This window comes from Triturus cristatus, chromosome 2_1 (assembly GCF_964204655.1).
Source record: "Triturus cristatus chromosome 2_1, aTriCri1.1, whole genome shotgun sequence".
Taxonomy (NCBI): Eukaryota; Metazoa; Chordata; class Amphibia; order Caudata; family Salamandridae; genus Triturus; species Triturus cristatus.
This window is the reverse complement of record NC_140581.1, coordinates 926,498,274-926,570,362: the sequence shown is the minus strand read 5'-3', so window position 1 is coordinate 926,570,362 and position 72,089 is coordinate 926,498,274. Positions and strand designations below refer to the sequence as shown.

Sequence of the window (72,089 nt, the reverse complement as noted above, 5' to 3'; positions counted from 1 at the left end):
GAAAGTGTGTGCAACACTCAGAACCTATTATTGGGCAGTCCCCCCGTTTGGCTTCAAGGAGGTAATGTAATGCAGTTCTATTTTGTAAGAGCATGGTTTTCTGGGCATCTAACTGATCTGTAATAAACCATATAGAAATGGCTGTTACACTGGCTACTTCTTCGATTGCATCTAGTCTCTCGGATGGCCAGCCCTTCAACGTAGTTGGGAAACAGAATGGAAAAGAATCTGCTGTTTCAGAGATCTTGTGGCAGTCTCTCTTTCTTTGGAGCAAGGAAACAGCAAAATGTCTGACAGCAGGGACAACGTATCCAGAATAACAGACCCCAGCACATCCTTCTTGATGGCTATGTTTGTGAAACACCATACCAGTGTGGAAGCGATTTGAAAAGCATAGTCTCAACAAAAGTGTCACATTCACTTTCCGGCTTTGTGGTGCTCGTAGACTAACCACCATTCTGACATGGCTAGATGTGTCACATCGGGTCTTTAACGGCCAAGGGAATTCTTACATTTTGATTCTTTGGAAAGACTGGGGGAGAAGCCTGCACTTGTGGCAGTTTGATCAAACAGATCGAGGAAAGTTTTGTTTTTGCTGAGGAGCACTCCGATCAAAGGCACACTTCCACCCACATCAACAGGCAACTGAGTGGAGATCCAGCCAAAGTAAAGATTAATTGTTTGGCAGTATTTCTAGGAGTTGTTCAGAGCTTGGTCCACACTCAAGGACAGGCTTAATACAGGAGTTGGCTGCTTACCTTTGGTGGTGGTGGTAACGATCAGGGGTGATGGGTGTGCAGCTGTAGAGGAGCAGCCGAATAAGGTGGGCACTGGCGATAAGGACCTCTGGAAGGTGGAAAGGCAGCAATAGGAACAGCTTCAGCAGAGGGCTCCATCCTTGTGCTTGAGGCAGGTCCGAAAGCAGGCAGTGGTGAGCAGTGATCATAGGAAAGTACAGCGCACTGGCACTGGGAAGATTTATAAACGTTGCATGACCACAACACTTAACAACTACATTGGTGATCAGAAGAATCTGGTAGTTGACACGTCAGCAAGGCTGCAAAAAGGTATTCCTCTTGTGAACACGAATCAAGACCCATTCATCAGGCTAGAGGGAATGGCAGGCTTTGGTCAGGCACTTAGGGAAGGCAGCTTGGACTTGAGAAGGAAAAGTGTAACGCCAGCGTCTACGTTTTCTGAAACATTGTAAACAGCTGTAAGTCTAACGTAGCAGCAGAGGAATCTCACAACTATCTTATATGTGCTCAGCTTTGTTTTCTACGTTGGTATAGCCAAGGTTGGCAGACATGGAGAGAGCCTAACCGCAATTCTGTTCATACCTGCAGAATAGGGAGCAGGAATTTTCTGCTCCCCAGGGTCTTGGACCTGTACTTCAAGGGCAACCCCACTATGTTCATGACAGTACAGAGTAAACAGTTTTCCATTATTGGGTGACCCAAAGCAGGTGCAGAAGTCAGGGCTTGATTTACTTGTACAAAAGCATTTTTGGCATCTTTAGACCACTGCGGAGGTTAAGGGGTGTCTTTTCTGACATACCTTGCAAGGGCTTTGCCATATTAGCATAACCTAGAATCCAATGGCTACAGTACCCAGCCATACAAAATAAAGCTTGTGACTGGAAGACAGTTACTGGATGGGCAACTTAAAAATGTCTTCAATGCGGTCGGGTGACAGGTGACACTCATCGGCTGAGAGTTGATGGCTGAAGTACCACACTGTAGTTTCTCTTCTGAAATCTGTGCCCTTTCCTCACCAATTCAGTGAGGAGGTAGAGTGAATCTAATTTAGAAGTAAATCATCAACATACTAAACTAATGTAGAGCCCCAGGGGAATACCAACGCATCCAGATCTTTCTTCCGGGGTTGGAAAAAGATTGAGAGAGACTTCCTAAGTTCTTGTGGGAACCTCCGCCAGGAGCATTGGGACCCCCTGAATCGGAACATGAAAAGGAACAGAAACATTAATTGACTCTCTTTGTGCATAGGGATGAAAAAGAAGAGAGAACATAGGTCTACTATGGTAAGCTCTTTGGCTTTTGCAGGAATATAAGAGAGGATGGTGGCATGTATGAGGATCACAAGGAAGTTATGGACAACCTTGTCATTAATGGCTCACAGTTCCTGTATTAATCTGTTCATGTTGGCCTTTCCCGCCTTTTTTAGGCATTGTATCTACTGACAATAGATACAAAAACCCACTGCGTGGTCAAATCAGTTATTACAGGACGGCACCCTACCAAGACCCAGGTTTGAGGAGATACTAGAGAATTCAAGGCAGCTTCTTTAGTGGGTTGATCTTAAGCTCCAAGGATTTCATTGAAGCTTTGAATTCCACATGATTGGCCCATGTGGACCATAATGAGGAAGCTACTGAGTAAATCAAATCAGTTACATCAGGGGACATCGCATTGTTATTTACTCCAGGATGACAGTTTGTATTCTCACAAAGCAGGACCTCAGGCATCCAGAACATTGTGTCCAACAGATTAGCTGGTGAGATGATGTAAGGGTTCCACCATTACCTCACTCGCACCCCGCTCGGGCGCAGGGCCTGCAGCTCCATTATGGTGTCTTCACCTCACTCAGGTGCAGGCTCTTCTGCTTCATTGTGCTTCTGGGCAGCCACCTTTCCACAATGTTTTGCTCCTTGTTCCAGGATGCTGAGGCGTCCTGGATGGGGCCCATTTTGCTTCCCCTTGCACGACGGCTTGAGCTGGGCCCTCGCAGGGTGCTCTAGACATCCCCTGTTCTCACATGTTGGCATGTTGGAAATGCTGAATGGAGGATAATTATTGTTATTTATTAATATTCATTTCATATGCACCTTGAATTATATTGGTGCATATATGGGAATCTGTGTGCAAATTCCTTTGTGCTAATTTATTTTCAGTATTTTATGTTCAAAAGTATTCTCAATTCACTAAGAAATTAGCAATTACCCGGGGAATAGACAATTTGGGGCCAAATTCCCCAGTAATTACTCATCTTGGTCAAGACAATCTCCGGGTGAAAGTTAAGCAATCTGCTGTGTATCAGCATTTCTTGTGATTTTGTTGGAGACAGTAATGGCAAAATAGCCATGCCTTGATTTGTTTCCTGAAGGAAGAGTGATTGTTGTTTAGTGTGATGTGAAGTATGAAAGAGATCCAAAGTGTTGCGACCAGGTTGGAGAAGGATCTTCCTTCAGACCCAATGAAACACATTATGGGACTGCAATACAGGCTTTAGAGGTAGATCACAGGTATCATGAGGGTAAATACCATCAGAATGTGTTATTTAAGGGAGGCAGGGCCTCAGTTGTAGAGGGTCCGATGAGTGGTGCACTATACTCTGAATTCAATCCTTTTTCTTTCTGGGAGCCAGTGAAGACAGTGAAGATGTCCTGAGACCTGATTCCTTAGGGGAATGTTGAGAATAAGCCTAGTGGATGCATTCTGTATCATCTGATGACTGAGCAGGGAGTGAGGTAGAGAGAACTGGTATAGTCCAGCAGAGATGTACTTAAGGCTTGAATGCCAGATTTGTGGCAGGGTAAGGATATCAGAGGACATTTTGCTGAGCATCCAAAGCAGTAAAGAGCAGGTAGAGGCTACTTTGGAAATGTGTTTGATAAGGGTGAGTTTATCATCTATGAGCACACCCAGGCTTTTGGCTTCTTTGACTGGTTCTGGGGGTGAAAGCAATTCTTTGAGCCAGCAAATAGGGGCCTAAGAGGTGTTAGGTTTGCCTAACAAAATAATTTCCGTTTCTTTTCACCATTCACCTTTAAAAAACGAAATCTACTGAAATGTTATAGTTTACATGTTGACAACTTGGATAAACATTCACAACATCTAACATTTTCTTTTTCGGGTCCCTTTTCCAACTGCTAAAAGTTTAGGTGTTTTTCGATTGTGTACTGACAAGCAAATTGTCTTGTCACATTACCTGAGCTCACAGGCAACCACAACATTATCTGGGCCAATGAGACAGTTCAGAGATGGAAAAACAGGTAAACTTTATCTAAGGTTAGGCCACTGGCATTTGTTGTACTGCCATTGGTATGGATTTATAGTAGTTTTGTAAGTTTGGCAATTTTACATATGGCTTTCCGAAATCTAGGAACAAACACCTGTTTACATAGGGAGAATCTGAATAGCCTACAAGGAGTGTACCATTGGAAGAGTGAGTTAAGTTGTTTGGGGCCTTTTTGATGCAGGCCTCGGAATACCATCTAGAGGGCCTTCAAGGTAATCCTCTTTCTGACTTCTGACAGGCTGAAGTGGACAAAATGTGTTTTGTCAGTGAAATATCAGTGTCTCAACCGTCATGTATTACACAAATATCATTTTGTCCTCCTATTTAAGACACAATTACATACCCTCATTTTTGCCTTCAAAGCATTCCATTCCAAGTGTGGCTGTGTTTACGGCATATTCTCACAATTCAAGGTTGTGCCACCTTTGTAGTGAAACCCGATATTATTTGGTTTCCAACTCCTTTGCCTTCATTCGATTCACACAGGCACAGGTACAGGGTTTATACCCTTACCAATCCTTGCTGAACTCCAAGGTTTGTAACATTCATTGGGTGGGCTGGATTTTCAGCGGCGGCCCTGCCTCAAACATTTTGTCCACTGGGTTATGGTGTATGACTGGTATGTAAGGGCTTGGTATGGATCAGCTTTCCGAAGTTAGTTGAGAAGGGCTCAGGCACGGCCGGTACAGGAAAGAACGGCAGGCGTGGGGGGTAATCCGACATGCAGAGGCGAAGCGGCAAGTGCAAGGTAAGTGGTTTTATTTATTTATTTTATGTTCCCTATACCACCGTATGTCGACTACCTCCAAACCCCCGTCTTGGAAGGGCCTGGAAGGGCTAGAAAAAAAGGGAAATTGAGAGCAAGTAACAGGTGACGTGACAGGTGAATTAGACATATTTCCAGTCCACACTGCTGGTGTTTTGATTGGACTCACATTTATTTAAACAAGGCAGGGTATGTGTTTGGAATCCACAGAAACAGATAAGAGTTAGAAATTAAGCCACGTTTGACCATTGTTTAAATGGTGCGAGGGTGCACAGCAAAATAAAAAAGTACACAATATCCTTCCCAATGGGCTTTTGATAGCCATAAATGGACAGGATAATTCATTTGTGTGTCAGTGCAGAGGAACCAAGAGTCATGCCATGATTGCAGCTCCTCTATGGTCAGGGGTGAAAGAATCAAACGTTTAGGATGTTTAAGTTTTTAAAATGTAAAATCCAGGGCACAAGTCCTAAAAAAGAAGTGGGGGGACTGACCAAGTTAGGCAGTATGCAAGTGACATCATGACACGTGCCATCAAAGCACATGACAAAGCAAAAGACACACAATTGATGGATGGAATGCAGAACAAATCAAAATATTCACCCCCTGTCAAGAGATCTGGGTTAAATCCATCTTTATTTTTCCTCACTATGCCACCCCAGTTTAGACCTGGCCATATGCAAATCAGTCTTGACCCTGTGCCTCATGGGAACAGTCCAGCCCGAACTGCCAAGCCAGGTCCTCCCTGGGCCGGAAACAAGCATCCTAGGACCGATTTCGGGGTTTCACCCCTCTTCAGTCAGGATAGCTTGATTCCAGTGGCACAGTGAGCCCAGTACCCACGTCTTGGCATACCTAGCGCACTTATGGCGAGAAAGCAAAAGACACACAATTGATGGACGGAATGCAGAACAAATCAGCACATGACGTCACAACGCGTGACATTCCATGTGGCACCACAGGAAGTGACATCACAAGAAGTGACATCTGATCCTAAGATCTCACACATATGTTTATCAGGTGCATCATGAGTACATTTAAGTGCATTACGATACTTAACAAATGAGATTTGGAGTCAAGGTTGTGCCAAAAAAGTGGCGCAATCCTGACGCAAAATCTGGGCCTCAACAAATACATTTTTTTTAAACCCTGCCACAAAGCAATTGGCAACAAGGAAAAGCATGGTAGTAGAAGTTCTGCTTAATTGGTTGCAAAGTCTGCATTTTAAAACATTTTATGGGGTTAAGGCATCTACTGCAGAGGTGCCCATTCAATCTCAGGGAATATTAATAATAGTGAGATCATTTTAGAGCTTAACGCATTTGTTGGAGAGATCTGTATTTTGTGTATTCCCAAATTTGAATCAAAGTAGTATAGAAGATTAAGTTTTCTCCTGCAAAACATAATCACCCAATGTTCTTGGGGGGAGGGCGCGTTTGGGGTTTACTATTCATGATATTGCAACATACATGGTGTGCATCGTATACAATGTTGTGAGCATAAATGTACCACTTAATTATGCAATAGTGCTCTGATATGTGTATGTTATAACATGTGCCAACTAAAAATGTAATAAAATATGTTTTTAAAAAAAGTTGTCTCCTGCAAAGCATATCATATAACATGCAGATCACAGATTTTTATTTTACGTAGATAGGTAACTGGATTATTGCTTTGAACACAGAGTTCCTTTTGTTACTTGCAGTTAATAAATTGTAATCCTTCTAGTAGACCACAGTGAGCTATGATGGGTATTTTACTCCTACACCTTGTAACCCTGACTGTCTCATCTAACACATTTTGTACATTGATTTAAACACTTACATGATTTATTTGGAATGGATAATGTGTATGTTATGTAAAGCGCTCTAACACTCTACATTGGGATAAGTAGCGCTATAAAAGAAATAAAATAGTGCTATTTAAATTGTTATTTGTGAATACTGGCACAGACCAACCCATCTGACATTCTTACAGTGCATGCACTTATATAGAACAAAGTAAAAAGCATGCATCTCTTAAGTACCTGTGAAAAGATAACAAGCGGTGTGCTTCTGTTTACTCGCTGGTGCATTTGCGAGGTTCCAGGACGCCTCCAGCCCGATACTCGCTCAAAAGGAGGCCTGATGGCCCCTTAACTTCTGTCTTTATCTGCGCCCAGCAGGAGGTGAGAAAAAAGCCCCTGCCCTGTGCACTTGCTGCTGGGAATGGTAAGCAGACAACCTGCAGGAGCTGCTGAATGTGTACCGGTGTCTGAAAATTACACTGGGACAAGTTCAACATATTTCTGTGGGGCCCAACTTCTTAGCAGGGTGGATAGCGTCCACCCTCTGAAAAAAGTGATTGGATGCCGTGTACCCGCGTGTATCCCCGACTCATGCCCTGGGAAAATCACACATTTTTGAAAACTAGACCATAGGGCCGTGTGTTTGGCTCAATTATTCTCATCTGAACATGTCGCTGATAGATAAAACAGCCATGCTGTGCGAGTTGGGGCATGTATGTTTGGACATCAAGTAAGCTATACTACAGCAGAGAGCTTGTATTCATCCACACCCATGCTGCATCGGGTAGTAAGCAGGTTAGTTGGAGAACACATTAATTCATTTAGCTAAATATTAAATATACCAGCCAGAAAGGCTAAGACAGGTTGTTACATTGCACACTACAAGCTGAAAGGCTTTTAAGGTGTACAATGACAGCTTCTATTGTCCAACTCAGTGTACTCATTTTGTTGAACATGGAAATACGAAGAGGAAGACGACTGTCTCAGGTCTGACACGATTTCAGCCACATTTCCCTAAAACAGACCTTTAATCCAATAATCTGCTTTCTCTAAGTAGGGCATGCTTTATGTAACCTGACGAATATGTAAAAATGAGTACTAGCGTAGCCAATAGGTCTGGTTTTAGTGTGCTAAAGCATACAAAGTGCATTTGTCCATGCCTTGGCTGCATTTGTTAGCATGTTAAATCCAGATCTGTTGGCTTTGTCAATGTTTTATTGTTTTTTGGCTGATATTTTTCCAGTCACAAGACACCCCTGCACAGGTGATACATACTCATCTAGTTTTTTATGATAAAATACCCCCTCTCCGAAGTCCATGTACCACATGTACTATTTTTCCTTTATTTTATCCAACGCAACACTCGTGCCAAATGTTGTTATATTTTTGTCTTGCCCTGAGCTGATTCAGTTGCCTACTGGGGGTCCTATATGAGTTTTAATGCATGAAGCAGTAGCTCATGGCCCTCTGCCAGCACATTTTATGTACATAACTATAAAGTTACTATGCTTCCCAGACCCACGACACCCCTTCAAATACTGTATCTGAAGTGGGTACAACTCCCAAAAAAGGCCAGCTGTCCCAAACACCCCTTCAAATACTGTATCTGAAGTGGGTACAACTCCCAAGAATGGTCTGCTACCCCCCGACACCCTTTCAAATACTGTATCTGAAGTGGGTACAACTCCCAAGAATGGTCTGCTACCCCCGACACCCTGTCAAATACTGTATCTGAAGTGGGTACAACTCCCAAGAATGGCCTGCTGTCCCAGACACCCCTTCAAATACTGTATTTAAAGTGGGTACAACTCCCAAGAATGGTCTGCTGACCCCGACACCCTTTCAAATACTGTATCTGAAGTGGGAGCAACTCCCAAGAATGGTCTGCTGCCCCCGACACCCTTTTAAATACTGTATCTGAAGTGGGAGCAACTCCCAAGAATGGTCTGCTGCCCCCGACACCCTTTCAAATACTGTATCTGAAGTGGGAGCAACTCCCAAGAATGGTCTGCTGCCTCCGACACCCTTTCAAATACTGTATCTGAAGTGGGTAAAACTCTCAAGAATGGTCTTCTTCCCCCGACACCCTTTCAAATACTGTATCTGAAGTGGGTAAAATTCTCAAGAATGGTCTGCTGCCTCCGACACCCTTTCAAATACTGTATCTGAAGTGGGTACAACTCCCAAGAATGGCCTGCTGTCCAACATAACAGTATGTGCTTTAGGCACAGAGTTCTTTAACCATTAACACTTTTGATTGCACAGACACGTGTGGACTGCAGATGACAGGTTCTAATCCAGACCAAGAAAGTTAGTGAATGGATGCACCTTCCCCAGAGATTTGTGTATATCCTGTAGGCCGCATATTCTTCACCCAATGCCAAAGTTCAGTAGGATATGTGAGCAAGACTTATTAATCAGATGTTCTAATCAAATGAGATAGATCAGTGTGTTAGTGTACTTACTTCAAAAATATGTGTGTAAACGCCATTGTCACAGGCTTCTAACTCCCTCCCAGCAATGCACTGACAGTGTGGAACATTCTCCGACCATTGATTAAAATTGCAAGATTGGATGTGTTTAAATATAAACAATCTATGCTTAAGAAAACAAATAAATTATGTTAAGCTGTCAAATAGTATTTTATATGCAGTTACCTGTAGGTGAAAGTCCAACAAGATAGTTGCAGAATATTGTGGTCTTTTTGTCATGGTCAAGGCTTTAAGTGGGACTGGTCCTGCGAGTGCTCATAACCGCCAGGAATTAAAAACAGCTATTGAAATGGGTCCCCGCCAAGCCCTGTATTCATGTCTTTAACTTTAAAAGCAAAAATACAGATTTCTTTATGGCCATCGTATGCAAGAACCATTTTAATAACCCAAGTCAGTGCTGCAGCCCCTGTTACGCTTCTCATATACTACCTCATGTTGAATTGTATGAGAATCTCTATTTTGTAGGAATGTTTCCTTTTCCCATATGTTTGTGCAGTTTTTTTAATCATAAATACGTGAGGGTTTTTTTTTTCGTATTAGTGTTTCGTTGCTTAACAGCATACAATACAGAAGGAAAGAGAAGGTAAACAAATGAAAAGCACAGTGTTGCAGGCAAAACTTATGCTGACACATGCCCCACCAGCAAGCAATAAATAAACATCAGGTCTCTCGATTCAGGAACGAGTTCTCATATATCAAGTTACCATTAAGGGGATTCTGTCAAACTTTTAGGACAAATCAGGGTTAAGATGGCCGAATTTGAAGAAGCAGCACACTCTACCTAGGCAAGGAGGCCCGAGCCCGCCAGTATGGGGAAGGAGACTGTGCCGGGAAAACCCTGGCGGGACTTCTCAAAAGGGCAAATGACTATATTAGTGAGTTGCAGGTCGGTGTATATCGCTCAGCCTTCGGACAGGAGGCTGTACAGGCAGAAATGCTGGCCTTCTATTCCTCACTATACAATGCGCGTCAGACAGAATAACACCCTGATCTGCTCCCTTTCCTAGACTCTATTGAACTGGTATGGCTAAGTAATAGCCATTGTATGTACCTGGATGAGCCATTCTCAGAGGAGGAGGTGATAGGTGTGATCAGGACGATGCCCGGGGACAAAGCACCTGGTCCACATTCTACAAGGAGTTTGCACCACTCCTTTTACAGCCCCACCTCCTCAAAATGTATGAGGAAGCCCTGGAGTGAGGATTTCCCCTCCCCTCACAGAGGCATTGATTGTAACTATTCTTAAACTGGACAAGGACCCCCTGCGGTGCGATTCTTACAGGCCGCTACCCATGATCAACCTTGGTAATAAATCCTTGCCAAGTTGCTTGCCTCCAGGTTACTCCCCCTGCTCCCCACGGTGCTCAGGCCTGATCAGTCTGGCTTTGTTCCTGGTAGGAGTACTTTCCACAATCTTCACACTCTTTTTGCCACCATGTAAGAGGTTGATCCCTCTCTCCCGGCGGCTGCCATCTTTTTGGACGCCACCAAGGCGTTGGACACCCTGGAATGGCCCTACCTCTTTAAACTTCTCACCTGTATCAGCCTGAGCCCGTTCTTTCTAAAAAAAAGATTGCTCTTCTGTATTCCACTCTGACGGCGAGGCTGTGGATAAATGAAGTGATCTCTCCTCCTATCAAAGTGGCGCGTGGCACGAGGCAGGGCTGCCCATTGTCACCTCTTCTATTTGCTGTGGCTATGGAGCCACTCGCAGATAGTTTACGGCAGCACCACGAGCAACAAGGTCTTAATTTCACCTCTCGGGTGATCTTGGTATCACTATATGCGGATGACATGGCTCTGTATGTCAACCGCCCGGCGACAAATCTGGACCCACTCATTCGTGAAATTACCATGTTCGGCGGCCTCTCAGGCGCCACGATCACCTGGGGGAAGTCCATAATCTTTCCACTGACTTCGGCCACCGACGAGTTCTAGTCGGAGTTTCAACTTAAATGGGAAGATTCCCCAGTGAAATATTTGGGCATAGGGATCAGTCGGGACTCTGAAGAGCTCTGGCGCTACAATTATGGCAAACTGATGGAATGGCTAGAGTCAGCTGAATCGGTGGAGGTCGCTTCCGCTGTCTCTGGCAGGCCAGATCACCTTCACCAAGATGGTGGTGCTGCCCAAGTTTTTATATGTTTTTATCAACCACTCGCTGCCTCTCACTGCGTAATTTAAGAAGAGACTCCGATCAAATCTGATATCTCTTGCCTGGGCGGGTGGGCAACCACGAACAGCGTGGGAGACCCTTGCGCTTCCGTTTGAACAAGGGGGACTGAATGCTCAGGACATGGAACTGTACTACAACTGTACACAGGCCCAGTTCGGATTTAATTTGATCTACCCAACTCAGTTTATGGCACACCACCCCTGAAAGCGATCAGGCGGACCCGGTCCCACTCAATATGGCATTGTTTTGTCAACAAAGCTGCCCCCGTGCAGGAATTAATCTGGTTGGCTACACAGTCTGGGCATGGCAGGAGCTTCGATGCAGGGCAAGGTTGGATACTCTGGGCCCGATTCACAAAAGTAATCTGAGACAAAATCCTAACTTTTGCGACTTTCGGTATTCACAAAAGGCATTTAGGAGTACTATAGTTAGGATTCCAAACTTTACTACTCCTAAATGCCTTTTGTGAATACCGAAAGTCGTAAAGTTAGGATTTTTCTCAGTTTAGGAGTAGTAAAGTTAGGAATCCTAACTTTAGTACTCCTAAATGCCTTCTGTAAATACCGAAAATCGTAAAGTTAGGATTTTTTCTCAGTTTAGGAGTAGTAAAGTAAGGAATCCTAACTTTAGTGCTCCTAAATGCCTTCTGTGAATACCGAATGTTGTAAAGTTAGGATTTTATCTCAGATTACTTTTGTGAATCAGGCCTGTTGTTCGCATCCTCCATGCCTCTCACCAGACTCCCAGCATTCCCATTTACAGCCGAAGCGGGAGCTTGCCAACAATTGCGGAGGCTACAGCTACACACACTAGGGCATGCATTTCCTGACGGCGCCTTAATAAGCATGGATGTGGCACTAGGGGACGACCACACGGGACTGATGGACAGATTGACATATAATATTGATATATCTCCAGCTTAGAGCCACACTGCGCATGACTTATGACTCATTCCCGATAGCACCACCAACATTCAGAGTCCTGGAAGAGTTTCTAACCAACCCCTCACCTTGCAAATTCATTACATGCTTGTAATTAATCTGCTTTTCACTAAAAGAACACACCCAACCCCTGCACTCCCTTTCTGGGAGGCAAATATACCACTGAACCTTTAAAAATACACTTTGAACAGCACTTCCTAAAGACGAGGAAAGGTCACAGCAGTCCCTTTAGGCAAGGCAAGGCAAGAAAAACAAATTGTGGTACATTTAAAATAACACACACAAGTTTATTAATGCAACATTTTAAAAAGACAGGCCGAATATATCAATTATGGCAGACTCAAAGAAAACTATTGATTAATGCAATGTTCACCAAATATATCAGTAAATGCAGATTCTCAGATGTCAAATGAATAATTAAATGAGCAATTGAAATAGAATGCAATATATACAGATGGCAAAGAGTAGAAAATATATACAAGAGAGAGAAAGAGAGAGAGAGTGGTTAGGAACACCTCACGGACTGATTCTACAACATCCTTGCCCGCTCTTTAGCTGGGGAAGCCCTTTCAACAGCCCAGGTAGGAGTGTCAGTCAGGACTCAAGTTCCATCACCATTCCACAGCAATACGTCTATTCTGTGGTGAACTTCCACCTGACCTACGAAAGCTTCCAGCTTAAATATCATTACTCAACGTGAGGCGAAGTTTCTAGAAAACCCTGCCCCTTTCTCATTGGAAAAAAACCGAGCAGGATGTACTAGTCTGCGTAAAGGCCAAGACAGTGGCTGGCCAAGCCTCTTTATTTTGACTCTGAGACAGAGTTTGTACATTCCACAGATAATATCCAGTTCACTCTGGTCAGTGAGGTACAAAAAACAAGTGAGGAGCAGAAAGACCTTAAATTATGAATTGCAAGCACCGCTATGCAGACAGGAGCAAGTCAAAGTCAGACATGAGGCCATGTCAAAGCCAATAGTAAGAACTCATAATTCTGTGCACACAGAAGCAAGGCAAAGTCAGAAAACAAGATGACATGAGACGATGTCAAAGCCAATAGTCAAACTCAGGAAACAAGATGACATGAAGCCATGTCAAAGTCAATAGCAATTAACCCAAACAACTTGCAAGCACTGTTGTGCACACAGAGAAATTGCAGCAAGGCAAAGCCAAGGGAAAAAGATTACATGAAACCATGTCAAAGCCAATAGTAAGCACTTATAATATAAATGTACTGTTCTACTCCATGACAGCTCTCACTAAAAGACAACAGGATTGCAAGACAGAAGAGAAGCAGGCTTATGCAGGACCGTCTCATATATCCAGGCTAAGGTAAAATAAATAAAATAAAGTCAGTTAAAATGGTGGTAGTTGAGGGTCATCATTGGGTGCCAAATCAGAAGAGCACCTCTTTTATTACACTGCTTATACGTATGGTATGCAGCGTGAATCTCCGATGAGCACCCCTCCTGCACAGCGTGAATGGGAGAAAAGCCTGGGAGCCCCCTTGGAGAAGGGAGTGTAGGAATACTGCTGCGCAAAGGCCAGGGATTTGTTGCCCAATTACAGACTATGATTGATTCATTTCAAATTCATTCATAGGCTATACAAGACCCCTGTGTGGATGTATAAAGCTGGCTTGAGTGAGGATACATGCTGTGGGCGTTGCAGGATGCCGGACACTTCCTTTTTGCACTTGGCGTGGGAATGCCCAGGTATTCTGGAGTATTGGGGAAGCATCTTTGATGTGCTGGAAGAGGTGATAGGGTACAGATGTGAGCGATCCCTGCTAGTTGCCTTGCTTGGCTATGTGTGAAAAGTGCCGTTGGAAAACAGGAAGCTAGCAGCTATGCTTCCGCTACTGGCTAAAAGGCGGGTGGCAATTTGCTGGGGTCGCAAACGGAAGCCACAGGTGGCGGACTGGCTTAAAGATGCAGCTTTCTAACCAGCTATCAGAATTTTGGAAACTAATGCTCGCGCAGGTGCCCCCCAAGAACATTTGGGAACTGCTGCAGAGCTACCTTGCTGCCCATCCGCCAGACAGGCGGAGACGCCCACCAATATAGGATAAGGTGACGCGAGAAGAACGCTCAAACAATGAGTGATCATGCCGCTGATGACTTAAAGACGCTTCATGCCTGATGGCCAGAGAGATCCCCCTCTCCTTCCTCCCTTTTCCTCTCTTTCTTTTTCTTTCTGCGTTTGTTTTATTGGCTCTTTCAAATACAGAATGGGCTGTGATCATCATGGAAACCTGAATGGTCTAAGATGGCCACATGGACACAAGGATGCTATATGCTATGTTGGACTGGTAATACATATAGCCTGTTGAATACAATCTATGAAGATAATGCACATATATTCCAATTTCTCGTCCCATTAATCTCTCCATGTATGTAATGGATGTAAGAAAACAAAAAACCAAAAGGTGATTCCATCATGGTTAACAAATACATTGGCATATATTTTTAGGGCATGATGACTGGTAGTTCCTCTGCACATGACTCTAATTCTTCTTTACATTAGACCAGATCTGAGCTCCAGTGGCGGCTGGTATTAATGGGCGAAGGGGCGTTGCCCCACTAGCATCCGGGAAAAGACGAGAGAGAATGTGTGCATGTGGAGCACCTTTAAATTAAGCGCTCAGTCACTGCTTCGTGCTATGTCTTCTACTCTAATTTCAATACAAATTCTAGTATTTTTTTTCTTTAAGGAAGGGGTTTGTGCGGTCAGAGTAGAGACTAGAGAGTGAGACAGTCAGCTGAGTCAGACAGTTCTCCTGCGCATGTGCTGGCCTGGGGCGACGGCTATTTCTCGCCCTCGTGGCACACACCAGGAGGGTGAAGGAAAGCATGATGGGAGTGGCCGGAGGAAGCGGCAATGATTTACTTTTAAATGGGGCGCTAATGCCGTGGCCCAGGCGTTTTCATCAGAGCGCCATTGAATTAAATGGTAAGGGGCAGGGCTGGCCTACAGGGACGAAGTGAAGTGGGTGGTAACCTCAAGCACTCCCTTCATGATTGCGCTTCCTGATTGGGCAATGGAAGCTGGGGGAGTGGGCTGGGGAAGAGTTTGTCTACGCAGCTCCTGCAGCGCCGCCGGGCACACCAACGGTTAACATTGTGAAGCTTCGGACAGAAAAACGGAGACTTCTCGGCTATGCCTGAAGCATGCACGGCCCATTGGGGATGAGGACGAGATACAGTGGACGTGATGGAGAATGAGGAACTATCAGGTAGGAGATGTGCCCACAGTCCGGGGAGGTGGGGGTGGGGGATGCCCATCTCTGATTGAGCGGGAAGAAGTGCAAACCGGTCGGTTCTTCCCCATCTTCACTGCCGAGGGGTGTGGCGCAAGGGGACCGGGCAGCTTTCTTAAGGGTTCTCCTGCGGTGTAAAGTTTTGAGGGCTTGGCAATGCCTAGGCACTTCCTTGAAAATGCAGACAAACTAGGAGATGTGCCCACAGTCCGGGGGAGGTGGGGATGCCCAGGCCCAGCTCTGATTGAACGGGAAGAAAAGTGCAAACCGGTCGGCTCTCAAGCATGTCTACATCTGTGCAATTAGGCTCATTTAAGTAAATTATACTCACATTTGGGGCATACCCTCCGGCCAGGGGTTCCTGCCCTTTGGCATGACCCTGTCCCTGTCCCGGGCAAATCAAGATGACGAAGAAAAATGGCTGTGATACTCTCACTGTTAATTTAATGTAAAATCGCATTGCATGTCAGATGGGCTATGTGTCTTTTACCTTGGAATTGGTTACCCAGTGTTTTATACTCGTCATGCTATTTTGATGGCGTTATGTTAATACGTGTTTGAGTGATGAGCAGAGCAGCGCTGCTGCATTACTCATAATAATTGATCTGTGTATTACCGACACCGGGACTCTGGAGCACGGCCTGGTAATGGGTCAGCCAGGAGCAGAGGATCAAGAAGCGTCGACCAGTACATATTTAATGTATTTTTATTATTTCAGGGCGGGCACTTTAACTAGATATGTAATACATAAACTCCCCTATACCGCTGAGTCGATCTGGCAGGTGTTTCCTTCACCTCATGTTTTATTGTTTTCCTACCGATGAGCCAGTGTGGATGATGTCCGCCTAAATGTATTACACATACCTACTAACAGTGACCGATGATGCACCAGCAATTGGGCAAGTCAAGGTCACCAGACTGCTAAAGCCGACCTTTATAAATGGTTAATATAGGTGATAGAGTTCCATCCATTTCAATGGTCCCTGAGCTCGTCAACCCCCATCAAAAATTAAAATTTATTGGAAATCATTACAACATGTACCGGGGTAAGGGAATGCACTTAGTATGCCACCAGATCTATAAGGGAATTCATTTTGTAAGTTATGTCTGCTTTCAGTTTTCTGTCGAAATGTGTATGCCTTTCTGTCAGGAGTGTGAGGGAGGTTATAAACACAGCCCGATTTAAAATGTGCATGAATTTGGTTTTGCTTGAGGCAGTATTTGGTTGTGACTCCATGCTGTTTTACAGTGCCTTATAGGAATATTTAACAAGCACCACTTAAGAACTGCATCATAAAGAATATAACTTTTGGGCCAATTGATTGTGAATACTGTGGCAAAAAAAGCACCAATGTGCTCCTTTCCCAACCCCCACCTAGGAATAGTCAGGCTCACTCACTTCAGTTGCGGTATTTACGCCTCACCATTTTAAAAATTCACCAGCTGCCCCTGCTGCTTTGTGGGTGTTCCCCGTTTACCCAAGCATGTCGCCACTCTTCTTCTGGACATTAATGCCACTGCTACCAGTTGTTGCGTTGCTGGTTGCATCACCTTCACAGAGTCTAGGAAGCATAGGCGTGGTTGCATTTCTGCATGCTCCAGCAACATGTTGGATGGGGCATCATTATTCAATGTCCAGTATTGGTAAACTGAGGGTCTTCCCATGGCAAATGTATAGAATGTGCCTCAGTGCCCCTCCAGCATGCATCCTCCCTTTACCCAAACAAATGCAGTTTTGCTCAGGTGTGAACCATTTCATGAAGGTATTGAAAATATACTATACACAGGTTACATTTAGAGATTTGGGAGCATCAGAATGCCCAGTCAGTTGGTGTTAGCGGTAGCGTATTCCACCTTTCTATTGCTATATCAGGTGTTGCTGGCCTGCCATTTTTCATGGCGGTGTAGAGCTTAATGATTAGCCCATTACATGTAGTAGTAGTAAACACTGTATGTAGTGTACGCAGTGGTGGAGATTCGTACGGTTTTGAGGCACTGTTGCCTGCCCAGCAGCGTGGTGTTGGTAGCATGTGAAAATCAGTAGGGGGATGTGTCGTTGTGTTCTGGGTATATCATCTAGCTTAAGGAACTCCCCTCCTGGATCGATGTCCTTCATGGTTGTCTTACTGAGGAACTCAAGTGCTTTTTGTTTGTGTGTTACTAATATCGATGGATAGTAAAGTAATGGAAGTTCTGGTAAGTAACGCATCTCTTTATGAGTGCGTATGCACAGTTGGCACTAAGCCGCTGTTGCGCAATGTACTGTGGCAAATTCCTGTTGCAGGGATTCTGCTTATACACAGAACTATGCGTAGAACCCCAGGACCTCAGTGAATTGTGGTGTACCAGAAACTCACCTCAGAACCCAGAACCCAGTATCCGGCTAGCATAAGTGTCCCATTCGTTATCCGAGATTTGGCTCGGCGATCCCAATGAAAAGACAACCCAGAACAAGCGACTCAGTACATACTCAGGAATGGTGGGAATCGGAAATACCTGTTCGTATATTATTCTTACATCAGTCCACAACAAGAATAAAACAGAGACACGGTGAAAATAAAAAGAGTTTATTTTTATAGACCACGTGTCCTCATATGCAGTACTTTGACTAATACAAGCAGACAAATGATTATAATTAAAACCATCAGCATCGTTACAATACCATAGAATAGAAAAGGAGTTATCGTGTTATAAATGACAGTGGATACTACCACCTTCCTTTTATTAAGAAGCTAATATTACTATTATGCTAATAGAAGGTCTCTTAGGCTTGAATAGGGGACCCCATACCTCAAAGATCAGCTTAGTGAATTCACATCACAGGAGCATCAGGAGTCTTCTCGCAGGAAGGCTCGTCTTCGGTCTGAATATTAAACATGATGTCTGCAATATTAAAAGCACCAGCTTTCAGGTATTCGCAGCTGCCTGTATGTTATGGCTAAATAGTGAGTCGATCAACCTAGAGTGGAAAACATGCATTGTCTAACAACCCAGACTGTTTTGTCACACCATGTACAGACCAAGGTCGCTGCGCAGAGCTCGGGATGGTAACAACAGATTGCTCTCGTGTGAGGCAAAGCGCGAGTCAGCAGTTTGTTTAAACAATAACATGTAAACGCAGGGTCGTGCGCAAAAGCAGCAAGATGGCTTTCTAACATCTAACGTGGTTATGCTAACTTAACAATGCATGTACGTATCAAGGGAGTCCTTACTACATGCCCCCTTGATCGAAGCACTATTTAGTAGGCAAGAAATGAGAGAACGCAGAGTTCAATTTCGACAAAGCAGGACAAGGCGAATTCAAATTGAAAACAAGCAAAAATATAAAAAACCTCAAAAAGGGGAAAAAAATCAAAACAGACGCTTCATCTAGCACTCAATAGTCACAAGTAACGTAAGGTTCATGACTGGGCGGAAAAAGCATATCAGAAGACGGTTCACTCAATCCATGAACGTGTATGCAGCATACGTAGCAACAGCTTCCAACAGAAAATCGTTGGCACTGCCACCAAAAGTTTCAGCCATCCAGTTAAGCAAAGAAAAGGAACATACATGTTCTTCAATAAGCAGAGCCTCTGGCACGATCAGAGGGCAACCGACGTGTTCCTCCAGATAGCTCATATTCAAGAAATCATAAGCAGCCCTTGCGATGTCCCAATTACCCAGGATGCCATGCGCCGCACCACAGGCCATAATCCGAACACCAGAACAGGCAAACTCGTGAGACACTAAGGGCCTCATCAGTCGATCATAATCCGGCACCGGAGACACCGTGTTGGTTAAGCACAAATCCAGAGGCCATTCAAAGGGACAATCTAGGCAGTGAAAAACAGGTTGCACGCAGGTGAAGTATGAATACCGGAAGGATAATCCATACGCCAGGCTCAAAGTCGCCAATGGCAGCGTACCATAATAGTCAAGCATCCTGTCACGAAGAAGATGCAGACGGGACAGGTTGTCGTGTGGCACAGGAAGAGCAGCCATTACGTAGTATATAAAGCAAAAGTAGCACCCCTGCCACCAGCGCCAGAATCAGCGGGACACCTCCAAAGACGCTCGAGAATATAGAATGAAAAAATGCCGGAATTACACCAAATATAGTTTGGAAGGAGGTCACGAGGCCGGAGCCCACAAGTTTAAAAAAATGAGCCAGGCCGGTCGTGGACGAGGCATTGAAAATTGTTTGGATCAAAGCTCCAAAATGCAGGGGGAGGTCAGTATTTAAAAGCGCCTGTACCTCAGTGCGTGTATTTGCTACGTGAAGGACAAATGTTTCTCGGGAGGAAGTCAAAGGCACCTCCTTTTGGGACAATAGAGCTCTTATTCTGCTCATCTTGTTGAACTCTGCTTTCAAGGTCGGAATCGAAGGCCAGATAGAAACATCCAGCCGCCCATGCGGGGGAGGAAATAGAACATTATTGCAGCAGACTACTCTCTGCGAAACAGTAACTATATAAGGGATCCCTACTAACATCCCACAGCAAGCTTCATTATTCAAAATCAAATAACTACCGTTTGCAAGCAGCGTGAAAGATGGTGTAACCACTGGAACTGGGATACCTTTTAGGACGCAGGCCAAATTCGGGGCGTGAACATTGCAAGCACCGTGCAACTGAATGTGCCTACATACCAAGGAATGATCTGGTGTCGTGGTACATTCCTCACCCTTCAGATAAACCTCAGTACCGTCTCTAGTACATCTATACGTAAAGGGGAGGGACCAAACCTCATGCATGAAAGCGGTACCCAGCTGTTCATATCTACCCAGAGCATAGTGTTTCATACAGGACGTAAACTTAAAAAGCGCAAAAGGGAGAGTGATCAACCCGTGGATTAACCACGTGGCCGAATTCAGTTCTGCCATAGAGAAAGGTAACGGCTCCAATTTTTCAATATGTAACAATGAATATGTAGCATCTTTCATGGACATGAACCGTTGTTTGTCAGTAAGGTTAAAGGGAAGAAATAACGAGGTTGTATTCAGATAGTCCCAGGGGACCTTTCCTGCCTTTAACGTTTGTAAAGTCCATGCAAACTGCATAACAGAACGCAACTGGTTTTGACCATGATATAATACAGACACATCATCATGCACAATATCAACAATTGAAGAAACAATATTGTCTAACGTATAAATTCTTGAAGAAAGAGTGTTAATGCTGTTATCAATAACGGCTAATACCTTTTCCATATTTGCTTGGTCAATAGCCCTTAATCTAGAAGCCGCTTCAATTTGCGACAATTTCCACACTTCGTTGTAAATAGCATACGCCCACCTCTTGGATCTGCCACCCACAGGACCTTTAACAAAATCATTCAAATCTATTTTGTCATGTAATTTTGATAAATGAACTTTGACAGATGCCAAGGTGGAATGTCGCAGCCAGGATTGACATAATTTCCCTACAGAGTAGGTAGTTACTGTATGAGAGGACACAAACCGAGGGTCTACGCGTTGCTGCGTATACCCCGGTTCCAGACCCAGAAAACGACGTTGACAGGCATCGGAACTGCTTTGCCAAAGTAACCACCCTTCATTACTAAATTTCGAAATATTGAAAGATGTATTAGAAACTAATAACTGCAGAGCAGGAAGGGACAGATCTGAGTGGTTATCCCAATTTGGGTAAGCGCCCAGATCCGGCACAGAGGGGAAATTTAGCTTTTTAGTAGTGGCCAATCCGAGACAGGTGGTCTGGAAGATTGTCGAATTCAAAAACAACATATGATTTGGTATAAGACAGGCACGATGTAAAGCTTCAGTTCCCTGAACCTGCCACGGTTTGGAACCCCAAACCGATTTAAGATCAATAGTAGCCTTCCACAGGTCATAACCTTTGATTGACAACTCATCCATAAAGGACTTAGAATATAGTAATTTGGTGTGTGTCAGTCTAACCTTTGAGGCAGACTCAGGCATCACCTTAAAATAAAAGGATGTTGGGCTAGAAACACTGAAATCAGTAAAATAAGTATATTTATCAACCAATGTAGGTGAACTCCCTAAAGATGGTGTAGGGCAGTGTTCCCATTGGGTAAGATTTACAAAATTACGAAATGTATTAGCTTTATGCAGGAAGTGATTGCCATAATGTTGAAAACAATACTGTTCTGCATAGTTAGCCGCATTCTCATATAAATCTTCTGCATCAAAAGCGGCATAATATTTTAAATCAGAAAACAGTGCTTCAATGGCATGAACATCCCAATCATCAGAACGAATGTTCTGCTTAACCACATCACCCATAGAAACACGAAATACATTAGGTACATTAATGACCTCTGTAGGACCATGAATTTGAAATTTAACAGCATCCCACGCAATTCCATCCAAAACGGGCCAGGCAGTAATATTCACAACAGTCTGGTCCCTTTTCATGATGTGGGACGATGAGTGGGGGGCCAAAGTTCCATTGATGAGTCTAATCGTTGATCTCTCTTTGAGATAGTGCCCATCCACCAGGCGGAAAAACACTATTACAAATCCAATGGACATAAACAAAAAAATACTGAAAAGAAACAGCCAGATGTATGTCCAAGGGGTTACCAAAAAATGTCTTTTAAACCATCTAGCAAAAACAGCAATGTTCGAACGGGGGGTGGAGGGCAATGAGTTAGTGTCAAAGGAGAAACGGGACTGGTCAACTGCCGTAGATTGTAAAACAGGCGAGTGACCATTTGTAGGATAAGCATACTCAGTCTCTTCGGGCAGACCACCAGCCGGTGGTAGTAACAAGGGATCAGTAACTGACTGCATCTCGATGGCAACATCAGACAAGGTGTTAGAAGTAGGAACCAACATTGAATTTCTTTGCATCGTCTGGCATGAAACTGCTGGAGTCAGACTAAGAAGTATCGGCCACTCGCTGAAGTTTGACATTGTCAATAGAGATGTACCTGTTTTCTTTTCGACCAGGAAGTGGAGGTAAAATGACTGTTCTTGTACCCTGCACTCCAAGCACTGGAACCGGTGCACGATAAGAGGGGCCGAACTCCTTCTTGTTCTCCACCTTCTCACGGACCAGGTCTCCAACTCGGGGTAGCCAGCCGACTACCGGAATCTGAAGCTCAGCATCAGACGTGGAGGGCAAGTGTTCCTTTGAAAGAGTGTCTCTGGCTTCTTGTAAAGTCTGCAAAACAGCACAGTGATCATCTACGTCAAAGGGTGCGGTCGACGCCGCAATGTCTAGACCATCAAGGTCTGGGACAAACATTCTGATTCCGAAGAGCATCATGTACGGGGTCCGCCCACCCAGAGACCTTCTAGGGAGATTATTAAGTGCACGTTGGACGTTATACAAATGGGCTAGCCAGTTCCGGCCTGTGCCTAAAACACGTGCTGTCAAAGATTGCTTTAAGTCACGGTTCATTCTCTCCACCACACTATTACCCTCAGGTCGGCAGGGGGACGAAAATTTGACTAGGACCCCCAAATTTCTCATAGCCTCCTTGTAAGCCTTAGAGGCAAACGCAGGGCCCTGATCAGAATGGAGGGTACCACACGCAAAAGTTCCCACAAAGACACGCAAATCCCTGATGACAGTCCGCTAGTCAGCACTCCTTTGTGGCCATACCCAGAGAAAACGTGTGCACGAATCCACTGCAACCAAGATATACTTGTACGCAGTATCAGAAGAAAAAGGACCGCAGTGATCTAAATAAACACAACCAAATGGTTTATTAGATATGTACAACTGTGTCTGGGGTGGGCGCGCAACAGAGGAAGGTTTAATCTGTTGGCAAATGTCACAATCAAGTACATAAGCGCGCGCTTGTTTATATAAACCAAACCACCAGTAACGTTGTTGTAACAGAGATATAGTAGCTGACACGCCGGCGTGGGCTGACGCCAACCCCTCGTGCGCTGCTAGTATCAGTGCTGGTCTGCAGTCCGCGTTGGGAATAATTCTGTCACCAACGTCGTTAATCCTCACTAACGGGACGTTATCAGGACTTAAGTGATAAAAATAACGAGAAGGAAAACCCTTCGGGTAATCACTTCCCTTCTCTGTAGCAGCAATAGCTGCCAAGATGTCATCATCAATCTTGCTTTTGGATCTTGTAACTGCTGCCACTAAGTATGTAGCCACTGCGGTTTTTGCTGCCTCGTCAGCCAAGCTGTTACCGACAGCATGGACACCAAGTCGTTGGTGACCAAGAGTGTGAATAACATTCACAAGAGGGAGACGTTCGTTAAAGTCTGCCACTCGAACCCAAAGCAATTTATGCTTAATTGTGCTACCTTTGGTATCTCGGTAATCGTTTTGAGACCAGAAGTGTAAGTTGGCATTGTAGGACTGGACACAATAAAAGGAGTCACTTACTATAAGAGTCGTGACTCGGGGATCAGCAAACTCCAGTGCAAGCACCAGAGCCCGGAGCTCCGCCAATTGCGCGGTACAATCACCCAATGACTGCGTATGCACTGCATCAGATTGGAATTCACCATTCACGAATGTACCTACGACAATTGCGCAAGCCGCAGAATAGGCGTGCTTTGATCCAATCGCGGGCTGCGCCGAGCCGTCAGTGTATATGACACAATGGTATTCTTCGAGCGGGCGCAAAGACAGAGGAGCCGGATGAACGAATTCATACTGCAAGAACTCCTGAGTCTGTAAAGAGGCGTCAAAGATATAAGTGACATCCGGGGATGTCAGTGTCGTGGCCCATTGTATCCACCGTGGATGCAAAGCTTTAGAATTTGGTACACTTGCCTTAGTCACTGCCTCTAGGGCAGGATACGGTGTTACAACCAAGATCTGTTTTCCATGCGACAGGGCGCGTTCCTTAAGGATCGCCATCTGTACTGCCGTCAGAACTTTCTCGACGGTGGAAAAACGTAATTCAGCAGAGGTGTACAAGTGTGATTTATACGCAATGGGGACGGTATCGCCCTCATTGAACGTCAAATACGTGAAACCCACGGCGCCTGGTACTATTCTTATTAACAGGTTCGTGCGGTTATCACGCGTCAGCAAGTACTTTGATGCAAGAAGATCAGCCTGTAAAGACTGTAAAACAGCAGAATGTTCTAGTTGCCAGCTAGACTTCGAAAAAGAAGGTTGTACCAAGGCGTATAGCGGCTTGATACGCTGGGCATAATCAGGAATATACGTACGGCCGAAATTCAGAAAGCCCAGTAGAGATTGTAATTTTTTCAGTGTCGTAGGAGCACACAAGCATGCTCACTTCTCCAGAAAGTGAGGAGCCAATCCCTTACCCTCGTTGTTGAGCTCGTAGCCCAAAAACAACACTGTATATTCCGCGATGTGAGACTTCGCAAAATTAAATTTGTAGCCATAGTCAGCAAAACTCACTATTATATTGTTGACTCGAGACAGATGCGGCATCAGCTCATCATCCGTGAGGTAGATATCGTCAACATAGGAGTATGCGTCGGGGTCTATTCTTTCTAAGAGCGAGACCACGCGAGCGGAAAAGACGCCAGGGCTGTTTTTATAGCCCATGGCTAATCTTGTAAACTGTTTCTGTTTGCCGCCCGAAGTAAACGCCGTCCACTGGCTACTCAGCGTGGACAGGTTGTGGCTAAAAAAGCCATTGGAAATGTCAAGTGTCTTTTTAAATCTCTTACGCACGAGACTGTCGACAAGAGCCGAGCTGTGAGTATTTTGTACCGCGCAGGTCCGGCAATGTGAATTTAGGTGCCGGTAATCCAAAACTAAACGGTACGACCCGTCAGGCTTCGTCACAGTGAATAAAGGGTTATTCATAGGGGACACACAAGTTTCAATAACACCCTGATATTCCAACTGTTCAAGGATTGCCGCGACGTGGGGTCTAGCTTCACGACGCATGGGATATTGGGGTTGAGGCTGGGGCATAGACCGCAATGGAATCTCATGGCAGGGAGACAGTCTGTCCCAACCCACCTGAGTACGATACACCGCCGGCGCAAGCGCCAGCGCCCACTCCTCAGCGTACACTTCAGCCTGGTCCTTAGGCACTGTGTGCGCAAAGGACGGGAGGATTACTTCCTCCCCTCTAGGAGCTTCCAAAATGAAGGCTGGGGGCCAATCTGCCTCCGCAAGGAGGATATCATAGGTGGTAGTCAGATTATCCCAAAAAATCCCCTTTATTGTACGTTGTATGTCACCCTCAATTTATAAGACTATTTCATAAAGTCTGTCAGGGGGAGCCACTCTGGTGTCAGCTGTTTCAACAGTAACCAATACATCAGTTGCTGTCGCCGCCAGAAATGGACGCAGAGCTTGACGGACTATGGTAATTTCCGCTGCGCTGTCCAGTAGCGTCAGCGCCCATGTCCGGTTCCGAAGCTGTGTCCGCACTATCTGAGGCATATCTTGGCGTCAGAGCAGCCACTTTCTTCTTCTGAAACGGGGGTCTTTGTCGTGCAAATTCGCCCTGCTTGCCTTTTCCTTCAGTCTGTCGGGGCTGGTCTCGTGTTTGTGGAGCACCCCGACCTTTGCCACCGCCTCCGCCACCGGACTGTGAAGCCAATGTTTCCTGTGAAGAACGAGGAGAACGTTGTTCAGAAACCTGAAATCTATCTGGAGACTTAATAGTAGCACGATCACGTAGATCATAAGTGCGTTCACTACCTGACTGAACGGGAGAGGCAGGCCGAGAGCCCTGTTTCTGCTGCTGCTTTCCCTGTTGTTTTGACCGCCAATTTTGTTTCGGAAAGTTTGGACGGTCATCCTTACCAGAGGCTTCTGCCTTACCCTGCTGCTTAATTTCGGGAGTTTTGATCACAGGCTTAACTCCTAAAGAGCTACGACCCAAATCTCTGTACGCAGACGAGATTATTTTCGCAAATTCCCGCGGCTTATCCTCATCAGCAACTTTCTTCAGTTCGTTACGAACTTGGAACTGCATAGCATCACCTTTAAGGTTACACATCATCATGGAAGCCACAAGGTCAAACTGTCCGAGGAGCCGCATCCCTAATTCTACCGCAGACTCCGCACCGTGGTTATCTTGAACACGTTTAATCACGGAGGGCAGCACCGACATAGACGGAGTGCCAAAGCACTGCGAGTACGTCGCTGCAAAGACCTTGCCCCAGTTTACACAATCTTCAATGCCGGGGACCAAGTCTTTAGGCAAACTAATGGTAAGGATCCTGTGTTTCTCCACAGGAGATGTATTCGGGTAAACTGCTTCTATCTGGTCAAATTTTTCAGCAAGCCAAAAGGGGAAATCATCCCGCGTTTGGGGGCGCTTGCCCATAACAGAATTAACCATAACAGGACTAATGACCACCGCGTGATGGTCAGTAGGCTGTCCCGCAACAGCAGGTACCCCCGCCTGCACATTGCGCGACACATACTGCACTAATGCCCTATATACCGTAATAAGGGAAGTGTGTAGTACACGCAATTCAGCCACCGGCACCGTGAGGTAACGGGGATGAGGCGTAAATCCGGCTAGTACCGGCCAAGTGGCCGCGGCAATCGATAAAGGGCCCATTCTCGGTGGTATAACCACATGGGGAAGGGCGCCATTAAACCAAATAAGATGCTGCCAAGCAGATATTGGTATTTCCTGTGTCCTATACGGCGTATAGCTCGCTGGCACGGCAGTGGCAGTGTAAGAATGAAAGGTATTATCGTCCTCACTCACTGCCGGAAGCGTCACCCAAGAGTAGAACAACTCATAAGGATGAGCTGCATCGGCTCCTACCACAAAGATGACGTTCATGCCAGTGTCTGGCACCCCATACTGCGTCAAATGACGTTTCAGAGCTGCACGGCTATGCGCCGCAATATCTACCGCCATAAGGACAAGCTACACTCGAAGTAATCAGTAGCACAAGGGTTCAATAACCTTTTTAATGATCAAGCATGAATAAACCTATATCAACAGAAATAGGTAGGTTTAAATCCGTCAGACTTGTTATCCGGAAACAAGAATGAGGGTGTTGTGGACTAATATAAGCACTACTAAGGCGTTTCAACTCATAGACCAAACGTTAGGTGCGCCATGTTGCAGGGATTCTGCTTATACACAGAACTATGCGTAGAACCCCAGGACCTCAGTGAATTGTGGTGTACCAGAAACTCACCTCAGAACCCAGAACCCAGTATCCGGCTAGCATAAGTGTCCCATTCGTTATCCGAGATTTGGCTCGGCGATCCCAATGAAAAGACAACCCAGAACAAGCGACTCAGTACATACTCAGGAATGGTGGGAATCGGAAATACCTGTTTGTATATTATTCTTACATCAGTCCACAACAAGAATAAAACAGAGACACGGTGAAAATAAAAAGAGTTTATTTTTATAGACCACGTGTCCTCATATGCAGTACTTTGACTAATACAAGCAGACAAATGATTATAATTAAAACCATCAGCATCGTTACAATACCATAGAATAGAAAAGGAGTTATCATGTTATAAATGACAGTGGATACTACCACCTTCCTTTTATTAAGAAGCTAATATTACTATTATGCTAATAGAAGGTCTCTTAGGCTTGAATAGGGGACCCCATACCTCAAAGATCAGCTTAGTGAATTCACATCACAGGAGCATCAGGAGTCTTCTCGCAGGAAGGCTCGTCTTCGGTCTGAATATTAAACATGATGTCTGCAATATTAAAAGCACCAGCTTTCAGGTATTCGCAGCTGCCTGTATGTTATGGCTAAATAGTGAGTCGATCAACCTAGAGTGGAAAACATGCATTGTCTAACAACCCAGACTGTTTTGTCACACCATGTACAGACCAAGGTCGCTGCGCAGAGCTCGGGATGGTAACAACAGATTGCTCTCGTGTGAGGCAAAGCGCGAGTCAGCAGTTTGTTGAAACAATAACATGTAAACGCAGGGTCGTGCGCAAAAGCAGCAAGATGGCTTTCTAACATCTAACGTGGTTATGCTAACTTAACAATGCATGTACGTATCAAGGGAGTCCTTACTACATTCCTTATAAAATAATCTCCTATATATGGTAGGATGGCATTTAATGGGATGGGACTCTCACTATCTTTTTCACTGCTATCTGTGATATTTAGTCATTCGGAAGGTACCAGTAGTGCGCAAAGTGTGCGTGCGCACATCAGTAGTATAATGCTAGGTCTGTAGCACCAAAACCTCCATGTGCATGTGGAAGTGTGAGCACATCCCACTATATCCTGGGTTCTTTACCCACCCACACCAGTGTAATAATGGTGTTTTTAGCATTTTGGAGAAGTATAGTGAGAGGTTAATAGGGATATTGACAAAAAGGTAGAGGAAGTTGGGTAATATTACTGTTTTCATTATGGCTACTCTATTACTATGCACACCTTGTTACCATTTGGGCTTAATGACAAAATCGAAATGCAGTGTTTTTTATAATAATATGTCGGAAATTGCAATCTGACTTCTAGACTGTCTGTCTGTACCTGCCAATGCCCATTTGTCTCTCATTGTGTTCATGATTTCACAGACTTTTTTCCCTCCAGCTACTTGCTTTCTTCCGTTAAGATTGTACGGTCTCTTCAATTCGAGCAAAATTATTTCCCTACAGTTTGGGATCCTTCATTTTATTTCATTCATTTCAATTATTTATTTGTTTTTTCACAGTTTTTTCCTCTATTTTACAAGCACACTTTAGCTGCTTCTAGTGAACAGTGATTCATTACTCCTCAGATTCTGAACATTCAATTCATTTCTTTCATGCATACCATTGGTCCAACTCCACCTGTTCGTTTTTTTATTTCACCGGTTCCCCATTCCCGTCACATTTTCCAGACAATTACCCTTACATTTTTCCGTTTCACACTGTGAATTTTATATCCATATCAATTGGGTCACATTACTCCAGCTTGCGCCCCGCGTGACCCTGCAGTACCATTTTGTGTATTCATTTTCACAAGCTCTAGCAGTCCCATTTCTATGAGCACCATTCTCATTTACCACGTGATCACGGGCGCGTATTCAACTTCCGAGTAGAACGCGCCTCGGACACACACCTTTCCGGATGTACACAGGAGCTACGACCGTTTGCCGTTTTCTTCGCGTGCTCAGTATACGGGGTAAGCAGCCTACACAGTTCCCTGCACGCAGTTTTTAAACCATTTTTCATTTGTTTCTACAATGGTTCTCCTCATTTTGATTGTAGAGTTCGCGCAGCTTGCCGTCACACGATGGCTTTCTCTGCAAGCCACTGAACCCTTCCCCATCTCCCTGAACATTCGGGTCACAGTATACATCCAGCCCAGCGGCTGGTTCTTGCTGCAATTATTTTCAGTAAGCTTCCTTTTTTACCGTTACATTTGTTTTCAATTTGAGCTTCAGTTTTACTCTTCTGATTTATAGTTTCCCTGTGCTTTCCCGTTCCAGGCATACAGCCCCAGTTCAGTTCTCTCATCCTATCCTGTGCATTCCGATTTTGATACAGTCGTTCAATTCATTTGGCCAGAACCTTCCAGGTTTTCATCAGCTTATTTACGTTATCATTTATCTCGTCACATCGTTTCCTTTCTACTCATGCACTTGGTGGTTGACTCTGGTGATTAGTTGTTTGACTATCTGAACCACTTCTGTTCCATTTCAGTTTCTTCTCACTTCTTTGGCAGTTTTTTTATAAGCACAACTTCCATGACACTGGGTTTATTTCTTATATTGCTCTAGTTTGAAACAGACCAGCAATGTTTCCGCTTGGGCCACAGCCTGCTGCACCCTGTATTGTATCGTTGTTCATTCATGTTACAACTAGTCACGTTTTGAATTTCAAGGTCTTGAAATGTATTCTTGTATTTTTTCAACAGCTGCCCCTGAAGAAGGGATGTACAACATCCCGAAATGCATTGGGTTTTCTTGCGAACTGACGACTAAGTTCTCTGCCTTAGTGCAGATATTCTGATTTCATTCATGTGGATTTCGTTTTGAGCTACTTTTCAATTATTGTCTTGTATATTTCTATGTCATTTATGTGATTGAATGATAAATACAGCTTTATTATAAATCACCGTGATTCAACGGACTGTCAAATTGTCACATTATTCAGACCGTTTATTGCTTTGGTTTAGTTTTGTCTTTACAGTAGCTAATATGTCTTAACTGTGTAGCATATTTATCCAGCAGTGCACCCAGTACACTGGTGTATACACATCAGCAGTTTCCTATTGAGTTACGAGGAGGGCTACCTCGTGTCTGAGTTGCACGCTTCATTTACTGAGACTCAACCACATAGACTACAGTTTTTCGAAATTTGGTGTGCGCTATCTTACATAGAATCAGATACTCTATTACTATTCACAGTAGAAGTCTGGAGCATCTTTGTACTTGGTCCTCGAGTTGCCATAGTTATTTTTAATGACCATGTCAGGATCCTTATTTATCCAGATCCCCAGTTATTCTATAGGGGCTTCACTCCATTGTAACAGGAACTCCAGCTTACAGAGCGTAAAAATTATGGATGTATCCCAGTTAATACTCAAGCCTGAGTATCGTCCTAATCTTATAGATTCTCATATTATTGGTGCCAGGTGGGTAGCTGGGTTTTTCACATAGAGGACCATATCATCAGCATACATTGAGAAGGCCAATGATCTCTGTGTAAAGTTTAGGGCCGAGGCGGAGTATAATAGGCAGAACATGCACACTAGTGGCTCAAGCGTGAACGCAAAGAGCAATGGGGATAGGGGCCTACACTAATGTGTTCCCCTATGTATGCCTATTGGGGTGGAGATTTGTCCATTGACACATATTTGAAGAGATGAAGTGGTATAAAACAGTTTGATCCATTGTGTAAAGACTGCAGGTATTCCCATTCTGTGAAGGATTGTGAACATGTATTACCACTCTGAGGAATTGAATGCCTTAGAGGCTTTGAGCAGCACTACAGTTGTGTCTAAGCTGGGGTTGAGTTGTTGGATGAGAGCAAACGCTGTTAGCAGCTTGTGTGTCATGGAACGTGCCGGTACAAACCCAGACTAGTTCGGCAGTACCAGTATGGGGAGGAAAGGCATCAGTCAGTTTGCTATTATTTTAGCGAAGATCTTAACATCTGTGTTTAGAAGAGAAAGTGACCTATGTGACTTGCGATATTCTGGAATTTTGTTGGGTTTAAGTAGGATGATAATAAGAACCCTCTTTGAGTGCTGGGGGTAATGTTCTTCTATTGTAAGCTTCCTCATATAGTGTGTGTAGATGTGGTGCTAGCATGGAAGCACATTCTTTGTTAAATTTGCTCAGTAGGCAGTCTAATCTAGAGACTTTGATTTGTTATGGCTTCCTTGATTTTGTCTGCTGTTATGGGCTTCAATAATAATTCCCATTGACTATTTGACAGCCAAGCTAAGGTGATATTTTCTAAGTACTCTGTTATCTCTCTGTTAGAGGTATTGTTTCATGTGTCGTATAGATTAGTATAAAAGTCGGTAAAGCTTTCTAGTACAGAAGTTGTATCAAAGTGTTCCGTGTGGTTGGGGAATATCATTTTAACAATATTTGTATGGATCCATGGAGTCTGTAGCTTGCTAGCTATGTCTCCCTGGTCGTCCACTCTCTCCATATGCCCTTGGCACTGAACGCCTGGCCATGTGTTTTATTTCCAGTTTAGCAGTATGTGATCTTTTCCCTGATTGCAGCTAATGTAGTGGGGTCTTGACAGGATTTATATTGGTGCTCCAGTGCCTGTATTTTACGTTCAATCATATGCAATTGTCCCCGTAGTGTTTTTAGTATGCTTGCTTGTTTGCTAATACATACTCACCTGAGAGTAAACTTGAACGCTTCCTAAGCGTGCCTGCACTGCCAACAGAGCCCATGTTATCCTTGAAGTATGCGGCTACACTGGAGCACAATTCTTCTTGGAATACCGGCTGTTGCCTGGATCTTCCATGTGAATTGCTTTGGGGTTTAAGAGGGAATCTTTATCTTAAGTAGGACCGATGCATGATCCAGTAAAGTCCTGGGTAGGTGTGTGAAGTGATGCATCCAAGCGCATAAATCCCAGGTCATTAGCCAATAGTCTAGCCGGATCCAGGAGCCATGAACAGAGGATGTGAATGTGCCCTCAGGTATCTAGAGATTAACCATCCGGTGTTCTTCCACAGCATTCAGAATAGCTTTAGTGGATTGTTTACCATGCCAGTCTGTGGTCGCCAAATCATCTAGGGAAAGGTCTAGATATGTGTTCAGGCTTTGGAAAATCTACTCGTCCACTAGCTATGGTGGGTCAAGTCGAGTTATTTTTAGGACCTACTGGTACGTTCAGGCAGTAAACTGGAAAGGAACAGGTGTTCTGTTCATTCAGAGAGAATGTGCAATAAAGATGCCTTTATATCTTGTTTTTATCTTGACACATTTGCTGTCTGTTCAAGGACAGTGGTCAAATGTCAGTTTGTCTTTTTACTAATTGCTGCTTATTTATGGTGGAAAATGGTGCTTACTTTTCTTTCTCTCACTACAGTTAGAGGATTTCGTCAAGTGAGCTGTCTGACAATCATGGTGAATCAAAAGGCTCTAGGATGTCAGGTTTTTTCCCTCACACACATTTAAATAGCTTGTAAATGAACAGTTAAAATATTTCAAAATATATATATCGGGAATAGCGAAAGCACATTTTTTTGTAATTCTGAAGTGTGATGCAAACAAAGATTTAAAAATAAGCATAACAAATCAGAACACTTTACTTGATGATGATAAATATTTGCAGAAACTCGATTTCCAAACATTATTGTTTGTACACTGTATAGTTTAAGCAGTAACACAGAATGCCAGTGGGAAATGTTGTAGCTATTCAAATGGAAAATGTGCTGATTGCAAATGATAATGTGCTACCACTTAATTCTTCAGTTCTGTATTTATTAAAAGTGATAATGTTTTATAAACAAACTTTATTGAATATTTAGGCCACAGGAGTTGGCCACACAGAAACAAGCAAGCACGGCACTTGAGTAATACATTGTGGAATGACACACCATGATCAAAAGAAAAGACTGGACAATTATATGTAAAAGCAGACACTGCACACGCTGATCCAGAAAACCAAGCAACAGTCGAATTATAGTAGGTGGCCCAGCCATTTCCCTCACACCCGTCTGTGTTTTTGGAGGCAACACCGCAATTCGAAGACCACACACTCCACCAATCCACACCCCACCTCCATGAGCGAGGGTTGGGGGTATAAGACTTAGCCACTTTGCAGCTATGTCACGCTTTGCACAAAGTGATCATTTTTAAACATGATTTGAGAAGAATTCCTGCCCCGCCCTGATGACAATGCTGTTAATGAACTAAGAGGCAAGTCAGGGATCATGTGTATCCTATATGTGGCTAGATGTGTATTATATATGGAGCAAATGTTTAGTCTATTAAATCGAATAAAATCATTTTTTGTACACCAGAAATGCTGAACTCACATATTTGAAGGTGCTCTCATGTGTGATAATGAAGAAAATGGCAGCTCTGTGAATTAAAATATTTGCCCAGGATCACATAATTTTAATACAATAAAGGACCTGTTCACACAGTGAGCACACAATTCATCCATCCATTGCAGTTGTCATATATTATAGACAGTCTGTAGAGCAAGTGATTACATCATCTATGCTGCTTATGGGTATGACTCACCAATAAAAGAAAAAGAAAAGAAAAGACAAGAATTTTTCATACGAGGTAAGACAAGTAGGCTATCTTTATGACTGAAGACTTGTGTCTCTGCCACCCAAATGTGGTGAAAAAAAGTGGTGAAAAAAGTGTAGAAAGGGAGTGATGGTGCCTCACGGTAGCAACACCGGGGAGGGTAAAGCAGGAAGGTACTCGCCTGCTACCTCAAGATCTCATCATCAGCTACCAACACTCCAAAGAAAAAATGTGTATAAGAAAATAAATGGGTAATGACCCAAAAAGGCGAAGTGCTAGGGTGTGTGGTAAGAAAGAAGCTGTGCAGTGATCCGTGCACCACGTTAAGCCCCACAGTTATATACAAGTTTGAGCTAGATCACACTGGCTTATGATTTTTATTCTATGCTGTGTGACTGCTCATATTTAAAATGCCGACATGTTTCATTGCCTTAGGATAAACTCACGGCAATTTCTTCAGGGCGTGGGGTATTGTCATTCCACCCTGCACCACTGCTTTGTCTATTAAAAACAATTCTGTTAGAGACAAAAGATAGACAAACAACACATAGCAAAATTAGTTGGCATCTGGTTTAAAAAGAAACTAATGTAGTGTATACTACATTCCGAACTGCATATCATCCACAGCATTTACCGGGATATTGCCCACCATGGGCATACCTTTACCCTCGAGCACTTGTGTGTATAGCTGCGATCACTCGTTCAAGGCTCGTTCACTCAACTCCTACCGTGAGTCTGTAATACACAATAAGAGTCACGAGACTTAAGGGAATACAATTACCGGATACCTGCCCCTACCCGTATCATTGTTATCGCTTCTATGTCTCATTCTTGTTGTATGTCTACCCTTCTATTGTGTACCTCCTTGAGTGTAACTGGTACTCGACGTATGGTCGGGTAAACCCTATCCCATAACAGTGGCCTTCTCTTTTCAAGTCCGTGCCTGCCCAGTTTATTACCTTATAGCCTGGACCCTCACTCAGGTTGTGCTAGATCGCATAGCACGGGTTCCCATCCCTTTTTAACCCAGTGCCCTGTTCTTAAAATCATGCATGAGGACCCACCGTAACTGCATCCGTGTCCGGCATCAACTCGGCACCGCAACAGCGCGACTGTTGTATTTCGTAGATATAAGCGTAATCACGCTTACCACGTGATCGGGCTTGGGTGGTCCCGCCCTCCCCAAGTAATCAACGTGTTTTGTATTATAGCAGTCGCCGCCATGTTAGAATGGTGAACTTCTCAATACATTCTATAGTTTTTCAAGTTCCCCCGCACATGGAGGAAAATTTAAATAATAGCACGCGAGGGCATATCAAGACATGTACTCTCTACGTCCATCAGATGAATGTTATCGTGTACGGTATTGGGTGAACATTTTTACAAAAGATGGTAATAACAAACATGTATGACCCCAGATGATCATCTATATGATTATTTATTTATTTTTGGTCCCCAATATCATATTAGGGTTGATATTGTTTCACATCCGTGCAAAACCCTCCTAGGAGGATAAATGTTAGTACATTGACTCTCAAGTTCTGAAACGATAAGAAGTGTAGCATGTTATAATACACTCTCATGATTACTTGCTGGCTAGATGTGTGAGCCTTTATAGTATGGTCGTCCTAGCTTATTTGCTGCCCCAAAACTTTATTAGTACCCAACCATGCATAATAAGAAAACCTATATCAGTGGGGGCATTTGGGATGAATGGGTTATATATTAACCTTATTCCATTCAATGAAATCATTCAATCCGGTTTGATCTACACCTTCCTGATAAATCCAACGTGCTTCCCTGCTACTCAGTCTAGATTCCATGTTGAACTTGTCCCCGTCACCCTTTCTAGAACTACCCAACGCACATCTTTAGGGGTATGTTTGTGAGACTGGAAATGTTGCACCAATTTTGTGCTCAGTTTGCCTGCGCGTAGTGTACTAAGGTGTTCTTGTATCCTTATTTTAACCTTTCTGGTGGTAAGGCCAATATAGTGAAGCTCACAGGGGCACGTCAATCTATAGATGACGTTGGATGTGTTGCAGTTACTGAATTTATTTAAGAACCAGGTTTTTTTATTGGCAAGGGTAACACTTTTTGTGGCAAATGTGAGCGCACACACAGAGCAACTACCACATGGGTAATGCCCCTGCGGGATGTTGGTCTCTCGTAGATCTGTTTTGGGTCTAGTGTGTACTAGCCGGTCGCGGATATTCGCCGATCATTTGAATGCAAACCGGGGTGGAGGCATTTGCATATTGGTGGTATTTAACAGGTGCCAATGTCTACGGATGATCTGCCTGATTTTGGTAGAGAGTGGGCCAAAAGTAGTGACCACTGGGATGCATTCACCATTTTTCTTGGGAGTTTTTTCCAAAAGAGCAGCACGGGGTGTATTGTATGCTCGTTTTTTTGCCTGTTTTATTACCTTCTTGGGGTATGCTCGATTCTCTAGCTTGGTGGCCAGCACATTGGACTGTTCAGAGTATTGTTGTAAGGTGGAACAGTTACGACGATATCTTAAAAACTGTCCCAGAGGCAGGTTATCCCGGAGAGCTCTGGGATGATATGATCTATAATGCAGTAAGGAATCTTTATCTGTTGATTTATGATGCACCTTAGTCACAAGCTTATCATGCTCAGCCTGAATATCAAGGTCTAGATATACTGCAGATGTTCTACTCACCGACCAAGTGAACTTTAAACAGCCATCTAGACCATTGAGCCAGGTTAGAAATTCGTTGAGTCTCTCTTCCGAGCCTTGCCATATACATAGCACATCGTCTATGTATCTCTTCCAGAGAACAATGTTCCTCTGGAAGAGATTGGTGTCAGAGTGGATATGGTACGCCTCGAACTGGCCTACATAAATGCAGGCCAGACTTGGGGCAAAAGTAGCCCCCATCGAGGTACCAGACACCTGGAGGTATATCTGTTCCTTGCATGAGAAGAAGTTTTGAGTTAATGCGATCTCTATGCATTGTAGGACAAAAGTTTGAGGAGTGTCATAGAACCATTCAGAGTCCCTCAGGGCACGGGCTGCTGCCACCAGCGTAGCTTCCTGAGGGATACTTGTATACAATGATTCTATGTCTATGGTGACTAGAAATTGATTGACAGGATTGTATGTTACATTCTCCAATATTCTCAAGACATCGGTGGTATCTTGGACATACGAGGGTTGGGTGATGACACATTCCCTTAGAAAAAAGTCCGCAAACTGTGACAATGGTTCTAGTAAAGATTGGATGCCCGATACTATGGGGCGTCCGGGGGGGGGTCGTTGTGTCTTATGAATTTTGGGTACAATATAGAACGCCGGGATTCTCGGTTTCATATTGGTCAAAAATTCGGCTTCTCTATATGTTACCCATTTCTTTTCTTTAGCCTCCGTCACCAATTGAATAATAGTCGCCTGTAATTCATTAGTGGGGTCCCGCGCCAAGGGTCTGTAATTGCAGCGGTTGCCCAAAAGCCTGGCCACTTCAGTGTCATAATCTTGGGTGTCCATCACTACCACCGCCCCGCCCTTATCGGCTGGCTTGATAGTGATGGCTTGGTTACTTTGTATGCTTTTCAATGCCTGCCAATCTCTACAACTCATATTGCTATGGACCACAGTGTGCATGTTTTGTTCCAACTGACGGATATCTTGTAGGACCTTCTGTTCAAACACCATGGTCTCGGGGCCTACTGCACTCGTAGGAGGACAAAACTGGGATGGACAGCGCAAGTTGGTTGAAAAATTCGAGACATTCTCCTGTTCCTTCCCCTCAAAAAACTTTTTGAGTTTGATCTTCCTCATAAGACCATAAAGTTCAGCCCGGAGTTGAAACCCATCGTGACGAGGGGTGGGTACAAACCCTAACCCTTTATTAAGTACTTCAAGTTCCGTATCCATGAGTTGGTATTTTGAGAGGTTGACCACTATGTTGTTATCATTCGCAGTTATAGGGGTGTTCTGCCTCTGCTGCGTGTGATCCTTGGGGAAAAGGACTGCCAAGTTGAATTCAGATTCTGACGGGCCCGACCCCTTCCCCGGCCTCTGTAATTGGTCCCTCTTTGATCTACAGAGTTGTGAGTTTGTTGTCCTAAAAAAACCCTAAACATGGCTCCCAAATCCTCATTGGTTCTATCCTGGGGATTGAATCTAACCTTTTGGTTAGAAGTGGACGGTTGAGCAGTGGTCTCCTCATCTTCACTACTTGTGTTCTCAAATGTCCAATTGTTAGGTGTTCTTCTACCCTGTCGGCGCCCTTCTCTCCCACCAGTTGGAAACGTTGGTTGTGGTTGAGCCTGTTGGTAGTACTGATCTTCAACATATGGGAAAGCCCATTCATGGCTGAATCTATCTAGATTTCGCCTGAGACCTTTAATCTTTTGGTTGACCATATATGCTTGGTATTCACTAAGGTCATCTTGAATTCTGGCTAATTGTTCTTTTGTGTCAGCTATGGTAGTATCCGCCTTTAAAGTTTCCTCTAACTCCAGATTTCTTTAAGGAGCTCATCGCTGAGCCTCTTAGCCGTGTTAATTATCAGGACAAGCCAATCCCGGGTGCACTTGTTCGCTATATAGCTCCAGTCCACCCGGAATTTCCAGTCTTCCAAAAAGATTTTAGGTTCTATACGTACTGGGAGACTGGCAGGTGCTGCGCCTGCCCTGAGATACTCAGTCATCAGCGCTCCGTGGAGTGCGATCCTTACTTGTCGCTTCCTAGTATTAGATAGTTTTTCCCATTCATCACGGGCTGAAGGTACCCCATTGAGAGGAGCATTTGGTAGGAGAGAGGGGCCTGATAGTATTGATGCTATATGTTCGTCAGTGAAGGCTAGGCAGAATTTGTCCATCCTCCCACCGCTGTAATACAGGGCCGACAGTAATATGAGCACCCAAAACTATGGAAAGTGTGTGAAAAATGTATTCTGACCTGTGATGCAGTGCCTGATCAAAAGTCCTCCAACCGGAAAAACAGCCAAGTAAAAATGCTATGTGTTGTACCTCGTATTGAAATGAAAGTCTTAAAAAGCTCTCACGGCTAAGCTGCCGTTCTCAAGACCAAACCACAATAAGGAGCTGAAGGGGCAGAGAACAGGTCGTCCCCCACTCAGAAATCTGTATACAATAAAGGACCTGTTCACACAGTGAGCACACAATTCATCCATCCATTGCAGTTGTCATATATTTTAGACAGTCTGTAGAGCAAGTGATTACATCATCTATGCTGCTTATGGGTATGACACACCAATAAAAGAAAAAGAAAAGAAAAGACAAGAATTTTTCATACGAGGTAAGACAAGTAGGCTATCTTTATGAATCAAGACTTGTGTCTCTGCCACCAAAATGTGGTGAAAAAAAGTGGTGAAAAAAGTGTAGAAAGGGAGTGATGGTGCCTCACGGTAGCAACACCGGGGAGGGTAAAGCAGGAAGGTACTCGCCTGCTACCTCAAGATCTCATCATCAGCTACCAACACTCCAAAGAAAAAATGTGTATAAGAAAATAAATGGGTAATGACCCAAAAAGGCGAAGTGCTAGGGTGTGTGGTAAGAAAGAAGCTGTGCAGTGATCCGTGCACCACGTTAAGCCCCACAGTTATATACAAGTTTGAGCTAGATCACACTGGCTTACGATTTTTATTCTAAAATTACATTCTCGTGCATTACAGAATCCTAAATTGTGCAACAAAACTCAAAAGATAAATCTCTGACCATACAGCCTCACATACTCTCATTCCTACCTCTTTCGATAACCACTAAAACAGAAACATCAGAAACATAAGACGTGTCCTAAATCTGTGTGGGCCTATAGGTAGCAATCAGCTTCTTTGTTAAAGCACAGGTTGGATTTCTGTAGCCATTAAAGTTAACATTTTATCTTAAACATTTATTTAAACAATCAAAGCAATAGCTAGAAATATTGGTCTTCTTGTCTTATCTTCTGGGGCTGCGCCGACATGCGTTTCGGTGATGACCAGCAGTTATGGATTTAGAAGCGCTATATACTAACGTGCCTCAAATGGAAGCCCTCGAAGTGATTCAGGAGACCTTATCCAGGGAAGAGCATGTGCCCAACCAGGAGTTCATCTGACAATGTACAGAGATAGTTCTCAATAAAAATGACTTTGAGTTCGATGGCGAGTTTAACCAACAAACTAAGGGGGTAAGTAGGAGAGCAGCTTGCGCCCCGAGAATAGCAAATTTGAATATGGGGAGTTCTGAAAATAAATTAATTTATAATTGATTGCCCCATTCTTCGAGAACATCTCCAACTGGTTCCAAAACATTGATGATATTTTCTTCACATGGCAGGGTAATGAGGATAATTTAAAAGAATTCTGCCTAACGATCAATCTTTGTGACATTTACCTTAAATTTGTGGCCAAGACCAGCACAGAGAAAGTGGAATGTCTGGATGTGTTGATAGAACACCTCAATCAACATCTACAGGTTTCACTATTTACGAAACCCACAGCCACAAACACACTTCTCCATTTCAGCAGTTTCCACCCACGCTGTCAAAAAAAGGGGATTCACTTTAGCTAATTTCTACGCCTATGAAGAAATTGCACTACCATCATAGAATTTGTGAGACACACTGAAGTTTTAAAAGCTAAACTTCTTGACAGAGACTATCCTAAAAACATAGTCCAAGATGCATTCAAAAGAGCTGGATATTACATTGGAGACAGAACGTGTGAGCCCCAAAAAAGTGAAGACAAATTGGTGTGTGTCACACGACACTCCAACTTTGACCATAAAATAAAAATGATATAAGTAAGAATTCAAAGACGACTAAGAGCTGTGGAGATGAGGATGAAGGCTGTGAGAGTTTCAGACAGTGCCATCATAAAGGTATTCTGCTGAGTATTCATTTAAATCTTGGTCTCTCTGCAGAGTGCATAGAGGAATCGTGATGCATGTACAATTGTAATTGTGATTCTATGGGCAGGAATGCCAAGGAAGGAGGGAGCGAAAATACAGCAAAGCAGAGGAAGGAGACGAAGTGTGGAACATGCAATTTGGGAGACTCGAGAAATGGATGTGTGGAGAAAAGGGGCAAATGTGACTCAGACAAAGAGGGAGATTGCAAAGGAAAACGATGTGAATGGAAGAAGGGGAGTTACTCATTTATTACAAACAGAGGAGGCAAAAAAAATCAGTGCTAAAAAGCATTGGTAAAGGCAATAGATTGGACTTGTTTTCGGTGTATGTGTTTCTTGTGATTTATTTGGTTGTACAAACAAAAACAGATAGAGGCACCCAAATACTGGTCAGATGGCACTCTGTGTCAAGCAGAGGATTCTAGCTCATGGCGGTTTCAGGTCATGCTCTTAATTACCCGTGCAGCCTTTTTAAAGACCTATCTGTTGTATACTACTGTGACAGATTTATGGCTTTGGGGTTTAGTGTTGTACTTGTGCCTTAAGCAAGGGCTTCTCACTCGTTGAACTGTGCATAAGATACAGTTCTTGGTTGTGGTAGTTTGACATAGACTTGTGCCGGACCGGGGCAATATGCCAACAGGATCTTTATCACTAAAACTAAACTATTTTACACACTCACTAAGACTGTGTGTGAGACTTCTAATCTGCAGGTGGATCTGCATGCAGGTATAATGATCACCAATTAATTATGGAGAAGAGTGTCAAATGTTGCAGGCTTGTTGCATAACGCTGGGAGGACAATCGCCACCCGAAGAATTGTTTTCAGAGTATTACAGTAAGCACATTGTGTTCAATGGGGCTGCAAGCTTCTGGAGTGGACGATTGCTAACACTGCAGAGCAGAGCAGAATAGGCAGAAGGGGTATGGACCTCCACGATACTGCAAGACGTTGCTGACTGGATGACCAACAGCTGCCTGAAACTCAACGCCGAGAAGACAGAAGTCCTCGTCTTTGGTACCACCCCTTCAGCATGGGATAACACCTGGTGGCCAACCACCCTCGGGAGCCCACCTACCCCCGCAGACCACGCCGAGAACCTGGGTATCATCCTCGACTCCTCACTCACCATGACCCGACAGGTCAATGCGGTCACATCCAGCTGTTTCAACACCCTCCGCATACTCTGTAAGACCTTCAAATGGATCCCCCCGAGTCAAGAAAGACAGTCACCCACGCACTCATCACCAGCAGACTGGAGTATGGAAACGCACTCTACGCCGGCATCAACAAGTCCCTACTTCACAAACTCCAGACCATACAGAACACCGCAGCCAGACACGTCCTTGGCATCCCCTGACAAGAACACATCAGCCAACACCTACGAAGACTCCACTTGCTCCCCGTAGAGAAAAGAATCACCTTCAAAATCCTTACCCACGCCTACAAATGCAGACACAACAACGGACCTGAATACCTCAACGAAAGAGTCAACTTCCACGTACCCAAAAGAAACCTCCGATCCTCTGACCTCGCACTGGCCTAAACCCCGCGCATCCACAGAGCCAAAGCAGGTGGAAGATCCTTCTCTCACATAGCAGCCAAGACATGGAACGAGCTGCTGGCAGACCTCAGACGCGCCCCCTCCCTGAACACCTTCAGAAAGACACTCAAGACCTAGCTCTTCGGCTAAGCAAACCAGCAGACCCCCCCAGCCCCTTGAGACCCCCACGGGTGAGTAGTGCACTTACAATTCCCCTGATTGATTGATTTATTGATTGACTGCTCAAACAAGTAACTAAAGAAACAAGCATTTACAATGCAATAGGTCTCGCTATTGGTATTGTAAATGACTATTTTTTGTATCTATTTGTATTTGCTTATAGTGTAGTGGATGTATATAGTTTGAAGTGGAAATATGTGGGTTGAACTGAATTGTTAGTTTAAATATGTTCGGGAGGTAACTGGAGCACCCAAATACAACAAAGTCACCCGATGCGAGAAAGTTCAGAAACAGTTACTGTTAGAATGAACTACGCCCGATTTTGAGGGTACTAAGGCACCTTGGACACCGAATTATAAAGACAATCAAAATTAAATGCACAGTGAGCGTAAGACAACTGCACCCCTCTTGTAGGGGTGTGCCTGTGGCTGTGAACATTGACCTTAGCACTGCGCATTGGTTTTTATGAGTGATGTCAAAAATGCACAATAGTTAAGAGACTCATCGCCAAGAGTAAGCAGCTAAACCCAGTAGGTTCTGCCAACAACAGCCGTTCCATGACAGCATGGCCATCAGGGTCACCGACTTATGACTCCGCTTACAGGATTGGAATGTATATTCTCAGGTGGAATGACCTGCCTTGGCACAGTCACTTTGCCTGTGAATATGGTTCCCACATCACCGGTTTTCAATCAGCACCACCGGCATTTGATGTCCCAGCCGGTACCCAAATAAGCAAATTCACCTAAAGTCGGTATTTTAAGCCTTTATCTGTAGATACTTTGAAGACAAAATATAAATAGACAGAGTTTTAAATGTGCTCTACAGTTGCGTTAATAACCCCTGATCGATTATTAAAGGGAACAAAACATGAGTCATGTTACAAATCAGTACATCCAGCTTTTATCGCAAGCAGCTTCATCCCTATTTTAGGGGTGGGTGAAAGGCCTCCTATTGTGACCATATACGAGCCAGTGCCCCCGATTACCCTTTGTGAATTGACTGAAGTCAGTTTCCACTTTGTGTTGGAGCGGCAGAGTGGATGGAGCAAATACAGAGATGGGGGGAAGTCTAGCATACAGGAAGCAAGGTACATGAGGGTAGGGAGGACAGTAGAATAGAAGTAGAACTGGTGCAAAAGGATAGCAAAGAAGTGATACAGAACACATGCAGGAAGGAAGGCATAAACTAGGCTGGGTGAAAGAAGAGGGTAGGCGTGGCACACAATGAAAGCCTACAGAGGGTGAAGACAGTGAGGGTTGCGGCATTGGCCATACGGAGACGAGTAGGTGGAAATACTTGCTTCAAATGGCATGAAAGAATGTGACAGCTGAAGGTATGGAGGAAAGCCATGGGGTCAGGAAGTTGCAGGAAGGAGCAGGCACTTTAGGTTTCATATTTTCGATATGCTAATATGCTATACTACCAGCATTATCTGTCGACAGTACAGTTGTGTCCAAATAAATGCTCACGATTTTACTATGCTTTACTTTCTACAAGTCACGCTGTGTGACACGGGAATACTGCCTCCATTTTCTTTTTTGTCCAGGACAAAACATGCAAATTGAACCAATCACATATATAATGATTGTAGGCACCTCTGTGCAACAGCAGAAGACTTACATGTGTGACTAATTGACAGATGTACCCACTACTTCATTTTAAAAATCACAACGCTTGGCTGAACTTAGCACCATCCCAAATACAGGAAAGAACACTGCAGTGAAAGTGTGATTTTGTCACGGACCACGGGCAGATGCAAGCATCAATCCAAATGCAACATACACTATCTCTAATACTCTCCTCTAATCTTGCACTTGTCCTGGTGCACTGACTTGTGCATGCACCTCACTACACACACTACTCTACTGGTTTATCGAACCCACATGTCACAAGTGAAGGACGATCATAGAGAAAGCAAGTGACCCAATACACCACGTCATGGCTTGACACAAACTGCATGTGAACAGCTCCTACTACAAAGAGTACAAGCACGTCTGCCATAGCCACGGAAGTTGTCATTGCAGCCTGCATTTCATCGTATGAACATTCGATTGACTTTGTCCGTGTGTTTTTAGGGCACAGACGATCTGCTATTTGTCGTCTGGTAAAACTCAAAGAGACAATTACATTGAACATTACAGCAGTGTAATTAAAGCCAATGCCGCAAATGCCTCACCTTGTTGTCCTAAATGTCAGGCTGTGGCACCGGGATGGCCGCTGCAGTGGACAAGCTTTGAACCGGGTGAGACAGATGGTAGAGCATAAAGGAAAGCCCCACGAGGCCGAGTATGGTTGGACCACCGGAGTTAGAGTTTGCGCTTTATGCAAAAGGCTGCACTCTGTTCGGAGAATAAACTCAAGGGGGAGAATAGCGTAGAGTCAGCACAGGGAAGGGGAGGATAAATCTGAAAGCAAAATGAAGTTGGGTGGGGGGATAAATATGAAATGAACAGAGAGAGGGTCGATGGGACATAAAAGGAACATGGAGAACGCAGGAGGAGAGGTGGCAATGGGGCACACATGGCACTAGCAGAGGCATCGCTCGGTCTCCAGCTAGGAGGAAGCATTGGCGTCTGAGGAAGGGAAACACTGTGTTTGTGCTCAGAGGGTGGGCAGAGGGCTCATAACGAGAAGCAGAAGGGGGAAGCAAAAGAAAAAAGCACAGACGGGCAGAAAACAACTACAAAAAATACATGCCTTGGCAAAGAAGGCGTGGGCAATTGGAGGGAGTAGAAGAAATAGTATATACAATGCAGCGGACAGCCACTAATCAAAGGGAATTCATCTGTAGTTGAGCGGTGCTGCTCAGCTACAAACGGAAGTAATGTATCGGGGCCGCAAACCAATTAGGAGGCAGGAAAGAAGAGCAACACTGGAGTCAACCTATGGTGAGCAGCAGGTGGGATTACAGTCCTTTTAGTGAATACAGCATGTCTTGCAGACAGCGCATGGGTGCTACCAGGCTCGACCTAAAAAGGGGACATAGAGGTTCTTAAAGTCATACAGGTATGACCTCAAAAGAGTGGGTATGTCCCTTTATCTCCGCTAGAATTAGACAAAGACAAACTGAGTTCTGAGGTGTAAGTCAATTAAACAGTCAGAAACTTATGAATTATTTGTAGCAAAAGGAGTTTATTATTTTCTTTATTTGAAAAAAGTGTTTCATGACACTAAGTTTGTTTCATCAGGGCCTTGCAAAAACAAAAAAATGTATAAGTTGTGATTCTTGCGTAAATGACCCATTCTTTAATAATTGTCACAGTAATGAGGTAGTTCATGTGCTGAAGATATATTTTCATTCAGTCATATCTTAAATGTCCATATTTGCTGATTATTGTGCAGTATTCAAATAAGTAATTCGGTTTCTTTTTAATAAGAACTTTATGGCATGATGATCGGCAGCGATCAAGCGTTGTTCATTATGTCGTATGGATCAGCGTTCTGCTCAAACGGGGACAGGCAGAGAAGTGATGCACTGATTTGTATGGTCAGATGCAGCCATCACATCCATCTTGGTGTGGTGACGCAAAACACTGTTCTTGACCTAGAAATCTAACTGCCGGATGATGTCACTGAGCATGGTGAGAAAAAGTGGCATCCATTTACTACTTTGGAGACAAATCGCTGAAACAAACAACCACCTACAAGACGAATTACTAATAACTGATATTGACAGAGCGAGACAAGCATACAAGTAGTGTTTACTAACCTAAATACTATATGTGTGTATCCGAAATTAATGACTCTAAGCATCATATACAGCTTTTATTGGAGGTTATCTGGGCCAAAGTGTCGTACTTTAATATTCGGGACCGCGTAGGGGACAGGGCCCTACCCCTGTCTATCTTGGTATTAGCGAACCGCAAATGGTAAATGCGGCATGTACGAGTGCTTTATATATCGTTCTAGCTATGAATGCACTGTGTACACGTTATTCAGCTTCACTACGCGGGTTCCATTTTGGAAACAGTGGCCATCTTGTCATTGCCCTCACATAGGCTATGATGGAGTTAATACGGGCTTCACAGTACATGGGCTTTCCCTCTGACTTCTCTGTGACCTGGGCAGCTGGCTCTGCTGCCCCGGGTCAAACCGGTCTCACGAGCTCCCCTTCCTCCGTCCACCTGTGATTAGCATCAGGGTTTGACCCGTCATAAAACCCTTTCATTCTATACAATCCCCCGGCTAATCTCTTCCACACCTGCTTGTTCCTGCTTTATGACTTGTTTCCCAAAACAGGAGATGCTCATGTTTATTGGGGGGTCTATTTACATCAAAACGTGGGATCTGAACCTTACTGTGTAAATCATTGTGGGCTGGCCGAACTGGAATGTGGGATGGTCATCATGACTCTGCTTTTTCGTTTGTAATGTATACCCTTATATGACCATATCGTAAACCAAGGAATGTGTGCCTGGAGCATGATATTTTGTACTTAAGGAGAAGTCCGTTCCTATGATTTTCAGCAGTCTCCTGAGAACATACACGCTGTTGTACTTCTAGGATACCTGTCATTGGTCTGCAGCCAATAAACGAATCTTTGACTTCACCCAGAAGACTCTGTGTTTCTGTAGGTCCAGAACAGGGTGAACCCAGAAGTCATAGGGTGTGTGCCCCTGCACCGCTGGGTCTAAAATACCCAGTACTTCAAAAGAGGGAAACTTATGTTCTCGCTGTTTAAGAACATCCAGGGTGTACATGGTTCCAAGAAGATATTTTGATTACCTCTATATCCCTTGTCCTTGTCATTACACTATGAGGGTGACTGCACCCTCTGGACAGGAAAAACACAGGAGAATTTGAAGTAAACCCTACCCACTCTCCTGGGTGCTAGCTTTCCCAAAATCCTCCTGTTCATTTTTTCCGTTTTCAGGGATGAGGAACACAGGACCTGGAAGTAAGTTTGGAGGAATGGGGCTAGCCTGCTGGGCTTGTGATTTCTGCTACTTTGGAAAGTGGGATCTTTCGTAGAGAACTCACTGTACTGGACAGCAGTGGACCATGATGATTGCTCCTTCTCCAGGTTGGTAAGGAAACGAGGAGCCAAGTTGCAGGGGTTTGGGCCTATTCCCCTTGGTTTGGTGCAGTATTCCTCTCTGTTCTCCCATCTGGTGGGTAAGAGCGCATGCATGGCAAGAATCTTTTGGCTCCTTGCATGCACATACTTTTGTTTTCAGGCTCAACATGAGATAGACACCTCTCAGGGGAGTATTTAGACCCGCTCCTGCCTAGTGGTATGTGATATATTGTTGTTGGTGGCTTTTTGTGTCCATCTCTGGATCACAATGGGAAAACCTTCAGTAGAAAGGCATTACATCTCTTCCTCTAGGTCCCTGTCAACCTCTTGCTGAGATGGGGCCTCCTTATCCACTCCTAAGAGTCACAAGAGGGGTAGAGAGGAAAATTGAGAGGAGAGGATTTGTCATATAGTCCTGGAAACCTTGAACGTTTTTAGGGATAATTCCAAGAGGAGGATTACAAAGAAGCCTAATAAGAAGCTGGTGGAAGACCTTCTTTCTGCTTCTGAGGTTTCCTCAGACAGTTAGGACTCCTTTCCCACCCCAGATTTTAAGGGGAAGTATATCTCTAAGGATGTAAGGCAAGAGCTCATTACACATGTCAGGGAAAATATGGATTTTTCCCTGGTGGAGACGCCAACCTCGTCTCAAGATACAGTATTGCCTCAGTTTCGCAAACCTAATCTGGGAAAAACCAATTCATCAATTTATTCTAGATGTTATTAAAAATGAATGGATACATCCTGAGAAACCTGCCTAGGTTAACGACAAAACTTTATCCTCTGAAAGAAATGGAGACTGTTCTACCTGATACAATCCAGGTTGATTCAGTAGTGGCCAGTTTAGTGGGTCATTCATCAATGGCAGAATATTCCAAAGCAATCTTCAGACAAGAAAGTGAATTCCTCATTAAAGAAGGACTTTATGTAATCTCAGATTAGGTTGAGAGCCAGAGTTCGTGGGGCATAATCAATGCAGTCTTTGCTTACTTACTTTAAATTGCTGTTCTAGGCCATACAAGAAAAAAAGACTGTCTTCCTCTGTCATTTAACATAGCATGTGTATTTGTAAAGCGCACCTTCACCCAAGGATCTCTTGGCGCTGAATAACAGATTGATTATCTATTAGGATCAATGGAGCACCAGATAGAATTTTTATCAGATATTTCCTTTGATGTGGTTAGATCCTTGGCTCTAGCCAGTGAAGCATATATCTCAACCAGACCAGATTTATACCTACAAGACTGGAACACTAACACAGCTCAGAGGGCCACTGCCATTAAAATGCTTTTGAAGGTCACAGTATGTTTGGAACAGAATTGGAGAATAAACCCCATTGTCTCTTCAAGAAGAGGAAATGTTCCTCATCACTTAAGAAGGAGGTACCAAAGTCTTCTAAGTCTTCTACATGGTAATCCTCTAGGCAACCTGAAGAAGACAATCTTCTGACCATTCCTTTAGATTACAGGGCAAATTTATTTTTCATTTTGTTCTTTCAAGAAGCAGAAATCGGATTCTGGTCCCAAACTACAGAATTCCTGACTATGCTGGAAATGCTCTTCCATTACAGGTCAGCGGATGGATAAAGGAGTTTTTTTCCGAATTGGAAGACAATCACATCAGACAAGTATGCTCTTCACATTGTCAAAACAGGTTACCAGATAGAGTCTCTAACCCCGCCGGATTAACCCCTATTACCAGGGATTCCCTTAAAAGTTGAGCTTTGATTGGAGGGATTGCTTCTCTCCTAAAGAAAAATGTGATGTGTCCTGTTGCAACAAATGAATAGTGCCTGGGTGTTTACGCAATAGTCTTTCTAGTAAAGAAGTCATCCAGGGGCTATCGTCTGGGGATATACCTGAAAGACCTCAATCAGTACATTTGGGACATCAAATTCAAGATGGAGACACTTGTTCTGCTCGATTTTCCCGGCCTTCTTGTGAGGAACAATGATGGAATGTGACTTCAGTCTCTTATCATTCAAGTCTAAGGGTTAGAGTAGTGAATGGAGCCTATTTACTAGGCACTTCGACATGATTCTGTGCTCTTCCCCATAGATCAGGGCTTGCACACATAGCCTAGGGGATAGAATCGTTAGTATTAGGGATAACCTGTCCTGTAGTGAGGGTATTTCATGGAGCTGTGCTGAATTCAGGCCTGGTAGGCCTCAAACGGGAGAGACTCCATCTTTCTTTCTGCTCCGGCAGCTTGGGATGTTTCTAGGTCAAATTTAATGTTTTAGTTATGAGGTGTTATTCGCTTGGAGAGAACCGGTTCAGGCCGGCCCTTATCGAAGGATTGTATTTTTCTTCGTGCCGAAGACACTACATCAGGCCGGCCGGCTGGGAACGTGTCCTTGGTACGGGGAGGTACAAGAATTTGGTGGGCGGCAGGTTACAGGCCGGAATTTTCCATGAGGAAACGCACCTCTATATTAGTGAAAGTCTGAGGCAGTTACATGTTCAGTCCGTAGGCGGCATCTAGCCGTTAGCAGTAAAGCTACTACTTATTCCAGGGAAGACAGACGCCATCTTGAAGGCGGAAAAGAACCGAGAGACAGATACTCTCCTAGCAGGATAGCCAGAGAGGAGAGAGTAGCCGAGAAGGAAGAGGTCCCAGTGACTCGGAGAAGGGTGAAGAGAACAGCGCAGAGTGGTGATCCGTGACTGCGGAGGTGTGACTTCCAGGCGAGCCGAGGCACAGACGAGAAGGGAACCTAGATGACCACTGAGTGCAGGCTACATACTACTAAGGTGATGTCGACCCTTTCTTATTAGAGTGTACAACTTAATCTTTCACTTTTCTTTGCAGGTTATGTGTTATATCGTAATGTTATGTGATTGTGTCTTTGCAGGTTATGTGTTATATCGTAATGTTATGTGATTGTGTATGTAATGAGTAATAAAGTACCCAGTTTGTAGTGAACCAACATGTGCTGCGTGTTCTTGTATGAGAGGGTAGCCTATTCTTCTAGTCAGCTGCGGCTACATGAACAGATGTTAACCCTGATCAGGTAAGTGGTAACTGAATAAGGGAAAGAGGAGCCCCTCGAACCTGAGAACAGGCTATGCTCGAACTGGCAATCCTTGTGTGATCTGATGAATAGTGAGACTGATTCCCTTTTTGTATGTTATGGTGATCATAGGATGAACTGTCGTATGAGACTGCCGTCTGGGTAGAGAGGTCTGGATTCGTACGGGATCGCGAGGCCGCCACTTGTGCTGAGACTGCCGTCTGGGCAGAGAGGTCTGGATTCGTAGGGGATCGCGAGGCCGCCGATTGTGCTGAGACTGCCGTCTGGGTAGAGAGGTCTGGATTCGTATGGGATCGCGAGGCCGCCACTTGTGCTGAGACTGCCGTATGGGCAGAGAGGTCTGGATTCGTATGGGATCGCGAGGCCGCCGATTGTGCTGAGACTGCCGTCTGGGTAGAGAGGTCTGGATTCGTATAGGATCGCGAGGCCGCCACTTGTGATACTGTCGTATGGGCAGAGAGGTCTGGATTCGTAGGGGATCGCGAGGCCGCCGATTGTGCTGAGACTGCCGTCTGGGTAGAGAGGTCTGGATCCGTATGGGATCGCGAGGCCGCCGATTGTGCTGAGACTGCCGTCTGGGTAGAGAGGTCTGGATTCGTACGGGATCGCGAGGCCGCCACTTGTGCTGAGACTGCCGTCTGGGCAGAGAGGTCTGGATTCGTAGGGGATCGCGAGGCCGCCGATTGTGCTGAGACTGCCGTCTGGGTAGAGAGGTCTGGATTCGTATGGGATCGCGAGGCCGCCACTTGTGCTGAGACTGCCGTCTGGGTAGAGAGGTCTGGATTCGTATGGGATCGCGAGGCCGCCACTTGTGATACTGTCGTATGGGCAGAGAGGTCTGGATTCGTAGGGGATCGCGAGGCCGCCGATTGTGCTGAGACTGCCGTCTGGGTAGAGAGGTCTGGATTCGTATGGGATCGCGAGGCCGCCACTTGTGCTGAGACTGCCGTCTGGGTAGAGAGGTCTGGATTCGTATGGGATCGCGAGGCCGCCACTTGTGATACTGTCCTATGGGCAGAGAGGTCTGGATTCGTATGGGATCGCGAGGCCGCCGATTGTGCTGAGACTGCCGTCTGGGTAGAGAGGTCTGGATTCGTATGGGATCGCGAGGCCGCCGATTGTGCTGAGACTGCCGTCTAGGTAGAGAGGTCTGGATTCGTATGGGATCACGAGGCCGCCACTTGTGATACTGTCGTATGGGCAGAGAGGTCTGGATTCGTATGGGATCGCGAGGCCGCCACTTGTGATACTGTCGTATGGGCAGAGAGGTCTGGATCCGTATGGGATCGCGAGGCCGCCGATTATAAGAGGTCTTGGTATGTATAGTAGGAAGTCCCTGTCCTTAGGTGGTAAGATATATGTGGTTACCTATTGTAGATAGGCCCTAGGGAGAGGGAGGGGGTAACGTTCTGACTGGGTTAGTGAGGCTCTGATGAGCGGGTTCTATCTGATCCGAAAACCCAAGCAGAACAACACTCCAGAGGATCTCCCCTTTGATGATTACGCTAGATCTCAAGGATGTGTATCTTCCCATCCCTATAGCATGGAAGGACTGGAGGTTCCTTAAATTTGCAGTAGGGAGTCATCGTTGGCAGTTCATGGTACATCCTTTTGGCATAAAATCAGCCTCAAGAGTTTTCACAAACAGATGCCTTCAGCAGTTGCTCATCTCCATTTACATGGGATAACAATTCATCCATAATTGGACGACTGGCTTCTTCATGCTCCTTCTTTTTCGGAGGTGATGAACATATTGGACCTCTTCTCAATCTTCCGATCAGCTGATTCTCTTGTTAGAAATATGGTTCATTGGAGCCGTTTCAGGATAAAAGAATTACTCTTCCTCAAGAACGGATCATTCGTTTGCAGAGATTGATCAAGTTCCTTTTCTCCAGTTCAGAGGTTCAGGCAAGGTTATATATGTAGGTCCAGGAAAACATAGCGGCCTGTGTATTTACAGTCTCTTAGGCATATCTTAATCAGTGTCTTTTTCTGTGGTACCTGCACAAGTTCTATTCTCTAAGATTCATTCATTAGAACAGTCAGTTCCTTTGACCACTCAGATCAAGCGGGAGCTGGAATAGTGGTTAAACATAAACTATCTTTGCAAGAGCATGTTGATGCACCCTGAGCAGCCCCTGATAATGACAGATGCCAACAAGATCAGGGAGATGGTCGTGGTTGGAGCAGAAGAAGTCGTCTAACTGGAGGGAAATCATGGTGATCTACAGGGCTCACCTAATGTTCAAGGAGATCGGTCAACACTGTCTCCATTGCATACATAAATCACCAGGGAAGCACCAGATCCAGGTCCTTGAATCATGTGGCAACATCAATTGGTCTGCGGGTAGAGGCAAATCGTCTGAGTCTGTCAGTGACACATAGCTAGAGGATAGACAACACTCAGGCAGACCTTATGAGCAGATCTTTTACTTTGTCAATTGACCTGTCATTGTCTGGCAAGATTTTCAATCAGATGTGCAGGAGATTTGGATCTCTGTTTCTAGACCTATTCGCAACACAAGGGTTCTGTGGTTCTGCTTGAGGTTTCAGAAAAGGGAGCATGGGGAACAGAGCTGGTGAATTTTCCCCACAAACTGCTCTATGTTTTCCCACCTTTTCCACTGATCAACAATACTTTGGCAAAGATACAGCAAGATAGAGGGTAGTAGTGATATTACTAGTTCCCTATAGGCCGAGAAGCCTTTGGTTCCCAACTCTGAAGAGATGGCAACTTGTCCTCTGTGGGTTCTTCCATCAGTCCTCTCCCTCTTTAGGACTCCTTGCCCTCTGCCTCTATGTCTGGTTCTCTGGGCGTGGAGGTTGAAAGGGTGAACCTTTTAAGTAAGGGTCTCCATTCTATCTTGGTTATAACCATTCAGAATTCAAGAAGTCCTTTGACGTTAAAAACGTTTTCTATACACTGGAAGACTTTCCACAAATGGTGTTCCCAGCGTGATCTCTTGGCTTATTCCAGCCCTTTCTTTGCGGTCTGAAAATTTTTGGTGGATGGATTCCAACTTTCTCTACATGTAAAACTCACTGGTTCTCTATTAAAACCTTTAGGGAGTTTTCTGAGCCTCAAAGGAAATTGATACTCTTCTTAACAGTCTTTAAAAGCTTTCTAATATCAAGACCCATGATGAAATATTCTCCTTCTTGGCATCAGCCTACAGTTCTTAAGTCTTTACAATCTCCTCCTTTAAAACCTTTTGAGGAAGTGGCCCTGACATTTTTTTTATATAAGATAATTTTTTCTTGTGGCTATCACCTCAGCATGATGAAGCAAGGAACTTTGGGGCACATGCATCAAAGGTTTTTGCGATCGCAACAGTGCGATTTGCAAAAATCTTCTGTTTGCGATCGCAACATGGCCTTTTGCGATGCATGAAAGTGTTTGGGATGCGCAATTTAGGTAATTGCAATTTCTTGCGATTTCCTTAATTGCGCTTGCATTTAAGGAATCCCAATTTGCGATTCCTTAAATGCAATGCTAGAAGCACTTTCGAATAGCGATTTCGCTATTTGGAATCGCAAAATACCGAGAAATTAAACAGGTCGATAATTTGCAAAAACTTTGAAAAATGCACCAAAGTGCATTTTTCAAAGTTGCAGGTTACACACACACATGCCCTCGGGACATGTGTGTGCGCAACATAGGTGCACATCACAATTTTAGGGGTGCAATAGGGTGTCCTTTTGACACCCTTGCATCCTTGAAATTGCATGCAGCAAGTTGAGAGTAACTACTGGTACTCGCAAATTGCGCATGCAATTTCCCATTTATTCATATGCATGGGAAGCCATTCCTTAATTGCGACTCGTAATTTGCGAGTCTCAATTAAGGAATGTTTAGGAATCGCTATTTTAATAGCAATTCCTACATACATAGGCTTTTGCGAGTCCTTAATTGAGATTCCTTAATAATCGCAATTAAGGACTCGCAAAAGCCTACCTTAATGCATGTGCCCCTATATGCTTTACTGTGTAATCTTTCCTTTTAAAGATGTTTTGATGGTGTTGTCATAATTCGAACAGATAACTCTTTTCTTCCTAAAGATAACTTTTCCTTTCACAACTCACAAGAGGTGAGTCTTCCTTCTTTTCTCCCTTCTCTGTCCTTGGAGGAAGAGTGGTCTCTTCACACTTTGGATGTTAAACAAGCTCTTTCCATTCTTTTAACCGGTCGCAAAAGTTCAGGAAAATAGAGCAACTGTTTCTGACTTTTGAAGACGCAGGTCAAGGCAGAAAAGCAACTAAGACTACTTTAAATAGATGTTTGAAGGCTACTATTGGGGAAGCGCAACTTCCATTTGCATGATTAACACTTTTATGAGCAATGTGTGACTTACATTGCTAAATAACATATGAATATTAATCACATAATTTGGAGTAGTTGACTGCATTTAGCCATTATGAGCAGCACTTGAGTCAATGCACTATGTAGCTGAAGTAAGCCTCATTTCTATTCCCACCTTGAATGCTGACTATTAGACGTTTAAGTCTGACAAGCCTGCAAATTTGATTCTCGTTTGTTTTGTACAAATGTATTCCATTTTAGATGCTGTCTTTCTCAGACGTCTGTTGCTAGCTAGTAAATAGTTTATTGTTACGTTTAAGCAACTGATATTGAGGTTCTCATCAAAAGAAGAAGAAGATAGGGTGGGAGAGAGATTCGTAGAAAGAGCTGACTATACCCAACAGACTGTCCTGTGTAACAATTAAAAAAACATAGCCATGCATGGACCATTATGTTGCCCTGAGAAAGACGAATATGGTTGGCTCTCGAGAGTGAGTACGAGCTGTAATGTTGCAAACCGGTGGCTTGTTGAGTAATAATAGTGTGTGTTACTTAGACTAGCGAGGAGATGCCTGCTGACTTCGAACTGAGAAGGTCCTTCTCAACTCTGCTGATCTCCACAGCCCCAGTGAGAAGGCTTTACGCCTAAGCATTCATATTCTCTCATCAGAGACCCTTATTTGGTTTTCTGAAGCTGATACTTCACCTTATTTGCTTAACTAGATGCCCTTCCCCAACTCATACCTACTTAAATTTACATTAGGGACTTTCTTTATGGAACACACATTATGGATATTCTTTATGAAGTTCTTGTTAATGTTCTATTTTTTCCTTATCCTAAAATATGTACTTTTGAACCATTTAAACTTATAATAATAATGTTTAAAACTGAATACTTACCAAATGAATGACCTTGATTTAACTAAAATTGCTAATAAATCTTTTAAAATATCTCTACTTGTCATTTCTTGTGGAGTCCCATGGGCTTCACAGTTTTTGGGAATATACACGAAAGATTGCTCCTAACACTCTTCAAGAGAAAAGGTCTAAACACCAGTGTGGCGGGGATTGGATGATGATTATACACACCATTTGAGATTTAAGAATCCCCTCTTTATCAAGTGATAGCAGAGTGTTGGTTTTTTGATGGGAGGGAAGGAGCTGGAAAGGTCCAGGAAACCTAGACCTGATTGGATCGTGCCCCAGGCCAAATTGACCATACTCCTGAAGTACATGGCCAAACATTGAAGATCGAAGGTTTTGGTGGTTCCAAAGGCATGTGCAGTGGAGGGGGAGTGAGTATTAATAGGGTTGTGCAGCACAATTGTATGTCATATGTATGGTGTTGTGTTGAAGTTGTGTGTTTTGGGTTGCAGTGATGTTTGTGGCCTAGTTGTGTAAATGCGCATATGCGCTTGATGTTGAGCTGTTGAAGTTATCAGGCTCTTTGCAACCCAAGACTCCAAAATAGATACGTGTATATTGTGGTTTAACTTCTCTGCTAGGTTTTGTGGTGTCAGTTCGTGAGGTATACCATCAACCACGCAATTGAGGTAGGGAATTGTAATTGATTGTTGTGAGTGTACTAATAGTGATTGGTGCTAGTAGACCCTATTGCACAAAGGGAAAGCTGCATCAGTCATGGTGATTTCCAACTGGTCGAGATTTCATCTGTGTGTATGCATTTGTGTGTAAATTTGTTAGTGTTAATTCTGGCTATTTCTTGTGTGAGTGAATTACTTTGAATTCTTTAGTGAGCAGACAAAAAGCATTTGTTTATTGTGCTTGCTTTAGTGTTTGTAGAAGTTGACGTCCAGAAAATTGTAAAAGAGAGTGAAGTGCTGCGAGGAGTGAGGATTTTATCAGAGAGTATTGTGTTGGGGTAGGTGAGTTGGTGAGATGTGCTGTGCTGAGACTTTCTGTTGTCATGCTGTGATAGGTCCACAGAGGAAATGTGTTAGGATTGCATACAAGTGCCGATCTGTATTGAATTGTGAATTGGACTAAAAAGCTGTATATTCGATGGGAGAACGTTCATTTCATTGCTAAATTGTTGTAATCATGAAATGCTTTAGAGCCCTTAGAGATTTGATGCTTTGCGATGTGTGAGTTCCTGTCAGTGAGGGAGAGGCAGCACCACTGGAAGGTTTGACAGGTCATTATATGGTGGTATATTATATAGGACTTCACGCATATTTTGTGGCTTTGTCAATGGCATAAGATCACTGAGAAAGAAGGGCCATTAAAATGTTCACAGTATGACACATTTAGTTTGACAATGTTTGAGAACTTGAGGGCAGTATTGTATGACATGAAACCTCCCCCTAGGACTGCACATTGCGAGGTTTTGAATGCTTCAGAGCATTTTGCAGATGCCAAAGAGAAATACCAGAATAAAGCTAAGAGAGCAGTGAGTAATTATGCAGATGCAAAGTGGTATGAAGAACAGCAAAGGTGGAGGAGATGAATAGTTGAGGAAACTAGGATGTATCCTGCATTAATGACTGAAAAGTCTAAAAACAAAATAATACAGCGAGAAAAAGTTACCTAAACTGCAGAAAGGTCTAGCACTGATAGTGATTCTAGTGATGATCTCTTAGATGCTTTGTTGTCGTCACGCACAAAAAGAACAATTGATGGAAAGAATGCAGAACAATGTCATACATTCACCCCAGTACAGAGATCTGGGACTAAATCCATCGTTCTTTTGCTCACCATGCCATTACATTTTGGACCCAGCCATATGCAAATGGTGAGCAAGTGGTGTGGTGAGCAAAAGAATGATGGATTAAACCCAGATCTTTGTGACTGGGGGTGAATGTTTGCATTGTCCAGCATTCCTTCCATCAATTGTTTCTTTTGCATATGTCACCCTAAGTGGAAAAGGTGTGCCTAGACGTGGGTCCCATGCTCATTACACCACTGGATTCAAGCTAGCCTGGCTGATGAAGGGTGATGCCCTGAATCCGGTCCCAGGATGCTTGTTTCCGGTCCAGGGAGGACCTGGCTTGGCAGTGGGGGCTGGACTGTTCCTACAAGGAACAGGGTCAAGACTGATTTGCATATGGCTGGGTCCAAACTGGGGTGGTGTGGTGAACAAAAGAATGATGGATTAAACCCAGATCCTTGTGACTGGGGGTGAATGTTTGCATAGTCCAGCATTCCATCCATCAATTGTGGTTAGTGGCAGAGGGCCGAACCGGCAGGGGTGGGGTCAGTGGGGTGGGGGGGCTACAGTAAGAAAATTCAAACCTGTTTCAAAACATTAGAGAATGCGACAATGCTGTACTGAAAACGCAGATGTAACTACAAAGAGCACATTTTGATGATACATTTTTATTGGCAGACAATAGCAATCTTAAGAGGCGTTGAATAGCTTCATACACACTTTGACCCCAATTCCATCGCGAGTTACTCTCTCTCAGTCAGTCAGTCTCCTTTTCTCAGTCAGTCAGTCAGTCTCTCAGTCAGTCAGTAAGTCAGTCTCTCTCTCTCTCTCTCTCTCAGTCAGTCAGCCATTCTCTATCTCTCTGTCAGTCAGTCAGTCAGTCTCTCTCTCTCTGTCAGTCAGTCTCTCTCTCAGTCAGCCTGTCTGTCAGTCAGTCAGTTAGTCTCTCAGTCAGCTAGTCTCTCTGAGTCAGTCTCTGTCAGTCAGTCTCTGTCAGTTGGTCAGTCAGTCAGTCTCTCTCTCAGTCAGTCAGTCTCTCAGTCAGTCATTCAGTCTCTCTCTCTCAGTCAGTCTGTCTCTCTCTCTCTCTCTCTGTCAGTCTCTCGCTCTCTCTCTCAGTCAGTCAGTCTCTCTCTCTCAGTCAGTCAGTCTCTCTCTCAGTCAGTCAGTCCCTATCTCTCTATCAGTCAGTCTCTCTCAGTCAGTCAGTCTCTCTATCAGTCATTCAGTCTCTATCTCTCTCAGTCAGTCTCTCTCTCTCTCTCTCTCAATCAGTCAGTCTCTCTCTCAGTCAGCCAGTCTCTTTCCCCCTCAGCCAGTCAGTATCTCTCTCTCCGTCTGTAGGAGAGTAGGATCTGCTTCTTATAGTTACCCCCACTTTTTGCTGATGTTTCACTGTTTTTCAACTTTAGTCTGGCTATGGCCCTGCTAACCAGGACCCAAGCCTAGCTGCTTCCTCTCTAAATTGATTACCAGTACTTTAGGTACACTCCAGATTGGATTCTGGGGTACCATTATAAGTCCCTAGTATATGGTATACTATATACCCAGGGCATAGATACCCCAGAGGCCTACCAGGGGCTGCAGCATGTATTATGCCACCCCTGGGAAGCCTTCCAAAATGACACCACAGGACTGCTACTGCAGCCTGGGTAAGGTGGAGCATTCACCCATTACTGAGATATAGGTTCACTATATCTCTCAATATCACTGCACATATAAACCTATCAGTCACCCCTATGGCAGGCCTTCCTAATCCGGAAGGCAGGGTGCTGGGTTTTATGTGAGAGGGTGCCCATGCATGAGCAGAGTCCCTCTGCAGCCTTTGGAACCTTTATTTTGGGGTTGTTTGTGATGCAACCAAACCATATACTCTTAAGTGCATTATAACCAAACGGTAAATGCTAACTTTGGGATGGCTGCACGGAAACATGTTGTGTTTGGTGTCAAACACCTTGGAATCATACCCCCACACCACTAACTGGTGTGGGAGTATGACCCCACGACCCCACCCTTCTAGAGGGAGAGACATGACAGCACCGGTATACCCGGTACCAGCTAACAGAGCCCTGGCATCACAAAATGTATGCTGCCAGCCACAGACAAGAGTCTGCCCTCCTGCTGCTTGACAAAACTCCGGCAGGGAAGGCCTGGACAATAGGTTTCCTGTCACATGGAGGTGTCACCACCTCCAAGACAGGTTTTAGTGTATTGGGGCTGGGTGGGTGCACTCCAAGAGTGCTTTGACGTCTGCACTGGGGGCACATTTGGTGTCCCTGTGCATAGTCCAGCTCAAACCAGTTGCGGGGGCTACCAACCCCTGCTCTGGTGCGAAACTGGACAAAGGAAATGGGTGTAGCCACCCCTCTTTCCTGACCCTCCCATAGGTGGGTCCCTAGAGTTTGTCCAATCCCTTCCTTGGGTATAAGATAGGAACCCCTGGCAACAGGACTTTAGATTACACCTGGACGAAACTCTGATACTGAATCCTAGAAGTTCGACGACCTACATTGAACTAGATGACTGAAGAATCTCCCTTGGAGTAAAGGAGTTACTCCCCTGCAAGGCAGGCACCAAAGACGCATCTGACCGGTTTGCATCTCCGAAGCTTCCGCCGGACTCCGAAGAATTTTACAACACAGGAGGTGGGTTTCCGTGGTCTTAGAGGTTGATCAGTGCCCACAGCAAGTCTGAGGCCTGTATCTCTTGTGGCGACTGTGCAACCCGAACCCCTGGACACCGCGTCACTTTGCCGAAGCATCAGCTTTCCAACAACTCCTGCAGCTAAGCTTTGGGTTACTTGTAGCCCTAACCCCAAGCAGCATTTGCACCGAAGATTGCCCGCCTACACTCTACGAGTGTTCGTGAGCGGGCCCTTTGTGTTTTCTCTCGCGGCCCCTTCGCGATCCCTAGTCCGTCGACTGGTGGGTCCCTGTGAAGGCAACTTTAACTTCAATTGGGCTTACCTGGTTGCTCCAGATGTGCCCTGAGTCTCCATTGCTTGGGGAGTCCACAGGACCTTGCTGGTCCGCACCGAAGCATCTTTTCTCTTCCTGCGTTGGTTGCTGTTGCCAAGGCTTGTTGGGTCCAATTCGGGCACCGACACTGCAGCACTCGACATCCTTTGTGGGACAGCTCAAATCCAGCTCCTAGTTGTCGTCGACGTCTCCTGGTCTTCGTGGCTGCAGAGTCAAGCTTCACCTCTTCGCGCCTGAAACACCCAAAATCGGTGGGCATTCGTCTATCATGCCCCTGGTCACTGGCAAGTGACCCAGACTCTGTACCCTCTGCTTTCAGGTTCTTCAGATCTTCGATCCAGGCTTGGATCACACCGGACCCTTTTCTCCTTCCCGGCAGCAGCACTTTGCAGCACATCGCCATTGAAATCAACGACGATTCCCAACACCACTTGACACCTATGCACCCGGCTTCCCTGGGTGAGGTAACTCGAGTACTCCGGTGCTCCCGTGGGTGCTGACTGTAGAACCCCCTAAGTCTAAAGGGGTTTGCTCAAAGTCCTGTCCTAAGTGTCCTTAACTTCTAAAATTCCACCCTCGACTTTCCCATAGAATAGTACGAGCTCGCGGCTGTGTTCTCACACTGCACACGCCACCCATGGGTCTCCTGTGTCACTACCTTGGGTGGTTCCTTGGGGTCTCAGTGATTCTATGTGCTCTAGGCACTGTGTATAGTCAAGTCGTGGTCCTTATACCACTTTCTTATAATATGGTTTGGTCCGCCCCTAGGGTCCATTGTATATTGTGCTATTTGCTGTCGTTTTAGAACTGTATTATTGTGTATCTTGGACTCTAATCTCATAAAGAGATTAGTAATGAGTGTTTAGAAATAAATACATATATTTTATATATACCTTGTGTGGATCTCCTTTCATTTAGTAATTCAAGAGGTTATAATCTGGTAAACCAAGCTGTTTTACACTCCTTCAAGACTTAGCCTGAAGGCTGCTCTTCAGAGCTACCACTAGGATAGCTTTCAATAAAGGTTGTCTTTAAACTTATCATCAATAAGGGTTGTTTGGACAGGTACAAGGTGCCCACTATAACTATATATATAGATTCATTTCCGCACCAAGACAAGCGGATTCCGTAATTGCCGTGACTCTACGAACATTATCTGACTGCTCTATTGCCTTGCAATTTTCAGATGCCGACTCTCCATTCCCGAGGAGGCTGCTCCTCCCTGGTCCCGGCTGGGACTTTTCCATTACCCGACCTGAGGCGCCGTCTGCGCCAACACCGTGAGGAAATATGAATTTTATGATCAGTTATGTCCCCTATCGTAGACCCCAACGGCTCCATGTGCATACTACAAGTACATGTATGTTCCCTCCAGTTCCAGTTATGAAGACGCAAATACATGTGCGTCCACCGTCAACATGTCCTCTTTCAGATCCGCCATGAATGGGTCAGATATTCCATTCCTAAGTATGAAAGGCCATCGACTTTATTGTGGTTCACTTTCCACATTTTACAGATTCAGGCGAGTAGGCCCTGAATTCTGCCATCAAGCCTTTTCCTGCCTTCTGCCTCTGAAAGCTCCAGTCCGAGCCCGCATCTGTATCCATGAACTTTGTCCTACTCCCTGCGCGGCTAACGGTGCCTGATCCGGCCGTTGCCTGCCAAAAACTGTATTTCACCTTCAAGATTATCTGCTCCGCTCCTCATCCGATGCATTCCTGTCTAGTAGTTTAGGTAAACATTCTTCCAGCTACCGAGCAAAGGGCCAGGCCTCACTGTCCTCATGCAAGTAATTCATAGCCCCTGTTACCATGGAAGATTCCTGCCCCCTCGCATCTCATGTAGACACTTAGACGCTTGTACACGCACTAACAGTCAGTATAGAATAGATTCCGTCCTAGAGACCTTTCCTTTTGGATAATACAGTTCTTTAAACATAAGATATTAGATATGATTTGGGATTAGGTTGACATGACCCCTCAGACTTCTGTCTCCACATGTAGAGCTAAATGTCAAGTCCCCTTCACCCTCTAGTTGCACGTCAATCACACGTCATGCGGCTGCGCGCGCATCTCTGCCAAGTATTTTCTGCTGACATTGCAGGATTCTCTTATGGATCCACCCACTTGTGACATCATGTTTAATGACGTTTCTAGTTACGCCTATATGTACGCCTTTTTTCATTACGTATGTGTCTTATTATCTGTATTATCAGCTGTTACGCCTCTTGCATCTGTCTTAATGTAATACTTTTCATATAAATATCTTTACTTGTCAATAATGTATTGCCTTCCCCTTCCTGAACCTTCGTGGTGATGGAATTTGAAGCCTACGGTTCGAACCGTAATTCCTTTGTAAAGGAATAAAGCCTTTCAGAACCTCTAATACCACGGATTCTGCCTCTTATTTTTACTGAGTTATTCTTACTAGACTTTACCGCATAAAAAATAGTACCGGTAATGAAATATTTACCACATAAATTGGCGCCCGAACAGGGACACTTTCTCATCTCACGCGCCGGAGGTGCGTTGCAGGCCCGGTCTCCTGCCACAGCTGGACGGACAACAACGCGTACCCGCAGGATTTCCTGTATCTCCCTCCGGCCAAGCGGGGGTGACTGAGGCTGCGATCAACACCCAGACGAGGCGGTGAGAAGTGCGAAGTATCCCGACCAGAGCCTAGCTGAGAGAGCAAGATCCGAGGTATACAGAGGCCCACCAGGTTCCGAAGTTCCGAGTCCAGTCGAGTCGAGTCCAGTCCGGTCCAGTCCAGTCCAGTTCAGTTCCGAGGCCTTCCGTTCCGTGCTACCCGGTGAGTACCGTTGCCGGGGAGGCATTTAAACGTGCACATAGGTTGTGCCGGTCAAGACGGGTTTGGGTACACAAATCCGGTCTGCACTGTTTCAGCAGTGTATCTGTACTGTTTAGCAGTATATCTAGTATGTCTTGCATATAATTAAGTATTATCTAGTGTTAGTATTATGTCAGTAACTAGTTTTCTATTAGTTATCATCGTTCGTTAACTGTTAAATGTTAAATGTTTTAATACGTTCTACATATTGTGGTGTGAATGATTGTTCATTATTGTGTTTATTGTATTAAGTGTGTTCAAGAAATAAGGTCTAAAAATGCCTACAGGACAATTAGAAACGATGGCTTATGTAGGTAAAGGAAGATCTTTTAATAATACCAGATGCTTTAATGATCCGATACGTCCGATACGTCCAGAATGTAATAGACATTTTCAAGCCCCTATGTTAAATACAAGGTCTCCTGAACACCTATTCCAAGCCACTGATAAATTACTCCGAGACCGAAGGGGGTACCATATGCTCGATTCCATGGATGAACAAGAATTAGCCAGGTCAGCAGTACAATGGGCTGACAGTCCCAGCAAATACAGTGATGATGCACTAGCACACACGTTTCTGAATCTTGCCCCAGACGAACAGCGTTTAGCTGGTATATATATGATTCAACACCTCCTTATATTATATAAAAGCCAACACTCCGATCCTGGACCCCTACCTGACATATTGACAGAATTACTCACGAATAAATGGAGAGGGTCAGGTACTGATTTAATTAAAGAAATTCTAGAATTTCGAAACCAGTATATAGTTTTCGTATGCCCAGAACATGTCCCAGTTCCCACTATGGGAAGAAAAATGTATCACATAGATAGACAGAATCCCTTACGCGAAGTACACCCAATCAGAGGTGAAGATAATAACTTTACACGCGTGTTTGTGTACACGCCTATAACTAAAATTGAATTATTAGAAATGAAGAAAGTAGTACCCAGCCATGACAAGGATCCAGCAGGTTTCCACCGTGAGATAAAAGACATGTTACTCATGGGAGAGTATACCTACCCCGACATTATGAAAATATTAAAAGTATTAATGCCTGCCGGTGTTTACGAGAAACTCAAAGAAAAGGAATGGGAGGTGGGAGACCAAAAGATAGATTGGACAGCATTAGAAAACGAAGAAAAGGCTCGAGCTGCAGGATCAGGGCTTGGGGAAAAGACTACAGCACTACCAGGATTACTAGTGCAGGTACTGCCACGTTTATTAACTACGAAAAAAGAAGACTGGGGTGCAATCTCAGCCTGTAAACAAAAGCAAGATGAAGACACTAGTGATTTCTATTCCCGATTTGAAAAATGTTTTGGTATTAATAGTGGCATAAAAGCAAGTAGCGAGTCATATCCACATCTGTTTGTGACAAAATTAGTTGAAAATTCCCTACCGCAAGTTAAGAATAGAGTATTGAAATTTGAGAGTACCTGGCAAGGTAACACCCCGTCACAGATGTTACAGATGTTACAATATCACCACAATAGAATTAGAGAAGAACAAGAACATGAACAAAGACGTATGAAAGATACGAAAATGAAAATGCTTGTTGCCCAGTCAGTTCCAGCTGATGGTCATAAAAAGGGTGATTCCGCAGGTCCGGCGAAAGGGACATGCAACTATTGTAAACAACAAGGTCATTATATACACGATTGTCCAGTTTTGAAACATAATATCGCCACGGGTAGAACCCAGGAAAGACCACGTCCACCTAGACAGGATCAGAACCAATCACAAATCCCTCAGCATGCACAATCTAGACCAGCTCCGCAACAGGCAGCTCCACAACAGACCATAGCACCACCACAAGCGCAGCCTATTGCTGCAACACAAGCAACGACACAACAGATGTACCAGTATGCACAAAATGACTATCCCGATTATCAGCGATACACATGAAATAGCCTCGAGAGGGAAGTTGGCTTACCCCTTATCGAGGTTCCTGTAGATCAAGAGGGACCTTATGTACATAGTGAACTATTAGGGGAAGACAGAAAGTTTTTACTTGATACAGGGGTAAGCAGAACAACTATACGACGCAGTGAAGTTCCAGGGGCACCCCTCTCAGGCTCACAGAATATTTCCCTTGGATTCTCAGGAAAGCCTATCATTAATGAAGTAACGCAACCCCTTCCACTTACGGTTGGTCCATTGACACGAACTACAGATTTATTGCTTACTAAATCATGTCCAGAAAACTTGTTAGGTATAAAAACATTGAAAGCTCTAGGAGCTATAATATGTTGTTCTCCGGAAGGAGTACGATTATTTTTACGTGACTTCAAAGGTCACTACGTGTCCAGAGACATGGATCACCGGCTGCAGAATTTACCTACACATTTATGGGCGCAAGGCCCCACTGATGTTGGTTGCATGAACATTACACCATATCGAGTCACACTAAAAACAGGAGTAGTACTACCACGAATGCGACAATACAAGTTACCACCAGATGCTGTTGTGGCTTTGCTGCAAATCATTGACGAGCTCATTGCACAAGGAGTGGTTGTGGAAACCGACTCCAATGTATGTAATTCCCCGATAATTCCGATTCTTAAAAGAACGGATCCAAAAGCACCACCAGTATATCGATTAGGTATTTATCTGCGCGAATTAAATAAATGTATTGTACCACAATACCCTGTGGTCCCAGATATCTCTTCATTACTAACAGCTATTGATTCAGAAGCAACGTTCTTTACTGTAATTGATCTCAAGAATGCTTTCTTTAGCGTCCCAATAGATCCGGAAAGTCAATATTTGTTCGGATTCAGTTTAAATGGCCGAAGTTTTAAATTCACACGCGCACCTCAAGGATTTACAGAAAGCCCCAGCATCTATAGCCAAGCACTGAAACGAGAACTTGACAGTATCCACATGCCAGTTAACACTGCCTTGCTTCAATATGTCGATGATCTGCTGATCACCGCCCGAAGCGAACCTGAATGTGAAAAAGCGTCACTGACGGTTTTAAGATTTCTGGCCGACAAGGGGCACAAGGTGTCCCCTTCTAAGCTGCAATTCTGTGTCCAGCAAGTTGTTTACCTTGGGCACTTGCTGTCCAAGGAGGGAAGACAGCTTACACCCGACCGCATCCAGTTAATTGCTAACATGTCACCACCCAAGACACAAAAGGAGGTGCGGGCTTTTATAGGTCTCACTTCATACTGTAGGCAGTGGATCCCTCAATATGCATTTCTAGCAAAACTACTCATCCAGTTGACAACACAGGAGGCAGCCACATCGACTGTCCTCCCTTGGACTCAAGAACATACACATGCCTTTGAAAGCTTAAAGAAAGCTTTATGCCAAGCACCTGTTTTAGCAACACCATGTTACAGTAAGCCTTTTACACTATTTGTTACAGAACGCGAAGGTACTGCCTTGTCAGTACTCACTCAGGAACAAGCAGGATCACACAAACCATGTGCTTATTTTTCTAGTACATTAGATCCCGTAGCTCAGGCTCTTCCTGCGTGCCTGAAATCAGTGGCAGCAACAGCTTTAGCAATCAGACAAAGCGATGCCATAGTGTTAGGACATCAATTGACAGTACAAGTACCACACGCAGTAGAGGTTCTCTTGAACCGCACACAAACACAACACTTGACTATAGCAAGACTCACCGGTTACAAATTAACATTGTTTCAGCCACACATAGAAATCAGACGTTGTAATACATTAAATCCTGCCACACTTTTGCCAGTAAACGGAACAGATCCACTAGCACATGATTGTATTGAAGTCCTTACTATCACGACGAAACCCAGACAAGACTTGACAGATATCCCTTTATCAGATTCGGACCTAACATTGTATGTAGATGGTTCATATATGAGAACAAATACAGGAGAGTTAGTGGCCGCTTACGCAGTCACAACAGACACTGAAGTCATTGAAACAAATTGTATTAACACTCTGTCAGCTCAAGCAGCAGAGCTCATCGCTCTGACACAAGCCTGTATTCAAGCCAGAAATAAGAAAGTCAACATATACACAGATTCACGTTATGCATTCGGAGTCGTCCATGACTTCGGCGTACTGTGGCGAGAGAGAGGTTATTTAACTTCTCACGGTGCCCACATCCAACACGGACCCCTTATTCAAGCTCTATTAGACGCGATTCATCTACCTACTGCAATATCGATTATGAAATGCAAAGCCCATACCAAAGTTACCGATATCATTTCTCAAGGTAATGACCTAGCTGACAGAACAGCTAAACAAACTGCTCAGAACCAGACTCATACAACTGACACGACAAAGACAATAGTTCCGACACCAACACATTGCATGACAGTTAACGATCCCGCCCTTGATGTAATTGACATACAGACACATGCTACACCAGAAGAAATAAAGAAATGGACTGAATTAGGAGGGATCCAAACGGATCAAGGATGGATGACAAAGGAAAAATCTATATGGTTTCTTCCCGACTCCATGGTTCAAGTCATCATTAACACAATACATAGTCCAGCGCACCTAGGAGAAAAAGCTATGCTAGACAGCATCCAACACATTTGGTTCAACAAACACTTGCGAGCAGCAGCCAAACAGAAAGTACGTACCTGTATGATATGTTGTCAGTTTAATCCAGGTAAAAGCATCCCCGTAGAGCAGGGTGGATTTCAACCTCCCGATCACGCTTTTGAAGTCCTCCAGATGGATTATATCCAGATGGAACGATGTCGAGGATTCAAATATGTTCTCGTAGTTGTCTGTGCTCTTTCCCGTTGGACAGAAGCCTACCCGGTTTCAGATTACACTGCCCCGACTACTGCCAAACAGTTAGTTCGAGAATTCTTCCCACGGTATGGTTTGCCACGTGTTGTATACTCAGATAACGGCCAACCATTCTCATCCGAACTAATGAAACACGTTTCACTTCTGTTAGGTTACCAATGGAAATTCCACTGTGTCCGACATCCCGAGGCAGCAGGTCTCGTGGAACGTCATAATCAAACCCTGAAAATTAGATTGTCCAAAGTATGTAGAGAAAAAGGTGTCGATTGGATAGTAGCCTTACCAGTTGCGCTCTTTTACATGAGAATGGTAGCACATTCTCGAACAGGGCTATCTCCGTACGAGGTGATCTTCGGTAGACCACCAAATATGTGGGGGACGCCTATACCTTGTAAAATCACTGATGTTGACTGTAATATGCTGACAGATTACCTGGCTTCCTTGATGTCTGCACTACAATCTTGTCGTTCACAGGTAGCTGCAGCTTTTCCCGATAACACTGAGGTGAAGCCCCATGACGTGGTTCCAGGGGATCTGGTTCTTGTGAGGAATTTCGACCGGAAGACCCAGTTGGAGCCCAGGTGGAAGTCGCCCAAACTCGTCTTGCTGACAACAAGGACAGCCGTGAAGATTGAGGGACGTAAAGGGTGGTTGCACTCGAGTCATATCAAGAAATTTTATGGACTACCGTCCGATGTGAACACTCAGCCCTGCATTCCCTCACAGACAGACTCAAAGCTCCCCTTGGTTGAAAGAACGGAGCATGAACTCTATAAACTGAAACTAAGGTCTAGCAAGTCGGACAATTTGATTGTTTAAGTCCTCTTCAAGGTGAATCGGTTGAATTTGTCTCTGACATGTATCCCCTAGACCGAAATAGAGAGAAAAATAGACAGATACAGCTTAGAAAACATGCGTACTGTAAATCGCTTCGTAGTCATTGCATAGTGACATTATTAATTTTGTTTTTCCTAAGTCTTTTGATCATCATTTCTAGTGTATTGCTACATATGTATTACCCTATTTCTAAGCGTGCTTACAATGCTACTGCTGAACATTCTTTTAGCGAATTACCTCCGCATGAGTTGTCCTATAGATTTGCGCTGCGCAACAACACATTCATTAGTATGTTACATCATTCCCATCAGACCAGCAATGCTACCAATTGTTGGATATGTGGCCGACTCCCTCCCTATCAGAACTATAAGGGAGTTTTGCCCCTCTTTCCGTATCCGTTCACACACAATGGCTCCTGTGGAGCATGGTTTAGTTTGATTAATTCCCTAGATTCAAATTCAGTAATTTATCAAGACAACTGGGTATGGGGAAACCTGAACCTAGTTTTGCTTAAAGTCTGCTACCCTAACAAGGAGGGACTTCCCAAAAGAACAGGAACTGATCTAGAAAATGAAGTATATGGATTAGGTAACTTTACACTTAACCTCATGATTCTGAATGTTGAATCCGAAGCTACACCAATCTTGCCCGCTATGTCAGTATTTCCAGTTAAAGGAGAATTATGTGTAAGAAAGAATGGTTCCATACACATGGGCCATAGTAAATGCACCACTGTAATAAAATTCAGTGATCAAGGCAAGTCTACATTTAGAGCTTCCCGTCATTCCTACTTCATATGTGGCCAGACCGCATATATACGTTTACCTCTAGATTGGGATGGTACCTGTTACATTGCATTCCTTCTGCCACCTGTTTTCCTAGCCCCTCCTGACTATCACAGAAATACCCATTTAGTACACAATAGACAGCAGAGAGATCTCCCGATTGTCGATTACACTGAAACGGCATGGGAGCAATACACAGATTTCAATAAAGGTTTCTTTCCCTATATAGGTACAGTCACTAATAGTAAGCTGATACGTAGATTAACTAGAACCCTTGAAGCAGTAGTGAACGAGACTACTTCCGCCCTAGGCAACTTAACAGAGGAGCAGTCTGCTATGCGGATTGTTGTGCTTCAAAATCGTCTTGTCCTTGACGTCATCCTGGCCGATAGGGGCGGAGCTTGTAGGGTCATCGGATCAAGTTGCTGTGTTTTCATACCAGAAAACTCGCCGTCAGTATATAAAGCCATAACTCGCCTTCATAAGATTATAAGCCAGATACACCAGAGTCCAGGCACCTGGACTTGGTCCGGTTGGTTCTGGAGCGTGTTGTCAGCCTGGGGATGGAGGATCCTATCCTTCCTAGGTATTGGCTTTCTCATACTATTCAGTTGCTGCTTATGTCTACAATGTGGGCCAGCGATTTGTGGTCTGTGTGCCACATCGTGTATCCCGCATCCAAGTTTTCGTTCAAGATCCCGGAAGAAGAAAGAAGAACAAATGATGCTATATGAACAGATTGATGGATTGATGAAGATCGATATCTCCTGAGGGTCCGTAGGGGACAAGGAGGGAATGAGGAAATATGAATTTTATGGTCAGTTATGTCCCCTATCGTAGACCCCAACGGCTCCATGTGCATACTACAAGTACATGTATGTTCCCTCCAGTTCCAGTTATGAAGACGCAAATACATGTGCGTCCACCGTCAACATGTCCTCTTTCAGATCCGCCATGAATGGGTCAGATATTCCATTCCTAAGTATGAAAGGCCACCGACTTTATGTGGTTCACTTTCCACATTTTACAGATTCAGGCGAGTAGGCCCTGAATTCTGCCATCAAGCCTTTTCCTGCCTTCTGCCTCTGAAAGCTCCAGTCCGAGCCCGCATCTGTATCCATGAACTTTGTCCTACTCCCTGCGCGGCTAACGGTGCCTGATCCGGCCGTTGCCTGCCAAAAACTGTATTTCACCTTCAAGATTATCTGCTCCGCTCCTCATCCGATGCATTCCTGTCTAGTAGTTTAGGTAAACATTCTTCCAGCTACCGAGCAAAGGGCCAGGCCTCACTGTCCTCATGCAAGTAATTCATAGCCCCTGTTACCATGGAAGATTCCTGCCCCCTCGCATCTCATGTAGACACTTAGACGCTTGTACACGCACTAACAGTCAGTATAGAATAGATTCCGTCCTAGAGACCTTTCCTTTTGGATAATACAGTTCTTTAAACATAAGATATTAGATATGATTTGGGATTAGGTTGACATGACCCCTCAGACTTCTGTCTCCACATGAAGAGCTAAATGTCAAGTCCCCTTCACCCTCTAGTTGCACGTCAATCACACGTCATGCGGCTGCGCGCGCATCTCTGCCAAGTATTTTCTGCTGACATTGCAGGATTCTCTTATGGATCCACCCACTTGTGACATCATGTTTAATGACGTTTCTAGTTACGCCTATATGTACGCCTTTTTTCATTACGTATGTGTCTTATTATCTGTATTATCAGCTGTTACGCCTCTTGCATCTGTCTTAATGTAATACTTTTCATATAAATATCTTTACTTGTCAATAATGTATTGCCTTCCCCTTCCTGAACCTTCGTGGTGATGGAATTTGAAGCCTACGGTTCGAACCGTAATTCCTTTGTAAAGGAATAAAGCCTTTCAGAACCTCTAATACCACGGATTCTGCCTCTTATTTTTACTGAGTTATTCTTACTAGACTTTACCCCATAAAAAATAGTACCGGTAATTAAATATTTACCACAACCGGACCCATCCCCTTCTCTCCCCCCGCTCCGTGGTTACGGACCCTGCATCATCTCCGCCGTACTCGTTTACCATTGACCACCCACGGTCTCAGGATCTAGGACTGCATCGCCGCCTCCCATGCCGTTGGCCACCCCTTGTACCTGCGCCTAGCAAACTTTCCCAGGCATTCGATTCATCGTTTAGTCCTGAAGAAATCCCACCAATTTCATGGAGATCAAAACGTCGTCGACTTACGTCTCTAA

The 72,089-nt window shown here is 44.4% G+C and overlaps 1 long non-coding RNA gene across 3 annotated transcripts; it reads left to right on the top strand.

The window, feature by feature from the left end:
• The first annotated feature begins 29,377 nt into the window (after positions 1-29,377).
• LOC146866103 (uncharacterized) lies at positions 29,378-33,785 on the top strand. Of its 3 annotated transcripts, none has more exons than XR_014970422.1 (4): positions 29,379-29,462; positions 29,549-29,676; positions 29,746-29,858; positions 30,198-33,785. It is a non-coding gene; the product is annotated as an uncharacterized LOC146866103 (long non-coding RNA). The 3 variants fall into 3 exon arrangements; XR_014970419.1 differs by having other exon boundaries at positions 29,385-29,462; positions 29,770-29,858; XR_014970421.1 differs by having other exon boundaries at positions 29,378-29,462; positions 29,746-30,403.
• The last annotated feature ends 38,304 nt before the right edge of the window (positions 33,786-72,089 follow it).